This window comes from Papaver somniferum, chromosome 9 (assembly GCF_003573695.1).
Source record: "Papaver somniferum cultivar HN1 chromosome 9, ASM357369v1, whole genome shotgun sequence".
In the NCBI taxonomy this organism is placed as follows: Eukaryota; Viridiplantae; Streptophyta; class Magnoliopsida; order Ranunculales; family Papaveraceae; genus Papaver; species Papaver somniferum.
The window spans coordinates 1,747,438-1,819,526 of NC_039366.1; the positions used below are offsets into that span (position 1 = coordinate 1,747,438).

Genomic DNA, 72,089 nt, shown 5'->3' on the forward strand with positions numbered 1-72,089 from the left:
TACTTAGTCATGTTTTCTTCTTTAATTATTCTATGTTGATTTTCTTGTTAAATCAAGAAAAGTTCATCAATAAACTGTGTTGAGTTGTAAGGGTTAATTTGTCCAGTCCAGGTACCAAAGCCTAGCGCTGGACAAATGTTAAACCAAAGCCTAGTGCTGGTCTAAACCTGAGTACCAAATTCTAATTATCTCTTTATATAATTTCCTTCCAATGAAATTAACCTTTTAAGACTATTGTCTCTGTTACAATATTTATCGATCTACTGACCTTACATATGACCTAAAGTACTAGACTCAACTCCTATGTGAATATATCTATGAAGAAGTAAATAGTTTCATATGGTGCTGTGTGAACCGGTCACCAAGAGGTGAACATGAAAAAGAAAAAAAAACTAAAAAGACGGATTAATTTTGTTAATTGGCATGGACAAGCTGAGAGAAATAGAGGTAGAGATACTTGTGGCAAGTGAGCATTGTTGGGTGCACCAATTAAAAACAAAGAAAAAAAATTAAATAAGCAAAAGTTATTGATTCTTAGGTCCTTTACAATGGAAGTGATCGATTTGACGAATCAGACGAGCTCCCCAAATCTCTGCAATAACAACAAAGCAAAACTTTGAAAATAGAGTGAGACACGTGTTTAACACGCTGTCCTTAAGACATTAGCGCCATGCTACACTCAAGAGTGATGTTATAGCCCTCACAGGACGGATATCTCCAGGATAAAACACCCTACTATACCTACTACTAGCATATGTAGTAGATGCTCAACCTGAGTTTGGCAACTCCGAAAAACCCTTAAGAAAAATCGCGAACGCTTAAAAAAATATTGTAGAAATATTTTCCCTTTTGGTTCTTGTTTGTACCATGAGTAAAATTGCACATATTGGGCCAGAATGTTACATAGGCCACTGTTCAGATGTCATCTAAGCCTCATAACCAGTCAACCGACGCAGCCCACCAGCCTGCCCAGTATTACATAAATACAATGACCAGTCAATGGTCAAAGTCAACGGTTGGTCAATGGTTAAAGTCAATGAACGATCAATGTCTAAAGTTAACGACGATCAAAATCAATGGTAAAAGTCGACTATCGGTCAAGGATCAAAGTCAACCATCAGTCAAAGGTCGAGGCCATGTTTCCGATTATGCTGCCATGCAGTTCCCATCCATGTTGCTGATGGTGCTGCCATGCAGTTTCCATCCATGTTGTCAGCGGTGCTGCCAACCAGTTTCCAGCCAAGTTGCCAGCGGTGCTTCCAACTAGCATCCAGCCAAATTGCCAGTCGCGCTTCTAATCAGTTTCCAATTAAGTACTATGCCGCACTACCAGCCAGTCTCTACCCATGATGTCAGCTGTGCTGCCAGCCAGCATCCATCCGTACTGCCAGCCCGCTATGTCATTCAAGCAAGTATGCCAACAGGGCAAATCAATACAAGGAGGCATACAGGGCAGATTAATGTCATGAGGCATGTAGGGCAAGTCAATAGGCATACAGGGAAGTTTCATGCAGACTTAATACAGGAGGGCAGTTTCATGCAGTTTCATGCAGGGCAGTTTTATGGCCAGGAGGCATGCAGGACATGGCCAGCAAGCATGCAGAGAAAAGTTAATGCAATTTATGTTTACCTCGTAACGAGGTTAAGACCTTAATTCGAAATTGTATAAATATCAGAAATTGTAATCCAGTAAAGGAGGGGAAAATATATAAGAGAAAACCCAAAAGGGGATCAGAAAGGATGGTAACCAATGTATCAATAAAATATTTCTCCCTACGGGGATTCGTCCGTGGATGTAGGCAAACCATGCTGAACCACGTTAAATTCGTGTCTAACATTTTTAAGCTTGATTTGTGTTTAAACCTAGTTCTGATCATCATTACCAAAATCATCGTGTTTAGTGTCTGGAAATATTTCTGGGTACAAACATTAGCGCCGACTAAGGGGACTACGAGAAAAAGAATCGTGTTTTCCCGTTGAGAAAAGTAGTACAGAAAGCTTCAAGATCGTGTTCGTGAGAAAGCAGTTTGAACGCCGTCAAGAACCACTACTGCAGTCCAGTAGATCGAAACTGCTGCAGTCCGGTTTTATCACAGCTACTGCAGTCCAGTTGATCGCAGCTGCTGCAGACCAGATAATCGCAGTTACTGCAGTCCAGTTTTGATCGCAATTACTGCTGTACAGTTGATCACAACTGCTGCAGTCCAACATCGCAGTTTGAGATTTGCTGAAACTATCACCTTCATAAGCCACCAGAGTTGGACCACCAGAAAGATCGTCAAAATTGTTGGATGGATGTTCGGTTCGCAGCATGTTCAAATCCAAAGTTCGAAAAATTTGCTTCCCAAATAACGTAGTGTCTACATGTTCGAGTTTGTGGTACGTCAAATTCACTACTGTCATGATCGCAAGGTTGTCAAGTTTCCTACATCTCTAGGCGCTTGAAAACCCTAGAGAAGACCTCCAGAAAAACATCTCAAAAAGATCCAGAAAAGGCAATAAAAGTGTAGCAAAACGATGGTGAAAAGTCGATGAGAGACAGCAACAGTACCCAGAACCGTTGCTAAAAGTCCAAGGAAAAATAAGAAAACATGAAACCGTTGCAAAGAAAGTTTTGTGAAAAACAGTAACAGTCTACAGAAAAATGTTGCTAAAAACCGTTGCAAGATAGTTTTAAGGGAAAGATAACAGTTCAGGAAATCTGTTACAAAAGATATGAAAGGAAAGACCATAGTTCCTAAAACCGTGGTAAAAATTTTAAACAAAAAAAAAAAAAACACGAGGCAGGACGGGGCTAGTAGAGGGGGCCGGCGGTTCGAGCAGACGGACCCATCACCCACGTTAGAAGCTTATTTCACCCCTTCACATTTTGCTCAACCACGTTACATGCTTGTTCACCCACATCGGATGGTCTTTTCACCCACTTCAAGTTTCTCATCACCCACGACAAAGGTCTTGTTTACCTACGTCATGTTTACTACATCCATGTCAGTCTTGTTCACCCACTTTACATGGCTGCGTCAGCCTTCCACGTCATCATTCGGACCCATGTCAGCTGCTACATCATCCGCCACGTAAGCATTTTTCCTAGTCACATGACGACATGTCATCATAGTTGTCCGGTCTGCATGACACGTTACTCTCCACGGCAGCAAAATACTGTCTTGTCAGCACGACATGTCAGCAAAGGTTGCCACGTCATCAGTTTGCCCACTCGGTGGTTGCCACATCAGCAATTTGGTACAGTCAGCTCTGCCACGTCAGCTACATCACGCGCGCTTAGAGAAAATCTTGTTTCGTCAATAACTTCTTCGTTTTAAGTCCGAATTGATTGATTTTTGGGTCGTTTGAATCATCTTTCAATTCCCTACAACGTAGTGGTGAAATATCATGATTTTGAAAGTTTATATTTTTGAGGTTCCAAGCGGCACATCGACCACTATCAAGCGAAAACTATATATCATGTTCAATGTCGCAAACGCTATTGCGTCGATTTTCTATCTCAAACATGCTCGGGTTCAATGTTTTTAAAAATTATGCGTTGCAGTAATATTTTTGAAGCAATAATGTCAAAAATGGTTGTGTTCCCTCACTGAGTGAATCCATTTAAAAATGGATCACGTCATCAACATATTAGTGCTGCATCATCAACCGGGAGCCAAGTCAGCTAGCATCTTGCCATATCAGTTGTTACATTAGAAGCTTCCCACCATATCAGTAGAAGTTGCACCACATCAACCGCAAGCCCCGTCAGCAATCCATCCAACCAGACTCACTTCATATGCAATTTTATTTGTTCGATAACTTCTTCGTAGTGCGTATGAATCGAGTAATTTCGGCTGATTACGATCTTATGTCAATTTCCAGCATCATTGAGGAAGAATTTCGACATTTGGAGATATTTTATTTTTGAATTTGGAGCAGCAACATCGACAAGCTTCGTATTCGTTAAACCGGTTGCGTTCAATATCAATGTTCATTAAAGCTTTTATATCTATTTTCAAGAAAATGATATGTCGACTCCTCAACAACAACTGCAGTCCAGTTGATCGAACTGCTGCATTCCTTTTCCACATAACTGCTACAGTCCAGTTGATCGAACTGTTGTAGTCCAGTTCCGCAGCAGATACTGCAGTCCAGTTAATCGAACTGCCGCAGTCCTTTTTCGTATAATTACTATCGAACTGATGTAGTTCGGTTTTCCTCAAAACTGTTTCAGTACAGTTTTCCTCACAACTGCTTCAGTCCAGTTTTACTTATAACTGTTACAGTTCAGCTGATCGCAACTGCTGAAATACAGTTCCATGGCAACTGTCTTCAATCCAGTTTTGATTCAACTGGTGCACTCCAGTCCCGCAGACAAATCTAGTTGCTGAGTCAAGCCGAGACACTAAGGAAACTACACTAGTCATCGCCGCTGGAAAACATCAACATAGCGACTGGACATCCAAATCACCTCATAAACGAAGTCGCAATAACTCTTTTAATATGGTATGTATACAATTTACATATTTTCACATCTTTTCATATAATCATTCATACTTTTATTCAATGGGACACCTACAATGTGGCGAGCATTTTCTCACAAGGAGATGCACACATTTTAATTATGTGAGCGTCTGGAATAGAGGGTTTATCCCCCCGCGCGAATTTCAGATAGCAGACCGCTTCAAAATTTCATGCGCGAGCAAGATGCAGCATGGCAGTACACCCTTGTGCGAGCATTGAGCAGCATGATAATCATTATCTTCTAGGGGCGAGCTGCATATCACTTTAACATGACTGGCCATCACTTGGGGGCGAGATATGTAACACCACATGGTTTAAAGTAACTCTTCTGAGGCGAGCTGTGTAACACTCCACACGCTTGGGTGAGAGTTACATAGCACCTAAATGCGATGCAAAATTCAGCTGCTGAAAATCGGAACGAAGGGAAACTTGAACTTCTTAATCCTACAGCGAGTTACAGGATTAAGAGGGGGCGAGTATAAACACTAATATTTCGACGCAATTGAGTATACACCCTAATATTTCGACGCAATTATTGCAATCAGTAACATTAACACAGCTACAGTGAAGTTGATCGAACTGTTGTAATCCAGTTCCTAAGCAACTGCGGCATTCACTTGGAAGCAACTGATGCAGTCCAGTTTTGCTCATCAATTCTGTACTCAGTTGGAAGCAACTGATGCAGTCTAGTTTTATTTGTAACTGTTACACTCAGGTTTATCGAACTGCATTTAATCCAGTTCCTCAGCAACTGTTGCAGTCCAGCTGATCGAAGCTGTTGAAGTCCATCTCTGTCCGTAGCGCCTGCTGTCTAGCTGATCGCAGCTACTACAGTGCATCTTTGCTCGTCTCTCCTGCAGTCCAGCTGCTCGCCGCTGCTATAATGCAACTCTGCTCGCCGCTGCTGCAGTTCAGCTGATCGAAGCTACTGCGGTCCAGCTCTGTTCGCAGCCCCTGCATTCCGGCTGATCGTAGCTACTGCAGAGCAACTCTACTCGCCGCTGTTGCGGTCCAGCTGGTCGATGTTGCTGCAGTCCATCACTGTCTGTAGCGCCTGCAGTCCAGCTGATCGCAACTTCTCCAGTCCATCTTTGTCCGTAGCGCTTACAGTCCAGCTGATCACGACTACTGCAGTGCAACTTTTCTCGTCGCTCCTGCAGTCCAGTTGATCGCATTTGCTACAGTGCATCTCTGCACGTGGCTCCTGCAATCCAGCTGATCACAGCTGCTGTAGTGCATCTTTTCTCGTCGCCGCTGCAGTCCAACTTTGACTGAAGCTGTCGCAATTCAGTTTTTCTCATTACTACTGCAGCACAATTTTATATGATTGTCGCAGTCCATTTACTGCGTTCATTGTGTTCCAGTCCCGCTGTGATTGTAGTCATTGTTGTTATCCTGAGGACACATAAAGATCGATGTCAGATCAGGTAGCATACCCAGACTGTTGGGTCTCCAACGACACCAAAAGTGTTTTACCATCCCAATGATTGAACGGTCTCGCCAATGGATGTCTCCTTTTCGTTCATAATTACTGCATCTCAGCCTGTAGTTGACAGCGGTTTAGTACAAACATCTACAACTACCCAGTTCGGTCGAAAATTACTGACAGTCTGCAAACTCAAGTTTCGCTTACAACAATAGACGGCACAGATTCCAGCTGAGTTCCAGCTGAGTGACTTCAAATATAGCTCATCTTTTCCAACAATTGTTACCAGTATATTTCTACGCAGCTGCCTCAGTACAATTTCACATCAACAGATACAACTCACTTTCAACACTACTTCGCTCCAGTATCACGCTTCCGTTACAGACTAGTTCAACCTTCTGTCCAGTTTTTGCATACAACGATGGTTCATACTCAACTGTTTCCCACCAATCTTCCAGTTATAATAGACTCACTTGGGGGCGACTTGGTTATGATTTCCACAATCAACGAGGGCAACTTGCTTCAATAACAATGATTTACTCTTGGGGGCATCTTGATTTCTGCAAAAACGACTGCACCAGGTTTCCATTTATTTGAAACAACAATAATCCACACTTGAAGGAGAAATTTATCATTGTCTGTCAATAAAAAATGGAAAACTAACTTATTAACCCCGCAACAAGTTGGAGGTTAAGAGGGGGCGATGTTTGTACCATGAGTAAAATTGCCACATATTGGGCCAGAATATTACCTGGGCCATTGTTCAGATGTCATCTAAGCCTCCTAACCAGTCAACCAACACAGCCCACCAGCCTGCCCAGTATTACATAAATACAATGACCGGTCAATGGTCAAAGTTAACGGTCGGTCAATGATCAAAGTCAATGACCGATCAATGTCTAAAGTTAACGACGGTCAAAGTCGATGGTAAAAATTGACTACCGGTCAAGGGTCAAAGTCAACCATCAATCAAATATCGAGGCCATGTTGCCGATTATGCTGCCATACAGTTTCTATTCATGTTGCCGATGGTGCTACCATGCAGTTTCCGCCCATGTTGCCAGCGGTGCTGCCAACCAGTTTCCAGCCAAGTTGTCAGCGGTGCTGCCAACTAGCATCCAGCCAAATTGCCAGTCGCGCTTCTAATCAGTTTCCAGTTAAGAACTATGCCGCACTGCCAGCCAGTCTCTACCCATGCTGTCAGCTATGCTGCCATCCAACATCCATCTGTACTGCCAGCCCGCTATGCCAGTCAAGCAAGTCTGCCAACAGGGCAAATCAATACAAGGAGGCATGCAGGGCAGATTAATGTCAGAAGACATGCAGGGAAAGTCAATAGGCATGCAGGGCAGTTTCATGCAGACTTAATACAAGAGGGAAGTTTCATGCAGTTTCATGCAGAATTAATGCAGGGAAGTTTATGGCCAGGAGGCATGCAGGGCATGGACAACAAGCATGCAGGGAAAAGTTAATGCAATTTATATTTTATATTTACCTCGCAGTGAGGGTAAGACCCTAATTTAAAATTGTATAAATAACGGAAATTGTAATCCAATAAAGGAGGGGGGAAACATATAAGAGAACCCAAAAGGGGATCATAAAGGATGGTAACCAATGTATCAATAAAATATCTCTCCTTACGGGGATTCGTCCGTGGATGTAGGAAAACCATGCTGAACCAAGTTAAATTCTTGTCTAACATTTTTAAGCTTGATTTGTGTTTAAACCTAGTTCTTATCATCATTACCAAAATCATCGTGTTTAATGCCTGGAAATATTTCTGGGTACAAACAGTTCTCTCTAAAATATAGAGAAACTCATTTCCCATAGATTTTACAAAAATAGAGAAATATGTTTATATAATGGAATAATACAACTTAAGAAGAATAACTCCCCGATATGGGACTAAGAAGTTTCATTCACAAAAGAAAACAATAAGTTATTATTTTTCTTAAAAACTTTAAAAATCAATTTTTTATTAATTGTTTTCCAACAATCCCCCACATGAATGAAAACCTCAATAAAACATGAAAAACACAGATAAATCTTGGTAAATTCTGACTAGTTGAAAAGACATCTAGGGGATTAATAATACCTCCCTAAGGAGAGACAAGTTTCAAGATAAACATGTTCAAAGAACTCAACATCCCTAGACTCCATAATATTATTCACACCGATGTCATAAAAAGCAGAACTCACAACCGAAAACTATATGAAACAGGGTACTCAGTATACCTTATCTAAACACCCGACACTTTTACATATGCATAAGAAGGTTGTCTATCTTTCCATAATCATATGCAGTTTTATCTGATCCTTTAAAGGTTAATCTATTCATGGTATGACAAAATTAGAAGACGACCTCTCCCCACAAGTTGGAGGTTATCTTTTAATCAACATGGCATATATCATCTCCTTAATGGTTCTGTTCTTACGTTCAATTATACTGAAAATGCGGGGGTCTAACAACCTCACCCAATATTTCGATTAGCAATCTGTATGGACTAACTCCAATATACTTTCAATAGAATCAACTAGACAGTTGGACTCAATCTTAAGAAAGATATATCAAAGAGTTAATATCTCAATTTCTCGATTCAATCCTTACTCAAGAAAACGGAAATTTGTGAGTCTAATTGAATACAAGAGAAATAACTTGGATGGTACCAAAGACAAATATCCAAGGATCAATCAATTTCAATCAACAACCAAAGGTTGGATTTACCAATTGATCGATTCAACGCACAACCTGTGATATTTCTATTATATAACAAAATATAATGCGGAAAAGAAATAACACAGACACCAGAAGTTTTGTTAACGAGGAAACCGCAAATGCAGAAAAAACCTGGGACCTAGTCCAGATTGAACACACACTGTATTAAGCCGCTACAGACACTATCCTACTATAAACTAACTTCGGTCTGGACTGTAGTTGAACCCCAATCAATCTCACACTGATCCAAGGTACAGTTGCGCTCCTTACGTCTCTGATCCCAGCAGGATACTACACACTTGATTCTCTTAGCTGATCTCACCCACAACTAAGAGCTGCTATGACCCAAAGTCGAAGACTTTAATAAACAAATCTATATCACACAGAAAAGTCTACGGTAATAGATAAATCTGTCTCCCACAGAAAATACCTACGAGTTTTGTTTAGGTTTTTGATAAATCAAGGTGAACATGAACCAATCGATAAGACGGACTCATATTCCCGAAGAACAACCTAGAATTATCGATGACCTCACAATAATATTAATCGACTAGCGAAACAAAATATTGCAGAATCACAAACGATGAGACGAAGATGTTTGTGACTTCTTTTCTATCTTGCCTATCGGATATCAATCTCAAGTCAATCTTACGATTGTACTCGTACGATAGATACAACAAGATCAGATCACACAACTACAAGAAAAGTAGTCCGGTCTGGCTTCACAATCCCAATGAAGTCTTCGAGTCGTTAACCTACAGGGTCTCGAGAAGAAACCTAATGTTAAAGGAAAAGCGACTCTCGCTAACACAACTAGTATCACACAGGAGGTGTGGGGATTAGGTTTCCCATTCAATGTTAGCTTAGTAACAAAGAATTCAATATCCACCGTTAGATGAAAATCTGATTAGATTCAAGCTAATATATTTCAACCGTTAGATCGAATCTTAGCTTGTCACACGTGTACACTTAGTTGGTTCACAACAGTTAACCAAATGGTTAGCCATATGAGCACTTTCATATCAACCATATTCATCTTCACCACAATTAGTTCTAATGACTTCAAAAGAACTAGTTAAAGAGTTGTTCAATTGCTTAGATATTTTGAAAGACACAATTGAAACAACCAGATTTGAGTTGGTTTTAGTTTCTAAACTCAGCAGAAATTTTCGGGTAGAAAACTTCCGCCAGTATTGTACGGGTACGCATACTTAAGGTGACTAGTTAAGAGCTTGTTAATTCACAAACTCGGCGGATATTCACGGACGTGAACTTCCGCCAGTATGCGTACGGGTGCGCATACTTAACCTGTCTCCTTCACCAATTTCATACACACACATATGCATACACTTGGTTCCCGGTTCATGGATTTATACACTAATGTACGAACACATTATATATGCTTATATCCAAAGATGGTTACATAATATCAACTCTACACTTCAATTATTGAAACATTCTTAGAGGATGTTATGTAGTTGTTACTCACAAACTATTTTTCATCAAAGCGATTTTCAAGATATTGAAATGTCAACATGACTTTCGTCACGAGTATCGATGAAGTTCCATTGGTTCCTTGAGTAGTTCTTCGTCTTCATATGATGATCGCGGTGGAGTCTGGAGCTCAACTACACTTAACTATCCTATTCCGAGACTTTAGCTATAAGTAGACAAGAAATCAAGATATATAGTTTTGACAACTAAATTTGACAATGCTCACCATTAGAACTCGCAAGCGTTTAGAAATGGTGAACTCGCTTAGAACTAGTCTAAAATTCTGGGGTAGCCCACCAGAACTAGTGATTTGATCAAGCTAGTCTAAAATTTAGAACTAGTCTAAAATGGTGAACTCGCTTAGAACTAGTCTAAAATTTTAGGTTTCAAATGTCATTTAGTCTAAAATTTGATCAAATCACTCAAGGTGCCAAGCTAGTCTAAACGCTTGCGAGTTCTAATGCTCACAAGACAATGTTGTCCGATGGTGATGCTAGTCTCAATATTCAATTTGTTAGGTTTCAAATGCGTCTCCACGGGGCCCATCCAATCACAAGTGATCATTGGATGGCCATGCCGATATGCGGGCACACTAATGGAAAATGGAAGTTAAACCACTGTCAGAACATGAGGTTATTTCGTAAAAAACAACTGTGTTCCTCAGCTCTAATTTAGAAGTGGTTTTTTCCAAAACGACTATGTCTCACATAAGTTAATTTTTTCAAAAACCCACTAGTTTAAACAGTAATATCAACAACACTGATAGACACGTTTGTTTATATCTATTTTATTTATAAAAAAAATAGATTTGATTCAGCTAAATCTAAAGTTGATTCTGCAGAATCTAAAGCTACAACCAACAACACAGTATATAAATTCATAATTATAAATGAGATCAAAATTATGATGATATGAATTTTTTCCCATCGTTTTGTAATCTTTATTACAACTGAAATCACCCCTATTTCAAATCTGAAAATTCAACATTAACAGTACTCAACTTCAATTTCTTTCACCTACTTAACTAGAAAAACTTAAAAACACCCCCATACAATTTAGTAAACTTTTACTTGCACCACTTCATCATTTGCGTCTTCGTTTGCTGATTAACAGCGAAATTCAAATTTTTTGGTCATGCAAACAGGAAAGGTGGTGACAAGATGTGAATCATACACCATACCTGCACGTTATAAGTACGTCCATATGATCATCATCCTCCTAGGAGTAGAGATTACTATCAACCTGCACAAACAATTTCAATCTTCCAAATGATTCTTATGTAATGAAAAACTCAAGTAGATGAGTTCACTCAAAACAAAAGTGCGTTGATTTACCTTGATGAGTCCAGTTCTTTTGTCATGTTCATGTTTCACTTTGCCCCCTCTTAGAATTTCTACCACCTGAAATTATTAGGAAGGTTATCAGTACAAGTTCATTTGCGCCTAAACTTTGTTTATTGTAAATAAGCAGGTCCATAGAATCTTATGAAAAGCCAAAGGATTCAAATTAAGTGATTTGAGCAATATGGGTAAAGACTAATGTATTATCAATTTATCCCTACCTACAATATAAGCACTGTCTTGTTACGAATCAGCAAAGCTGATTACATTTTGTAAACACGCGTGTATTCATTCACATACAAGAGCACCAGAGGGAATAAAGTCCCAAGTTCTTACTCCCCATCCTTTACTTGCCGTATGGAAAATCTATCAAGATAGATATAAAGCCATACATTACATATGGGTTCTTATTGATACAAATTTTATCAGCAAAATAAACAGATATGCAACCTCTAATCGGTACTTTATCCCACGCTCTGATGATTTGTTTGCACAACCATCACCGCAACCACATAGCAGACCACATTCATATACAATTGACTTGGGTACAACAAATCTGCAAAATTGAAGGTAAGACTCTTTTAGGGAATAAATAAACATAAGATGAAACTAAGCAGCACCACAAAAAAATGCATATGATATGATGATGGTTCATATGGCACATTCAATCAACAAATCACATACGGTGCATACCTTCCCCCGTCTCTGCTAACATATGGAAAATCAAATCCATTTAATTTTGCACAACCACAAATTCTTGGATTAGTGCAAGTCCCTTCGCATCACAGGGTGCTTCACATTAGTATTTGAATCATTTATGCATTTCCAACAACTCATCGACTACGTCTAAACTTTGATTATCTTTTTATACAAAAAGAGAAGTTTATCTAAAAATGTATATGATGAAGATCAATTAAATACGGTGGAAATTTTTTGAACTTGCCTTGGTTGCAAGAGGAGGATCAATTAAATTGGTGGCCGGAATGAGAATGGCTATCCGGTAGGTCAGGGGCATCAGGTCCAAGAACACCTCACGATGCTTACACCTCTCGCCTATCGAAGTTCTATTCTTCTTGTCCTCCACTTGGCACACAAACCTACAACAATTAGATGCGTAGGTCATATAAATGCTTTTGAAAATGGAAAAAGAACTTGGCCCACCGACTGCTTACGTGTGTAATTCTGCGATCCTATTAGGAACATGCCCTTTACAATACTTGACCTATTAAAGTAAAATTTAAACAATTGAATCAGAAAAATGAATCCAAACAAAGCTCAACGAACGTTTTATACGATAATCAAACACCATACCTGTTTAGTTGTCAATGGAGGCTGGCCTTAGAGTCATTTAAGGTGAATCTTAAAAACAATAAATTTGGTAGCGCATTTCTCTGCCCAATACTTAATCACCAGCAAATCAAGTAAAATCAAAATGATACACAAATAAAGAATTACTAAGTTGCTTTATAGTGAGTGATCGACTTCTAAATATACCAACCTTGTACAACCCGTCGAAGGTGTAAAATCTTCCAGGTTTCCCATCTTCTGATATATGCCCACGCATGAGTCTCGCAAAGACATCTTGGTTATAGTTGTTCTGCATATGGGAAGACGATCAATGTGAAAAACTAGAAGGAAAAGATTAAAAATTTACAAAAAAAATTTCAAGATTATTTAAGTTATGCACCTTTAGCGCCAAGTTCCCACGCGGCATCATGCACTTGGTCATTGGTTTGTCGACATATACCTTTAACATCATTGCCACCTTGACCAATATAAAATACAACATCTATGTTATCCAGATTATCTTCATACTTCCCAGATAAAACAATCGATACTGCAAGCGGAAAAATATAATTTTTGTACTTCCCCTCAACCTGGCAGAGATATGATAATTCATTAACAATGGAAAATTTCATCTTTACACCACTACCAAATGGAAAATTCTAACATGCTATTGATGAGTGCCAAATATTGTATATATTTATCCCTTTTTGTTGGCATTTTAACTCATCTTTTGCGCATTAATTCTACATTTTATCCCATATTCTGTATTTTCAGTGTTTTCAAGAATAAATATTTTTCTTACTTAATTTTATATTTTTAGGTAATAAATAAAGTCTGGATGAATTGCGGAGCGGAATAGAGCAGAAAAGTAGTAAAAAGCCGGGAGGAATTACGCGAGGAAGCCGCGAAGAATGTTGTGCACAAGACCAAGAGGGTAGAAATGGGCTCAAGAAGGAAGAATTGTTCTCAAAGAAGTTATGGGCCTGGCATACCCAAAGCCCAAAACCCTTTCTCAAACCCATTTCCACTACCCAAGCCCGTATCGGATTTCAGCCGTCAGATTGAAGCATCTCAGCATCCTACGGTCGCTCCATCATCGCACATCAAACTCCGAAGCTCCCGCTTTACATCGCAAGGCCGATCTCCATCTTGGGCCGTCCTTTTCGTTGCATTCCTCCATCCGACGGTCGCTACCCACAGCCTCCCATCTCATCGTTGGATCCACCTACCATCGTCACATCCTACGGATCAGCTCGCCAAACATCGAATCAGATAATCCCGCTTCACACCCTAGCACCGAAGCCTATACTACCACCCAAACACCCCCTTCTTCCCAAAACTCGATCTCATCTTCCTCCACCCGACCACTTCCAGAACCACCATCGCCTGCAACTCCCTGCCACTACCAGACCTCGAGCTCCACCACCACCACAAACACCCGACAACACCACCATCTCCATCAACAGACAACAAAGCCCATCCCCCTATTTCACCCATTTCATTAACTCTACCCACTGTTAGGGTTCTGACATGAGAGAAGTAGGGTGATGGTAACTGAGTTCATAGCAGAAGAAAGAATGGGTGATTCACAGCAAATAGCAGAAGACAGCATGGGTCGAGCAGATTTTGGGAGTTTGTAAGTCCAATTTTTTGTATTTTAAGAAAACCTAATTTTCTGTTTTTTGGGATTTACCATTAGGTTGAGTGTTCTGATATAAAAGGGGCACTGTGTAACATTGTAAGGGGGAGAGAGGAGACCCAAGTTTAATTTCAGTGAAAATTTCTCTATCAATTGGATTTGTTCTGTGTCTTGTCTCTGTTGCATTTTCTCCATGTATACCAACTCTCTTAGTATCATGTTAGGCTCTCCACTCATGAACTAAGCATCTTAACTAGGGTTAAGATGAAACCCTTAGCCTTAATGCTAGGATCTGTGTTGATTGCTGCTGTTTATGCTAAGATAACTGTGTAGGATGAATTTTTGTTGATGAACAACATGTTGCTTTCACCTAGAATGTCAAGCATCCTAGGTAGTTAGAATTCCCCTATGTATGTTCACTTACTCTAAATTGCTTGATGCTGTGTTTTGATTAGTTGTGCTTTAAACAGACAACTAATGCTTGCCTTGATTGAGTGATTGGAGGTAGTTTATCCATTTAAAGAAGCTGAGTAGTGCAATAGCTAATATGCTGGTATGGGCTGAGAGGTGAATTCTCAACCCTAGTTTCCATTCATCTGATTCACCATATCTTTACTACCTGTTCAGAAATTTTCTCCTCATCATTTGCTTGTTCACTTCAGTTCTCTGTGTAACCTTGCTTCAATCTCAATGATTGAATTAGTGTAATGTCCTGCCTCCAAGTCTGCTATTCAGTTAATGTGAATGATTGGTATCAATGATCAATGATTAGTGCTCCAGAAATAAATGCTAGTGTTAATGTTTAGTCAATGGTTAATGATTAATGTTAATGTTTAGTTAATGTAAATGATTAGTAGTTAGTGATTAATGCTTCAGGAATAAAGATTGTGTTGATTTTGATGCTAACCTGAAGTCAATGCATTGAGTGTTTAATGTTAGTGGAAAATTAATGTTAGTTCTGTCCAATAAATGCTAGTTCTGTTTATGATTGAGAAGTTAATGCTAGCTCAGTTAATAATTGTTAATGGTTGTGAATTTAATGCTTGTTCTGTTAATGGTTGTTAGTGGAAAGTAAATGCTAATTCTGTGTAATGATTGGGAAGTTAATAACTGCTAATGATTAGTTCTGTTGAATGTTAATGATTAGTACTGTTAACTGTTAGTAACCTGCCTTGGCTAGTGTAATCAGCAAGAATTTGGTCACAATAAGAAAGATAACACTTGCTCCCCCTTGTCCCTGTGGAACTGACCTGTGCTTGCCCTGTGTTGCTTGCCGACACTGTGCACTTGCAGTAGAATTTTTAGGACTACATTTCTAGTCACAACAGCTATTCATATATAACTGGTACAGGACATCATGCAAAATCGGGTGTATGAGATTGTACAGGGATTGTCACATTGATTTGCTACCATAGAAGAATTTTGCGTATTTCCATCCCCTGGTAAAAAATTATCAAGAAAACGTAATTCTTAGAAGGCTGAGACCATCAAATCCTGAAGTAAGAATAATAGTAGCATCTAAATAATAACACACTTAGAATAATACAGGGATTACATGAGAACACGAGGGAATTTCAGGAAGAAAAAAAAACAGTGAATATGCCTACCACAAAATCATAAAATCAATCAAATTTTGCAAATACTATCGATGAATCAGGTATTAAGTAAAAAAAAACAAAGTATGACCTAGTCCTGCTCATATTACAAAATCTAAAAAATTAGGGGTTTTTATTGTGACACTGAGAATTACCCAATACAAAGAAATCCGCGGATAATTCCCAGTGAAAGAACTGCTTTAAACCAAAATATCTTCATCACTGATTTCTTTTGTATTCTTCTTCAATATACTACTGATGATGAAATAAAAGGAGGTTTGATTTCTTCTTTGGTTATAAAACTAAATAGAATGGTTGATTTGAATAGATCGAATAAATTGAAGAAATAGATGCAAAGCTAGAGATCGAAGCATAGTTCTGGGATAATCAATTCAGCTTGTGGGACAACCTAGGGTTTTATGGTAGAACGAATTACAGTGAAACGGCGGATTCAGGGTTAGGGTTTTAGTGGAAAAAACGAAGAAGATGAAAGAGAAAGCGCATCTAGGATGGATTGAAAAGAGTGTGAGAGAGATAAGGTTTTAGGATAAATCTAAAGCTGTGAAACCATTTTTCCCACAGTAGTTCTTCAAAATCAGTATATTTACAGAAATACCCCCAAAAAGAACTACTATTTTTGAGACAAGTTTTCCTTTTCCATTTTTTTTCCCAAAAAAACTACTACGGCTCACAGCTTCTGTAGTTACGTCAGCCATACAACAGTGGTTTTCGTAAAACCGGGAAAGTGGTTAAAAATCCATTTTCCACTAGTGACACTTAATCGCCGACGCATTGAATTGCGTGGTTCACTATTTCTCAAAAGGTGCTAGTTTCACATACACTCCCAAAACAACCATATGTGTCGAGAAACTTAGACGTATGAGAGTGGTGATCGCGCTCGTTAACCACAACCATTTTATAGGCCTTCAGTTAGAAGACAATTGTTCATTGCCTCTGATATGCGGATTCTCTTATTGGAATGGATTTAACCCCGACACAATGTTGGGTTGGTGCATTATGTATGAACATAACATGGAGATGTGGAAAGATTTGGAGGAATCGGACAAAATTATACACGAAGGTTCAATTTCCCTTGGGGATGATTAAATGTACCCTTAGATAGAATATGTATGCTTTGAACATCATCATAAGAATTAAAGATTGTGCTTTTTGGAATTTGGGTGTATTATAATGTGTTTGCATAATTTCCTTTTATACAAAAAGTCACTCTTGGTTTACAGTGATAGGTTTGGTTACCTATCAAATTTATGGTGGTAACCGAACAGATAGTTCGGTGGCATACATATATTTGAGATACTACCGATTTAGCAGGTCGGTTGATCCCGCAGAATAACGAACAAACCGAAATTCTTATGGACATAGCATTTTCACTAATTCAGGTACTTAAAAGTTCAATAATTAATTAAAATACAACACCAAAATAATAAACAAAAGTTGTGGGTGATACTAAAGCTAAAATTACATAACATTTAATATCCGAAACGCGTTACGAAAAAGTGCACAAGGATGCGGATATGATCTTCATATTTGAAATTCTTTGTCTTTCATCTTCGCCATTCATTTTTTGTTGTTAAAAGAATTTCCTCACCTGTTTCACCCCTAAGTCGATACCGCCTTACAATCCGAAAAAAAGTTATAAATTCCACAACTCTCTCTTTAATCTTATCAAATCGAAGTAACAAAGCTATATGATCACGGTTATGAGGATTTCCTGTGTCGGAGCAAAATTGCTCATGAATTTTTCCCCAATAACTTTGACTCATAATACCATTCATTCTTCGTTATTCACCCCTCTTTGGATAGTATAGTTTGTAGTTTCTGCAAAGAGAGAGATCTTCATCTAGAGTAAATTTAGCACTATTAGCTGCCATTTTTAGAAGATTTTGAGACAAAATGTTAACTATGAGACACATATTTATAACCAAAGAGGTGTATAACGGCAAGAAAAATAGTTGTTACTTGAAATTTGTGCCATTCAAATTTCAAAATACAGAGTTCGGTTACATAGGAAATTCATGGACAAAACCGAACTAAAAGTTCGGTTGTTTCGCAGATTTGGTCAACTAACCGAACTAAGCAACAACAATATTTCAAAAGTTACAGTGTAATGTTCAGTTACCTGGTATTATTTTGCAGGTAACCGAACTTAGAAAAATTTTCACTGATTTTTGAGCTCCATAGTTCGGTTACCTGGTATTATTTCGCAGGTAACCGAACATTACACTGTAAATTTTGAAATTTTGTTGTTAATGAGTTCGGTTAGTTGATTAAATCTGCGAAACAACCGAACTTGTTGTTTATCAAGTTCGGTGGTTTACCAAATTTAATCAACTAACCGAACTTCTTAATAATTTCTTTAAAAATTAGAGTTTAATGGAACACATATGAGTCAAATAACCAAAAATTTGAATTTAACGAAACACATATGAGTCAAATATCCAAACTAATCCCTTAAAACACAAATTAAAAACAAAATTATGAAATTCATTTAGTAATCCACATAACTAAATGTTGGAAGCAAACATAAGAAAACAAACTACCAAATCCGCAAAACAAAAGTCTTCCAAACATAAGGAAACAAACTACCAAATCCGCAATAAAAAAGTCTTCCAAACATAAGAAAACAAAGTACTAATTGTTGCAATCACTCATTTACCACGACCACTACGAGAAACTTTTCTATTCTTGCGTTTGGGAGCTTTAGGTCATCCTTCGTCACTAGGAGTGTCATCTCCACTGCTTTGTTGTTGAACTATCCGACTTGAACCTTCCCCTTCTCGGCGACTCATCTTCTACGACATGGTCTAGCTTGGATCAACCTGGCTTGTATCGACAAGGTTGGGATTAAAAACATTAGTTATTTGGTTGTAGAGGTCTATTTGTTCTCGAGTGTCCATCGACTCTCCACTCCGGATTTTTGCCATCATTTTCTTCAACAATTTAGCACTTTCCTTCACCTTTTCTCATCAAAAACATAAGTAACTATCATTTATCAATACTTTATAACATTTTGAAAAAAAAAATAAGAGTAAATATCTTACCACCGAATTCCGCAAGATGAAGGCCTCATCACCACACATAGTGGTATGCTTCATAATCTTCTTAGCCTCTTTCTCCAGTACCGTCGCTTTTTTTTATCAGCACGGGCTTGTTGGAAACTGTTTATTACATGAGGATGAGAAAAATATTCATACCATTCCATATATCCATCGTCAGCGGCATTTGGCTCATCAAACGAATCTTGTAACTCTTCGACTGGAACAAGATAATCCCCAAAGTTCTTCCAGTGGTCCACTGATGGAGCAGGATCGTATTTGGGGATGAAATTCTTCTCGTTGTTCTTAGTTCCGACCTTCTTTACCTTGAAGTTGAAGTTTTCCACTTGTGGGACACTATGGACACAAGAAAGTTGTCTAAGTACTCTTCGAGGATTATACATTGTACAACCCCCAAGATGAAACAACGGTCCATTATAACCCGCAACAGGTGAGAAATTAATAACATCAACATCCTCCTCGTCTTCATCTGATGCAATGTTGTAAGGATGGAAAACCACATCTTCCACTATTAACTTATCCAATGTCTCCCTCAACTCCAACACCTTTTTTTTCTTATTCTTTTCCTGTGAGTTCAAAAATTCATATTTACCAACTGTAGGCTTCCCATAAGGCCAAGAAGTGCGAGCATGAGACAATTACAGTTTAGGGAAGTGGTCGTACACCCAAACCTATGATAAGAGGCAAAAAATAATATATTCGCAATATGATTAGTAACAATACACATTCATTCACTTATACATTCAAACACACAAACGATAATTTAACGGGATACCTGAACAAGGGTGTATAAGCCTCCAAAATATAGACTCCTAAGCCTCGAAGCTTTTCTGAGTTCCGCTTGAACGAATGAAAGAACCGCAATGCCCCAAAAGTAGTTGTTCACCTCATACAAGGGGTCCAATAGCTGGAGGTAATGAGCATTTACCACGTGGCCTGAAGTGTCAGGGAAGAAGATAGTTCCAAGTTGATATAACAAATAAGCAGTCACATGGTGCTTAGTCTTCTCCTCTGTCATCACCAACTTTCCTTGAGCAACCAAATCTTTCGTCCCTGAAAAATCATCAAACAAGGTTTTGAGCTTGATCTTTTTCAACTTCTTATTGTACGTGCGGTCTCCTCAAACTCACTATACTCATCACCTTCCTTAGGCTCTTTGTTAGCTCTCCTAAACTCACATTGTGCCTTTTAATCGCTCCATCCTAGACACCTTTCGACTAGTTTTTCAAGAACTTCATAACTCATCGAGGGATCGTAGCCATCTCGAACACTTGTTCCTGTAATTGGTAGGGCTGCGATTCTAAAACAATCATCCGGAGTTATTTCCATCTCACGAAAAGGTAGATGAAAGGTATGTTTCTGGATAAGCCCTCTCGGCAAATGCAGTAACAGTGACATCACCAAATTTTTGGTGCGCATGTTGTATCCCGTTCCATAGTACTCTCTTGGAGTACCATATGTTGGATTCTTTGGCGGCAAACACAAATTCTTATGAGGAATGTATGAATATCTAGCACAAGGCTTTTTAGGCGTCTTTCTAGGTCTCTTTACCACTATGTATGCTTGTTCCTCTTCTTCTTCCTCTTCATCCGAGTCCTCCTCTGATCCATCATCATCCTTATCTGCATCCTTGTCTCCATCTTCCTCATCTTTTTCACCCTCATCATCGCCACCCTTATTTCCTCCTCCTTGAACTGGTTCATCTTCTCCACCTTGATTATGTTCTTGACTGCCCATCTCTTCCACAATCTCTTCATTAACTTGTTGGCTTACGTTGTCAACATTATCTCTATTGACACCATCTTGGATGACAACACCCGGTGATGACCCACCTCCATACTTAGCATTTTTGGTTCCACGCTTACCGGCACCACAATGTACTTTTCCTCGAGGCGTGGGAGTTCTCAGATCTTCCAGTAAAGGTTGTTTTCCTCTAATCAAGAAAACATAATATATTAGCTTAACCGATAAATAATTGACTAAATCAGATGCAACATAAGGGTTCTCAGCGTAAGGTTCGGTTTGAATAGGTTTTTTGCGAACACACCGAACTCCACATGTGTGCAAATACTGAAGAGTTCGGTTTGTCAAGATTTTTTGCGAATAAACCGAACTCAACATTGGTCACTAATAGTAAAGAGTTCTGTTTGTCAAGGTTTTTTGCGAATAAACCGAACTCAACATTGGTAACTAATAGTGAAGAGTTCGGTTTGTCAAGGTTTTTTGTGAATAAACCGAACTCCACATGTATGCAACACAACATAGTTGGACAAGTTCGGTTAAATTGAAACTCAACATACAGGGCAAAATAACATAGTTCGGTTATATTGAAATTTATTTTTTATTTTTGGTAAAGTTTGGTTACTAAATAGTTTTAGAATATTATGCGAACCAACCGAACAAGATAGCTCAGTTCGGTTACACAAAAACTCAAAATAGCGGGCAAAATTGCACAGTTCGGTTACAAGTGGAAAAACAAATTGTTGCAAAACTGGTGAAGTTCGGTTAGAAAAAAGTTTAAGGCTTTTTTGCGAACTAACTGAACTAGCAGTTCGGTGACCCGGTTTTGAATCCTATAAAACTGAACTGTTCTTCGTGTTCTTCCTTTCAGGAAGTTCGGTTAACAAACTAGGGTTTTCTAGAAATTCTTCCTAACCGAACAACACACTGTAACTTCCATTCGAACCCTATTTTGATGATTTCTATTCAATTAAACGAATCAAAATCAAATTAAAAGTATGGATTCGTTGGAAAATACCTGCGAATCGGTCCTATGGCAGAATCAGGCTTCTTACTGCGTCTATTATACTGGATTATGGATTCACTTGGCTCTTCCACTTCTTTATGAATCTCAAAATCACTTGGCTGATTTGCTAGATGTCCTAATGGGGGACCTGTTCCTGGGAGTCTATTGTTTTTCTTTCAAAGAACCATTCTTATAGTCGATATTGATTAATCGACGATGAAAATTTTATGAATCGACGATTAATCGATGAAGATGATGTTGAAATGGGGGAAGAGGAAAGAAGAAGAGGAGAACAATTCCTCAAAACTGTTTTTTTTTTTGTTTGTTTTTGTGCGGCTAGGTTAGATTAGGATTATTAAGTTAGATGTAGTTATTAGGTTATGATTAATTTAATTAGGATAAGAGCCAAAACAGTAATCTCATCTGATTTTAGGACATCCCTTAACATTATAGGGTAAGTGTCTAATAGGACCATGATCCCCAAAAAAACCATGGTCCCAAAAAAAAATCGTTCTTTCTCTGGAAGGAGCAGCCCTACAGGTTTCATTTTTATAGTGCACTCATTATACACCTTCTGGAAGTTGGCGCACCCAATAATACATACATCGATCATCTACCTGTTTGAAGGGATTATATTTCTCATTTACATACAAGGGAATGCGAATTGATGGAACTAGCAAATGCTATCGATGTTAGAATTAGTTAGAGATTCTTTATCTTTGATTTTCTTTTTCTTTTCTTTTTTGACAAAACTCACGAAGAACAAATTGTTGAGAAAGACAAGAAAAAAGAATGAAGGGAGGGGGACTAGGCCAATACCTCAAAAGACAAGAAAAAAGATAACAAAATAAAACGAAAACGCGAAAAAAACATGATACAAACTATCAGAAGCGATAAACTGGCAGACCTGACCTATCAATTCCTATCGGTATGTCTTTGCATATATTCGAGACTAACTGTACTCCTATTTAAATAGGTTTTTAAGATGCACAAATACCATCAAAGTAGCACAACTATAATCCCAGCGAGTTTCAGCATCTTATGCACCGTGATTGACATATTCTTTTATCTTTAATGGTTGTATGTTGATATTTGTTAATTTGACAACATAAATTTGATTAATTAACCCAATAGCAACAACTTCTGGATGAAAAAGACATGTAAAAATTTGATAATGTTCAAATGGACGAGAATGTAAAAATAGTCAGGATGTAAACAGTTTCATCCTACCCATTTTCAAATATTTTTTCTTATTTTTAATTTACATTAAGATGCATCCAGTTTCATCCTCGCTCTTTTTTAAGTTTAAGACAGGATGAATCCAGTTTCATTCTTGCTATTTTTTTGTGTCCATTTCACCCATACTAATTTTTACTCGTCCATTAGAATCATATTTTAAAAATATTTGGAAAAATGACCCATTTTCCGAATAATAAACCGAAATAGTGGAGAAGATTCAGAAGAACCTTCGGCATGAAAAAGAAGAAAAGGGAATTTTTCTTTGAGATTAAGATTTGCAAAAAAAACTTAACGAACCGACAAATATACTAGACAAAAACCGTGTCCCTCACATTCACTCAATGATGGACTCCTTGCTAATCTCCCTGACACGCGGGACCCGCCCTTCTGTGAGAGGGCGGTTTTTATCTCGTTTGTTTTTGCGGTTCGCATAGAACTGCTGTGTTTGCTGTAAGATTTGAGACTCGTTAAAGAAACAAGTTGTGTTTTTCAAGTCTCTACGCACATGACATGAAATGACAAACCTTTCAGTCCTACCAATTTAAAGAGGATAGATTAGATTCATAAGTGAGGACTCTTTCTCATTCAGGCCATTCACCACCATTGAAAGAAAGCAAAAATGAGCATTTTTTAGGAGGTGGGAGGGATGATTTAGGCACCCCAACGCTTCCCATTCCACTTCCCCTATTCTTCCCTCAGTAAAATGAATGCAGTACTTCTTTTTTTTATCTTAATGGTAAAAGGTAATCTGGTCAGTAGGGAAAGAGAGGTAGGGAGAAACTCGTACAAAATCATAATAATCGTTGACACGTGAACGGTAATAAGCATCGCTCCCCTTCCCAACTTTCGCTATAAATAGGCCTTGTTATTAGCATCATATCAACAACATTCAATTCCCATCAGGAAAATCACAAAAACAAACCTCAAATTTCTGTTTACAAATTCAGATTATTTTTTTGATAATTAATCCATCTTCTTTGAGAAATCATGTCTTGCTGTGGTGGTAAATGTGGTTGTGGATCAGGCTGCAAGTGCGGATCTGGATGCACTGGGTAAATTATTTCCTCCTTTGCGTTTATCAGTGTATTTTTAGGATTAATTCCTCTGTTTGGATCAAATTTTGGCTGAAATTTGTTTAAATCTACCAAAATTTCCTTGAAAATATCAGCAGATTCAGAATTTTAAAACATGGGTTTTGTTCAAAATTCTTTTTTTTGTTGTAATTTCATGAGTTACTTTCAATTATGGTGATGATTCTGATCATTGTTGTGTTGTTACAGATGCGGCATGTACCCAGACTTTGGTGAGAGCTCCAACACTGCAAGCCTCATCTTTGGTATTGCTTCTCAGAAATCGTAAGCATCATTACTCTATGATCCAAATGGATCTCATTGAATATACCTTGTTGCCATAATGAGAAGGGATTTTGATGATATTTAAATTATGTATGATGCATGCAGGTTCTTTGAAGGATCTGAGATGGGAGTAGAAGGTGGTAATGGAGGAGGATGTGGTAATTCATCATGCAGTTGTGGAGATAGCTGCTCATGCGGGTCTGGCTGCAAATGCGGCAAATAGAGAGATCTTATATGGTTTCTCTAATCTTAATGGTGTGTTTGTAGTAGTCATGGTGAAGGAGTTCTTATGATGATGATGTGATGTGATGTGATCTTGTTACCCTTATTATCTAGTCTCTTTTAATCTAATGATGTAGAAATAAAGTTGGATGGATCTGTGTGGTTTGTTCTTGCCACCATACCTACTTATAACTAATTAGTGACGTTTTTATGTGTTGCTGTCTTGATTTTCTTGTAAAATCAAGAAAACAGAATCTGTGTTGTTAATGAAATGAATAACTCCTCCCGTGTTAAATTTTAATCTGTATTTAATCTTCCAAGAAAACAAAACTTTCTTTCATACCGTATGATTCTTGTGGATTGTGGACAGAGTTTGGTCTTGGGAAATGGAAACAAAAGCCCAAATGAGGTGGAGATCAATATCCACCAAACAAACAGAGAAGTGCAATTTGTACAAGCAAACAAATGTGCGTAACAGACAATTTGTTTTGATGAATTTTGGGAGTTGGGACTGTTCTTTTGGATAATTATTTGGCCTCGTGGATTTGGAAGATGAACTTATAAATACTGTTCTTCTAGGAAATTGAAAACAGAAGAGAGTTTTTGGTAAATGACCCTGAATATGCTCCGTGACTGATCCAAAACCTATCGTGTGACTCAAAATTTATCTTGCAAGGTCTGGTAGTTTAAAATATGGGATTGTGAATTTTTCCTATAAACCAAATGTCTGCCCCTATTTTTCATGGCTGCTAATAGGAGATCGGATTTGTCATGAATATCGTTTCATATGAGAAAAAAACTCGTATTCAATCATGGACGTCGGATCACTCAAACGGTACCCCAGCTAATTTCGGTCCCCCATTAGCAGCCATGCTATTTTTGTGATGCTCGTCACAAAAACTGAGTTGTGACTTGGAAGACTAAAAAGAAAAAAGTCTTAAAGACTCAAAATAACCTGGTTTAATTGGGCCCCAAAAAACAATTAGGGGCCCTGACCAATTTATACCCACACCAAAAATTTAAGGGGTTCTAAAAGGTGATGAAAATACTGTTTTACCCTTACTACCTAAAAACCAATTCATTTTCTAAAACCAAAATCAGAAAACTCTCTTCTCTCCCTTCTTCTCCCACCCTATATCTCCCCCTCTCCTCCATTAACGACAAAAAAATAAAAATAATCTTCGTCGATTGATAGAGAAAAAATTCTTCTACAAACATGGCTCGAACCAATGTTTGATAACCCTAAATTGGTAGAGACGGCCAAATTGAAGATTAATTCAAAACCAAGGTTGCAGTATCAAGCCGGGAAGAATTAGAAGAAGAAATTGAGTTCTGGAACCGATTTCTTTTTAGTTACAGTCAAAGGGTCGTTATTCTGTATGATGTTATACCCTAACGACCCTAATGCTGCATATATATTATATGAAAAATCATTAATTTGTATGATGTTCTAGTGAACGATCCTAATTCTGCTACTACAATTTTTACTCCTAGATTTGGGTCGTTATCTCTGTAACCCAATCTAGTGACGATCCTAATTCTGCTAAGAACAGCTTCTCTGTCTTAAAAATTTGTAGTGCCGTTAATAGATATAAGCGAGTCGTCATTGAACTGTTTTGGTTTAGATTAGAGTCGTTACCATATATAGTAACAGATGACGACCCCATAACATTTGCAGGAGTCGTTACACCATATTACTATGACACCTAACGACCCTTCATAACATTTGCAATAGCTAGCTAGGATCGTCATTTCATATAATTACAAATATGACGACCCTAAATGTTACATTTTACAAAGAGTTTTGGTTTTAGAGTCGTTCCTTTGTTAACCAAAAAACATAACGACTCTAGTTGACGTAGCTAAGAAGGGTCGTCAATCTGTATCACACTACACTAACGATTTTTCATAACCTGAAAAGTTGCAGGTTTGAGTCGTTGTTGGTAGTTCCAATATATTGACGACCTCATAGAGTCGTTTGGGTATACACCCCCGACTCTGACGACCCTTACACTGAGTTGTTCCATGGTGGGGATGATTTGACCGCTTGGAGCAACAACACACAAATCGAAGGGTATAAGATGTTTACCTGATTATTTTGAGCTTGCGGTTCCTCATTTTGAGGGGTGGTTCCTTCATTTCGAGCAATGGGATCTTCATTTGCACCAATATTGATGGCTTCCTCTATTAACATCTTCATAAAACATCCAATCCATAAGATTAGTTGAGACAATCTCACCTTCAACACAATCATGTTTGTTATTTGAAGCTTCACCAACATCATTTCCTCAACTACAATCACTCATTTCTAAAAATCCTAACTTTTCCCATAAAACTCCTCTTCTTCTTCTCAACACACACACAAAAAAACACCACCTTTTTTCCTCACAAATTTTAACTCTTAAATCAGATTTTAACTTAAACTAATTAATTAACTTAACTTAACTGATCATTTTGGGTAAATTAGCCATTTCAAAAAATAGGGGATAAAGGATAACCCATATTTACTATTTCATAACCCTTTTTTGTCCCACGATCATTTATCCTTGTTCCCCTGATCAAAGGTTGAGATACTACAGCTGTGGTTTCAATCCGACAACCGAGTCGAGTCCCGTCTCCCTTCCACCTCTACGATCGATGCAAGTACTAAAAACTCTGTTTCGGGAGAGAAGGACTTTCCAACAAATCTTAACAATCTCCTCACCATTTCTTACTCAAAGAACTCCAAAATCTTTGTTTTTCTGTACTGAGAAATCAAGTGATGATAATAACATCACCATTCAAGAAGAAACAAACCCAGAACCAGAACAAGAAGAACTACATAGGAGTAGTTTATCATGGAGGGTAGAAAGACTTTGTAAGGGAAAACCAGTTTTCTCTGCGTTTCAGAGTTGGATGGGTGAAGGTTTACCAATCCAGAGAGCTGATGTCTTTCATGCTATCAATCGATTGAGGAAGCTGAAGATGAATAAACGTGCTCTTGAGGTGATCTTTCATACCCATTTTGAAATTTTGTTTGAAATCTTTGTGCGTATGACCTGTTTGTTTTAATGCCCAGTAGAAATTGCATTTCTAATTTTTGAAACTCAGCTGAGAAACTAGTTGACCTCACATTGTTACGAAGATCTGTGCATTCAGTTTAGTAATTGGATAATCTTTTTTTTTTTTTGGTTTTGATAGGTAATGGAGTGGGTTATTAGGGAAAAGCCTTATAGACCGAAAGAGCTAGATTACTCCTACTTGCTGGAGTTTACTACGAAGCTTCATGGTGTAACACAAGGAGAGATTTTATTTACTCGTGTGCCTTCGGAGTTTCAGAATGATTTGCTTTACAACAATCTTGTTATGGCTTGTTTAGACAAAGGCAAAATAAGTCTTTCTTTAGCTTACATGAAGAAAATGAGAGAGTTTGGTCATCCAATCTCTCCATTGGTCTTCAATCGTCTCATCATTCTTCACTCCTCGCCTGGACGTAGAAAAACTATCCCAAAAATTCTTGTCCAGATGAAAGCTGATAAAGTGTTACCCCATGTTTCGACTTACAACATTCTTTTGAAAATGGAGGCTGACCAACACAGTATTGACGGTTTGGTAAAAGTTTTCGGAGAGATGAAGCGTGCAAATGTTGAGCCTAACGAGATAACTTATTGCATTTTGGCTACAGCCCATGCTGTGGCTAGGTTATATGCTGTCTGTGAAGCCTATGTTGAAGCTATCGAGAAGTCAAAAGCAGGGAATAACTGGTCTACGTATGATGTTCTACTAATTTTGTATGGCTATCTGGGAAAGGAGAAGGAGCTTGAACGAATTTTGGGCGCTGTTAAAGAACTCCCTCATGTCAGGTATAAAAGCTATGTTCTGGCTATTGAAGCATTTGGTAGAATAGGGAAGGTAGATCGAGCTGAAGATCTCTGGATAGAACTGAAATCAAGTAAAATGCTGAAGTCGCCAGAGCAGTACAATTCTATTATATCTGTATATTGCAGACATGGGTTAATCGATAAAGCAACAGAGTTGTTTAACGAAATGGAGAAAAATGAGATTAAACCAAATGCTATAACATTTCGACATCAAGCATTGGGTTTCTTAAAAGCTGGAATGTTTAAGAAAGCACTGAAAACACTGAACGCAGGAATGAATCAGATAACAAGTACAACAGTTAGAAGATCGACTCCATGGTTGGAGACAACTCTATTGATGGTTGAGAGTTTTGCAGATAGGGGTGATTTGGAGAACGCGAAGAAGTTGTTTGAGGAGTTGAAGGAAGCAAGGTATAGCAAGTATACATTTGTCTACAATGCTTTAATAAGGGCATATGTGAAGGCCAAGGTTTATGATCCAGATCTTCTGAAGGAAATGATTTTAGGCGGGGCTAGGCCAGATTCTGAGACTTACAGTCTCATTAAACTTTCTGAACAGTTTCAGGTTTAATCTGAAGTTCCCAGGCCAGATTTCTGAAACTTACAGTCTGTTAAACTCTCTGAACAGTTAGTCTGTTAAACTTTCTGAACAGTTTCAGGTTTAATCTGAAGTTCCCCTCGTTCCAGAGATGGTTGATATGGTGGCCACATTGCCCATGACTTGTTGTCATGCCTTGTGAACTTTCAGTGGTTTTGTTTTGGATCTGTGTTGCTGGATGGATACAAGGCTGAAGCAGATTGTCAGCATTAATGTTCATCCAGCTAGGGGGACAAGAAAAATTTACAGCTGCTATCTCAACGAACAAGTCGGTCATACTGCCAGCAGTTGTTTGTAGACTGTGCAAGCACGCAAACGCAACAGTTGCTTTGAGATAAGCAAACAAGTGTGATACAGGATCTCAAGTGCTTGGTACCAGCACGCACTAAATTTTGCACTTTAAGGAAAAAATAGTATGAAGACCGAGTCTACGATTTTCTCCTTACTTTCAGTTATATTGTATATGGTTGAAAATGCTTCTGTTCACTCTATAAATCACATGGTTGGGGAAAAAAACAATTCTAGCTCAACATAACATAAAGCTTTTTATACGCATTCACTCATCCATATGGCTACTTCTGAAACTAAAACCAACAATGATACTAAGAGTAGCCACGATGATCTTGCAATTACTCTTGATTATCCCAAGTTCAGTGGTTTAGGACATTATGATCTGTATCAATATCAAGGTTTTTGGTGCTTTGCTAAAGTAATAGAAAGTATAAAGGATTTTCAACAGAATTTCAAAGCATCAGAAACTGATCTGGTTATTGCCTCAACACCCAAATCAGGCACCATTTGGTTGAAAGCACTCGCCTTTGCCATTGTCAACCGCTTCCGTTACCCTTGTTCTTCTGTTTCAAAGAATTATCACCATCATCCATTGCTCACAGTTTCGCCTCATGACCTTGTTCCTTTTGTTGAGTTCAAACATGATACTCTAGATAATGATCATCTTCGTTTCACTAAGAATAATCCTACCCATGATTCTCCATGCAGACTTATAGCGACCCATATCTTCTACCCTTCTTTGCCAGAATCTATTAAGACCGGTACTACCAAGTGCAAGGTTATTTATTTGTGTAGAAACCCTCGAGACATCTTCGTCTCTTTGTGGCTGTTCATAAACGAACTGAGGGCACAATTGCCAGAGAGCAATGATTATCATCCATCTTTGTCAATTGAAGAAGCATTCGAGTTTTTTTGCAATGGGGTCTCTGTATTCGGACCATTTTGGGATCATGTACTTGGGTATTGGAAAGAGAGTTTAGAGAATCCTCATAAAGTGTTGTTTATGAAGTATGAAGATTTGAAGAAAGAACGGAAAACACAATTGAAGAGACTGGCAGAGTTCATCGGTTGCAGCTTCACTTTAGAAGAAGAGAGACAAGGAGTGATTGAAGATGTATCAAGTTTATGTAGTTTCGAACATCTGAAGAATTTGGATGTGAATAAGAATGGAAGCAGAAAACGTACCGTAAACAAAGCTTACTTCAGAAAAGGTGAGATTGGTGACTGGGAGAATCACTTGACACCCCAGATGGTCAAACGACTTGATTCTCTTATGGAAGAGAAATTGCAAGGATCAGGCTTAGTGTTCCAACACTGAAGACCTGCCTGATGTCTTAAGGCAAAAATAATATGAAGTTCGACTCTATGCAGTCCCAGGGGAACTTGTAGATTGTAATTGTTCAGATGACATAAAATTAGGACCTTATTCATTAGCAAAAACAGTGTAATACCTATTGACAACAAATTCAAATAATATATTCCAACATTTGTGCTGCAGTGTGGTGCCATGCCTGACTGCTTGTGCTCATTCAGAACACACCTTCCTGCTTTTTCTGCCTTTCTAGCCAATGTGATAAACCAATGAAAAGAATTTGATCAGAAACACCCAAATTCTTCTTCTCATTCCCTTGCCACATAACAAATATATGGAGTTCCACAAGCATGCACAAAATGAACTAAAAAAAATCGATTTAAGACTAGTACCCTATTGTTGCAGGCGAAAAACTAGACAAGTCAATAGTGCTGGCGACTTCTTTCTCTTTCTCACTCCTCTGTACCAGAAAAAAAGAAAAAACCTCTTCTATCTGCACGCGAATATTCCACTCAGCTCTGTTTTTCAATGTCAGTCATTCAGCTACCATCTTCACAGTAACCTGCTCAATGATTTGATGAGCAGCTTCAAATTTCGTCTAGTAGGCTCATCTCCAGTGAAGCCTGAGATGTCAGAGCTTATGTTCTGCGAATTGGTTGGAGAATGTGAACAAAATGTACATAGAGAAAAGCATGAATGAGTTATATTCTGGTACAGTAATAAGTCGGTCTCGCACCTCAATATTCTTCAGAGTAAATAAGAAGCTATAAATGGACTTGCGAATTCGCTCAGTGTTCTCAGGGGTCATAATGGATGAATGCATCTTCCTGGAGCACAAGAAGAAACATAAACTAAACAATCAGACTCGAGTAAGATATGTGGAAAGATAGAAAAGTATATATTAGCTGACTAATGAGTTAAATTATGGCGATAACTTAAGTTTGCAGTAAAAAGTTATCATGCTAACATTACGTGCCATAAAAATTATTTTTGAAAGAATAAACGCCAGAAATTCTTTTGATAAGAAAACAGGTAATTATTTGTATTGCAGTGGATAAAAACAATACAACACTAGTACGCTAAAGCATATTCCATAAACTTCAGGCAGGGCAAAAATCTATGTAACAACAAGTAATGTTACCTCATGTCTTCAGTTGCTGCGCTTAGGTTTTTTGTTAAACCTTCGACTTCTTTTAGAAGACCACTATCACGAACCTCAGATAGCAAAGGTTCTAAATCCTCCGCCATGGCTTCAATCTGAAATATCACTACACCAAAGACCAAGGCCATCCGTGAGTATGCATTCAAAGCAACTAAACTGACATAAATTTCACAAATCGAAAGATGCAAGCAACCAAATGGAAGATGTGAAAGTCATGCAAACAAAAATTGCAGTCATGATTTACCATAGTATTGATTACTGAGTGAGGTCTATGGACTGTCCCACAAACATGTGAAGATTTGATCATGAAACGTACCTTTGCAAGCAGCGGCTTTGCCTCTTCAATAACGGATGCCACCCTTTCAGCCAAGTCAAAGGTTTTGTGAACACCAATCACTTCCATGTCCCGCCCAAGACGGGTAAATATACCGACTAATTCATCCAAACTTACACCCTTGCTTCCCTTAATCGTTTCCTTGTCACACACAATTAGACCTTCTTTAGCACAATCTGTATCAAGTGGCCCCATTGAAGGCGTGGGAAGCGGATCCTTGGGGGTAATATCAATCATAGTCTCCATAAGAAGACCAGACTGATTCACTTCAATGAGTGAATTTCGGGGTATGAATATTTTATCATCTTCAACCTGTTAAAAAGAATCTTACTGTCAGTAAATGATGAAAACTCACTCGCTGCTTCATAACATACTTCATGCAAATATGTGAACATTCACTTAAACAACAATTACAAGGGGATAATAAACACACCTCAATCACTGCATCAATGCTTTTTAATGATGGGTTGAGCCGAATGACACTCCCAACAGTCACACCTCTGATCCTAACAGCTGTACCGGTACTAATACCACAAGCCTCAGTAAACTGAAGCACTGCTTGATACTTCCTAAATCTCGAGCGCATCTGAAAACCTCTCAACCAAGCCAAACTCAACGCAAGAAGTACCGCTCCCGAAACAACAAACAACCCAACCCCACCTTCCCACACACTCTTCTTTCCAAATCCAAAATCACTTAACGGACGCAACGTCTGCTTCCAAATTGTCCCTGGAATACCCAAAACAACTGCCAATGGGTTCTTTTTCACTGATGACGAGGGTCGTGAATCCTGCCCGGTGTTGTTGGAAGAACTTGCCTGCACCCTGGTTGTTTTCTTCCACGATCTATTAGGTAAATGTGGTAAGAAACTCCTCGACGAGGACGATGATAAGGAGTCACTTGGATGTGTAATAACAGGAGACAAGGATAACAGACTAGGGCGAGCCGAAACTTGAACCCATGAACTACTTCCAACCATATTTTCACACAATTCACCAAATTTATTTTCTAATTAGGCGAATACCTAACCAAATTCCCCTTCTCTATATAATTGCTCTACAAAGTGAAAACGGGTTGAACCCAAATGTTCGAAGTTACCATGAATTACATCTAAAATTACTGATGAGAAACATTATCTTCCGCAAAATGGAGCAATTAGATGCAATTTTGAACCCCTAAATAAAAACCCTAGAAATAAAATTAAATCGAACAAAATTGGTGGGTAACAGAGAAATGCTTTACCAGATTGATTGATTTGGCCACAGATACAAATGAAACCCTTCTTCCTCTTCAGTTTCTTCTGGATGTCGAAGTAGTAATAGTGAAGCAGCAGCAGACAAAGTGAATCAGGGATTTTGGTGTTTCTCTGATTTAATCGATAGGTGTGAGAGAAAGAAAGGAATAGTTGAGACTATAGTAAAAGAGTGTCTCCCCCTTATTAATTACTTTCCCGGATGCTTGGTGGGGATTATCCTACGTGAATCATGTGCTGCCAATATAATATCCCTTTCGTGTAGGGCTGTTCATAGTAACGGTTCGGTTTTAGCGAAACCGAAACGAACCAAACTGATTATGACAAATCGAACCGAATCATTTATTAATGAAAAGGTTTTATAATATTGAATGATTTCGGTTTTGATTTAGCTCTAAACTGAACCGAACCACCATTCGAAAACCGATTATCCTCTATGCCTAGTTTCCACCGTAGATTAACATGTATTAGATCTTATCCAGTAATTTAGAATATAAGTAAGCTAAGCCTAATTGTATTTTCAGTCTTCTTCTTTGTCTTTCTCCCTCTCTCGTCGCCTCCCCTCCCTACCCATCCACATCTGAGATTGAGTTTGTTTTAGAAGATTATACCAAAATAGCGAAATATTCGCTTCTCCATATTAGTATGTGATGTGTTGTAATCGTGTGTGTTTTGAGTTTGGACGGAAGCTCAAATATTTGAAGGAAGAGATTTAATATATCTTTACACTTAAGTACCCCATTTCTGGAATTCAATCAAATTTATGATGATTCATTGTTTCTATTGTTTTTCTGCATAAACCCTTTTCTCTGATGATCCTATATTCATATGTTATATTTTTGGATATATAGAAATCTGGATTTTACCAAAAAGGGATTTAAATTGTGATTTTTGATTGTCTGCTCAATTTCTATATGATTAGTTTAGGTGAAGTCATTCAATTTATGAATTAGTGGATTCTGATTATTTTTTTTGTCAACTCAATTTCTATATGATCAGTTTAGGTGAAGTCATTCAATTTCTGAGTGAGTGGATTGAATCAAAGTTAGCTGAGCATTTCATAAAGTTGATATTTTGGCACAATTGAAAAAAAGAAGATGCCTTAGTTGTTTAGATCTGTTTGATAGCCCATCATAGAGAAGAATCTACCAACACAAGGAGCATATGTGATATAATTATTCGTTAGCTTTGCAATTGAAATTTATTTTCGATTTGTTCATCGTCAGTTACCTGTGTAAAAAGTTTAACGATAAAGTTTTTTTTTTTCACTGTCATTTACATCTTGTAATTGATTTTACCATAACCGAGTGGAATTAACCGAACCGGCAAGAAACCGAGCCGACTCTTGATAGCTCGGTGATGGCACGACTTTAGAAACCGAAAGTAGTGGTTTTGGTTCGGTTCTGATTTAATCACCATAGTAGATAACACTTACTAGATTCAACACCCGTTATATATCATCAAAAATTAAGTTTGTTCAAAATTTGTAGTTAAAGAAGATATAAAGAGCTACAAGCTTATAATTAGGGAAATACTTGATTGATTTGACATACGTGGTGCTGTAATATTCTAATCCAATTATTATTAAATTCAGCTAGATTATATTTTGATTTATTGAATATTTGAATTTGGAACAATTGGTTGATAGGTGTTTTAGTATTTAGGATTCCCATGATTTTCCGGCATTAGGAACTTTAGCTGGATGTGTTACCCACGGCTACTATGCTTGTCCTACCTGTGGAGAACAAACAGTTGTTGAATATCTGCCGTTTAGTAAGAAGATATGCTATATGGGACACCGACGATAGCTACCAGCGAAAACACAAGTATAGAGATGATAAAAAGAATTTTGATAGAGGGGTACAGTACAACTCTGTAAGGACCCTAGAACTCGTCAACGTTGTTAGACCAGTCAAGTAACGATTTAGCCATTAATAACTCGATTAGTTTAACACGATCGTTAATTAATAGAAATTAATCTAACAACGATGTAAATACGAAACTAGTATCGTTAGATTCATCTCGAAAAGTTAGGAAGAATAGACTACTAGGACGTTTCAATCAGGTACCGGACGAGGATGATATCATCAGATTAGTTTGAAGGGAAAATTAGTCATTTTTTTGAGTAACAATTAGGTTAAAGCAAGAGATAGAGAAGGAGAAGAACATGGTATTGATGAAGAGGCATCCATATGTTACATACATATAATGTTATATTATATACAACAAAGGGAAGACCTATTCATCTAATGGACCGCACATTCATGGGCCACAGGCCCTATAACACTCCCCCTTGTGCAGTTCAATAACAAGCTTTATACATAGTGCTTCACGTATAGTTCTTCAAATGTCGTTCTCTCCTTGATGACTTGCGCCGAAATCAATTGTCTTACTAAAACTTTGACAAGGAAAAACCCAGTGGGATAAAACTTTGGTACAACTATTCACATGTAGTACTTCACATGTTGTCTCTTACTTTACATGTAGTTCATCACATGCAATACGATGTTCACAGATCGATGAGTCTAAATTAATTGCCTCGTTAAAACTTCGCCAGGGAAACCCAGAGGGACAAAACCTGAACTAAATAAAAAGAGTACAATATTAAGTAAACTTAGAACATAGTTGGACTCGAATATGTTTCCTCATTAAAACCTTGACAAGGAAACCCAGTGGGACAAAATCTTGACGAAGGGGAAAGAGTACAACGTGACAGATGCAAGTAGAGGTGATTTGTTGCAGATGATCACTTTGCTTCGTTAAAGTTGATTAGTTGCTTCACAACTTCTTAGGCAAAAAAACCTTGTGGAAAAGAAAATATCCTTAGTTGGGAAGTTAATTCCCAGTGTTTGTTGTTTTCTAATTAAAAACCTTGCCGAGCAACAAAACCCTGTGGGAAAAAATAACCTCGGTGAAGGAAAATATTTCAACACACCATTAGATGCTCCCCCTGATGTCAGACAATTTTCATTAGTCTAATGCAGTCAAAAGGAGTTTATCACACTTTACTTTGGTGACATGAATGTTTATAAGACCATGTTGTTGATTCTGGAAGTTACGTTGCTTAACGGACTATCGCGTTTCATTTCTTTGATTCAGATATTTTCAGTAATATCAACGTGATCTTTATGTCTTCAACGTTCAACATACTTGATGTTTTTAGTATTGTCTCGCTAAAAACCTTGTCGAGTAACAAAACCCTTTAGGAAAAACTATTCTCGATCGAAGGGAAAAAGAGTACAACACAACTTCAATTTCGAAGTAAATTATGTCGACATCATATCCTTGGATCCTCCCCCTGATGTCGGCATCTCCCCCTGATTACTTTCAGAGTTGTTCCATATTGTTCCTTTAGTCATGTACTTTTCAAAACTGAATATCGGTAATAACCTAGAAAATAATCTACCATATCTCCCTCTGATTACATTCGCTGGAGAAGAGATTATTGTTCCTTCATAATCAACAACTTTTGTATTGCACTTTCGTTAGCATTCCTTTTAATGTCTTTGTAGGGATAAAACAAATTTATGTCAATGGTTACTTTTAAGTACATGATTACATTCACTATACCGTTCCAATGACGTTGCGTTGGCGCGGAGCTATATCTAGCTAACAAGTTCCCTGAGGATGTAAAATTTAACCGAGTACATTATTATACTAAGTACAAAAATGCGTATATTGTACTTAGATATGGGAATTTCATCTCCCAACACATCTTCGTCATATTTCTTTTTGACAAAATGGTTACGTACTTACATTTGAACCTCGACTAATCATGGGAGTGCTATCAGGATGCATGTCTTTGTTAAATTTCCTGCAACTTTAGACATATTCAAACTGGTGGATTAATATACCACAAGCTCAGTATTCGATCGAGCTTTCCCTAGATTTTTCATCTCAAATTCGGATTTTAAATAGCTTTTAAGGTCTCTTATCACATCAAGAGTACACATCATATATGTCTGTACCATCAACATAAATAGCTACAATTCCAAATCAGGAACTTTCTTATGAATGCGCAAGGAAAAATAACTTACTTGTATATCCCCTCCAAATCAAATAGCCACTTAGACAGGTATACCACATCCGTCTGATTGCTTGAATCTATAAGTGAGCGTTCTATCTAACTGTAAACGCACTCCATGGTTTAGAGTCATTTGATTTGTGCAACAAAAGTCTATCGAGTATTTTTGTAAATATCTTCTATCTCTTGATTATTTCAGAGATACATAACAACCACATACATATGCTGCATTTCAAGTCCTTTGAAATTACCAAGCTAACTAGGTAGCATAACTCTATAACGTTCATCACAAGAGAACAATTACAGGGCTTTTTGAGAAACCTCGTGCCACAAGGCGAGTCTTTGTACTTTAAGACTACTTTTTTCTCATTATGCTTTATGATAAATTAATTATATATATGTCCAATAGGCTTTACACTTGGTTGGTTAGCACTACCACACCAAATACCCGTATATTTGCCAAAGAACTAAGTTCTACCTTGATTGTGTAGGCCAAATATGCTATTTATTTGAAATTAATCAAAATAAAGCATGGTTCGATCTCATTGTGCTCTACTTCTGGAGAAACTATTTATGGATTATATCATCACTGTGCACGCATGATCCTTCCATTAACTCATGTGCATTCTCATAATCCGTCAGGATTTCATTGTTCTCTAGAATCATTTAAAACTTCGGAGCGTCCTCCAATTTGATTCATGGACATATTCAGAGACAATCTTATGAGATGATTTCTGATGATATAAATAAGTTGTTACTTACTCACCTACTTCCTTTCTAGGTGAGGATTGATCGAACCAAGTGGTCTCTCCATCTTCCTTTATGGAGCCACGGCCTCAACTACACTTCCACCAAGTGTAGTTGCAACACCTTAGTCTATGGTGTACCCCATACTGAGGATTTCTAACCTTGCAGGAATATTTGCAGCTGGTATGTGTGATCTTGTCACTTTATCGACATCAGTGTACATTCTGAAAATCGAACATTCTTTATCACTTCACATTTACATTTGTGGAGTACAAGAATCAATATGAGACACAGTGGGAACACACCAAGACAATTCCTGTCGTTCCCTTAGAAAATACTTTTTCTTATCTCCCCCTAACGACGGGAAGACTGTCTCATTAAAGTGATAACTCGCAAATCTAGCGGTAAGAGATCTCCTGCCAAAAGTTTTAAAATGCAGATAATTGTTGAGAGTAAATATCCAACAAAATTACTTAATCATTTTCGTGACCCATCATAGTACAATGTGGACTTGTAATGGCACATATATAGTGCAACCAAAAATGCATAAGAACACAAATGCCAGGCTTCAATTCAGTTACCAACGGGTATACAGAAAAGGTTGACTAATATTGGGTTCTAAAACGAATTAAGTAAATATGCGCGTAATATTGCATATCTCCAAAGCAATAAAAGGTAGGTTGGTACGCATAACCTATTCCTTAGAAACCATCTGTAACCTTTGACGGTAGCTTCTCCGAGACCAGTGGGTATAAGATGCTCTATATTGATCCTATTAAACATGCAATATTCATCAAGTCCTTTTGATGTAAATTCTCTAGCATTAACAAGGGTGGTTAGCCTTTGCACTTTGCATTGTGTAATATGTGCTAGGAGTTTTCAAACTCAAATTTCTTGGGAACTATAACTAGTCTAAAATGTCAAAACATTCACCAGATCCATCAGTCAATTTAGTGGTCCGCATTCTGCATGAATATTTTTCTAAATTTCACCTTTTTTTCTTTGTAATATGGAAATTTTACCATTTGCATCTTAGGATGGTCTCGGTCCAGTTTTACTGAAGACTTGGTAAAAATGAGTGATATGCTTTCTTACCTAAAAGCATAATGGGGGGGGGGTGTGTGTGGAGGTGGTTGTGCATCTAGTAATTTAGAAAACACTTATTGATAGATATGTCGTCACTCTTTGAATTCTGTCAATCTTTTTCCCATTTTCGTTTACTCAAATAAAGTGAAATTTGTATGAGTTCTTTCAAAACAATCATCATGTCACAACCAATGTTTCTTATGGTTATGCCCAAAGCCTGTATGAGTCAGTTTCCAACATTTCATCGTCGGAGCCAATATGGATTCAATAATCCAAATATTATAGTGAATAACATTGCACTAGATTGACTCATTAGTTTCTCTAAAATATATTTCCTTCCAAATATATTAGACACTATAAAACACTTGTTGAGAGATATGTCGTCACTTTGCATTCTGTCAATCTTTTTCCCATTTTCGTTTACTCAAATAAAGTGATATTTGTATGAGTTCTTTCAAAACAATCATCATGTCACAATCAATGTTTCTTTATGGTTATGCCCAAAGCCTGTATGATTCAGTTTCCAACATTTCATTGTCGGAGTCAATATGGATTCAATAATCCAAATATTATAGTGAATTACATTTCACTAGATTGACTCATTAGTTTCTCTAAAATATATTTCCTTCCAACTATATTAGACACTATAAAAGATGCAATCAGTTACATTCTCATCATTTTGATGTTCCATATGATATCCATTTGCACGTGTTACTTGGAAAGTTAACAAGGTGTGATTATCTCTTGGTACGTCTATAGATTTTGCGACGTCTTTGTTCTATCTTGAAAAAATAAGTGAGCAGTGCTGCGCTCGATAAGATAGGGAATTGGCCAGGCAAAGTTCTTGTTGCCATTAAAGTTGATGTGAAAATTGGTTGCTACTATGTTACACATATTACATTGTGTATACCAACACCTATAACCAGGTGCATTTCCAACTCTTTCATTTATGATGGAAGCTAGAATTACATCTTAGCTTCATCCCATATTCAGCTGATACCTGTACTTTGGTGTCATTACTAATAGGAAAAAATACATTTTTGTCTCATGATATATATGTCCCTTTTCACATGCTTTATATGAGTCATTACGTCTAACCCTTATTACTTCGAGGTTCTTTCCATTTTCAATTTTTCTACATTTAGCTTAATTTGAGAAATTTCTTTATCTCAATAGGTCAAGAGAATCTCACTACACATGTCAAAAAATTACTTTAGGTTGAGTAGTTTTATCATATTTCAACATATATATACTGGTTCGTCAGTATCATGGATGAGGTAGAGAAATTGAAATTTTTCTGACTCATATCATCTTTTGTGAGTTCTTCCACAAAATTTGGAATACATGTGATTTGATTTGCAACGTATCTTTTGAAAATACCGACTTTTAATAGTCGAGCCAGTGGATTGCATCCCAAGGAACATTTCAAATTTGGAAAGAAAATGTCAAGTACACAATAATGGTGCTCAAGTACTTCTAAACCCCAAATAAATACATTGGAATTGAGTTGGTACAATCAATTAAACAAAATACAACATTCAACTATAACCAATATCATATTCAAGAGAACAAATAGCATTAAGACCAAATTCTTAATGATTAAGATCAATAAAAATAATTTAAATTGACCGATTATATGTTGTTGAGTTATTTTAAGACAAAAATAAACAAAACTATGCATATTCTAAAAACAGATAGAAGGCCTAGCAAGTCATGTTCCACATTTTAGTTACATACCTCGGGATTTGATTCCCGTTATATTATACAGAACCGGAACGGTCTTGGCTGTGCATATCCCAGAACCGAACTGCAGCTGGACAAGACAGGACAGCACAGGAATGGACTGAGTTGATGCTGGTGGAACGGACCGAGCTGGGCCTGGTTGGAACGGACCGAGTTGGGCCTGGTTGGAACGGAGCGAGTTGGATCGCTGCCTTTCTGACCTAATGTCGTCTTCCCCGCACAGCAGACGAGAATGGGAAAATATGGGGCAATCAGCCACCGCAAGGAGAAAAAAAGAAACATAAAGCACAACACAGATTAGAATCATCGATCTTCACACCCAAACATTTTATTTATACTTATCATGTGAATATATTATTATTATATAATAAAATTCAAACCAATTGATGATTACACAAACAAACACATGATAGAATTCAGATCAGTTGATAATCGCATACACAAACTTATTCATATTATTATATTATAGAACTCAAAATCAACTGACAATCGCCTAAACATATTCTGACCCCATGAACAAGTGTACGCATATATATTAATATAATATTTAAAACAAGGATGCATAGATATAGATTGTGCAGATCGAGATAACTTCCGCCATGGATTCAACCAATTGATTATGAGATGCGTAGATATAAAGTATATCTTGAACATACATTAAATTAATTTGCACCACGAATTTAATATTGGATATGCCAAAATCAAAATCAGGAAAAGGAATATATATATTTACAGGGCAAAACATATTCAACTTATCTGATTTGATTCCAGGATTTCCATATTAGCTTGACGTTAATCCGTGTAGAAAATAAAAATAAAAATCAATCAATCTGAAATAGCTTTACGGTATAACATCGTGCATGATAACGTTTTGGAGTAACAATTACGTTAAAGCAAGAAATAGAGAAGGAGAAGAACATGATATTGATGAAGAGGCATCCATATGTTACATACATATAATGTTATCCAACAAAGGAAAGACCTATTCATCTAATGGACCGCACATTCATGAGCTACAGGCCCTATAACATCATTATGTATTTAGCCACCTTGGCAGCCCTTATCCAGAACTGGGTGCCTCAGTAAAGTTTGGTCGGCCTTATCTCATGGCAAATCGAGCAGATAAGCATTCTCTTTTCTTTTCTCTTTCATTCTTCTTTTTCATTCTTTCTTTCCTCTGCTTCTCCTCTCCTCCTGTTCTTCTCTTCTGCATGTGATTGAGAAATCAAATGGAAGTTCTGAGATCAAACATTGTAGGGATTATGTTTAGTATTGACAGTTGGTGCTGGTGTTGATGTTTATCGAGTTCGGGAAAGAAGAAGTTGATGATGTTACTCAGTAAATTAGGGTTCTTAGATTGGAGTTGGAAACTGAATGAAATTCATAGTAAATCGAGTGATGATAGATGAAGAACAAAGGCGTTCTCATTTAATTGATGTTTTGGTGTTGATAGGAGTATGAATTGGAAAACTTGGGTTTCTGCTATTATTGAGTTAATCACAGATCGGGAGGAAGGGTTGTTTTAGATGATGCAGTCGCTTATTAGGGATGGGTGTTGAGTGGATTGAATGAATTAGGTTAGAATTGCTGATGAAGCCAAGTTTCAAGTGAAGAAATTGATGGTGGTGATCGATTTCAAGTGATAATTCTAGGGTTCAGTGGAGATGAATTGGGGAGATAACAATTCAGAGGATGCTGATGCTTGGGTTAGCCTCTAAGTTGATTTAATTTTAGTTTCTGAATTGAGTGGTTTCAATTATAGAGTTTTATTGGTGCTAATGGAACCAAGGCTTGAGTTTTGGATAAAGTGCAGCTGCATGTAGTTGTAGTTAGGGTTATGTTGATATTCAATGATAGGTTCATGTGGAATTTGGATGTTGAAGGAAGATTGTGTGATTCTTACAGTCTCTGTTAAATGGATTTAGAATTGTTAGTGGTGTTGGTGTTGTCTGTGGTGTTGATATTGCAGGGGAAATCAGTGAATGGTGGAGGTGCAGAGTTATTGAGGTTGTAGTGGTAGTGGTAGTGCTGGAGATTGGGTTGTGATACTGGGAATGGAGGTTGCTGTTGAGTTACAAGGAATAGATGTTGGTAACTCTTGTCATTTGAATTCAGTTGAGATTGAAACCAGTTATCATAAAGAATAAGAGTACAACTGATGCTGACAGTAGTGGTGTAATGGATTGCAGAGTTGTAGAGATAGGAATAAACAAAACTGTCATTGGTTTGTGTATTGAGCTGTAGAACTGGAGTTACAAGTAGTGTTGATACTGTGATCGAATCAGTTGTATGTGTTTGATGTTGAGTGTATTACATCTATGAAGATTGTGGTTATGAAGTTGTTGTAGCTGAGTTCGATATTAGTGCTTGCTGAGGTTAGAAGAATGAGTTGAAGAATGTTGTTTGAATTGTGAAAGAAGTGGAAGTGTTGATTATTACCATGGTAGCTAAGGAGAGTAGTGGTGTGTGTGGTTGAGGCTTGGAAACTGCATTTTCAGGTGGACTTTGTTATCTTGTAAATCGATTTTGGGTTATCATTTAAATGTTGTGAATTGATGCTTTGAGTAGAATGAAGTTGTATTTGAGTTAGAATTGTAAAGTTGGAGTTGTAGAGTTAGAGAGTTAGGGTTACAAATATGTGAGAAGGACCTTGGCCTGTCTGACTAAGATTATTCAGTCTGATTCAGTATTGTTTAGCTGACTCAGTCGAGTTGACCCTGATAACCCGAGTTGAACCTTTCTGACTCAGCGAGTTCCCTGTCTTGACCCGAATTGACTCGGTGGACCGAGTTGGACAATGACCCTGGACTTTGACTGGCGTGGACTGTTAGTTGACCCTTTTGACCGTTAGTGACTGTTAATATACTCTTTTGGACCATGCCTTAGTTTAAGGAAATGGTTTGTTGGGCTTGGGCTTACAGTTGGTTTCTATTTTGATATGTTGGACCTTTATGGTCCAAATAAACCTTTGGTTCTTTCTATAAGGTTGTAGATATTCATGGGACTTAGCTAATGAATTATAGAACCAATATAATTGAATTAGTAAATCCCAGTTATGCTAAAGATAGATAATAAAAAGGTGTAGAACCATAAATGGGCTTAGAACAACTAGATAGAATTGTATGATTCTCGTACGAGCTATTTTGGCTAGATTCGTAGATTTCTTGTGTGATTAACAGTTAGTCTGTATTAACAACGATCGATTCAAAGGATGAACCAGTGGATTGTGGATCTCAAGGTAGGCGTGTCTTGTCATCAAAAGAGGTGGGAATACATTTGACTCTTTTGTAACCATTGTTGGTTCTTTTACAAAAGTCTTTGTTTAATATACTCATGCATTGTCAGTTTTTGCATTCCATGCTTTATTTAATTTGCATTATGATTACTCTGTTGATTCTGTTAATCTTTCCATGGTTTGGAAAGGACCTGTAATGTTTTGTGGTCAATATTAATTGTTATGGGAAATGAGAATTTCCACGTATGGTATATAAGATACGCTCCTTCATATTTATACCTAGAACTTTTATGATATATTGGTCGGCAGTTTGCGAGTTCGGAATTGTCGACATCCATACAAACTATTAGGTGTGGATTTGCGAGTTCAGAATTACACAACCATATTATACATTGTTTGATGAAGGGGTTTGTCCATATACATGTTTGTTTATTTGAGTGACTTGGTCACTTTTTAATGCTTGGGGAAACATTATTGTTTTCCAAATATTGCCTATGATTACTTAGAAGTCGAATGTTAATTATTCCCACTTTCAGTTTCAGAGACAGACCAGAGTTACGCAGCGAAAGCTCTGAGAAGTTGACTTCTTTGGTGGTTATAATCTAATATGTTATTATGTTGCATATTCTATTTGTAAACCAAATGACTATTGTATATGTATCATTTGAGAGAAGATCTTGTACATATATTTCTGAGCGGGGTTAGTTTTGGGTTAAATTTTATACCAGATTCCTTAATTAAATGTTTAAGTAATTGATTTAGGTTCTTAGTGCCTCTTTATTTAGTTAACCTCTTGGATTAGTCAGCTGCTAGTTTTGGGGGCGCTACAAATTCCTTGGTTATTAACCGGGTTGCAAATTCAAGATATTGTTGGTAATCTCAGCACCAAAAGGGGGAAGGGAAGACAACCATCAGCAAGTATGAAACGAAAGAGGATAGCTGAAGGGGGGTAATGCAGATGATGTCGACGTAGAAAATGGGGTTCATGACCGCTCTATGTATTCTCGAAGGTCTATTTTTTATGATTTTCCGTATTGGGGTTATAATCCGATACGACATATTACAGATGTGATGCATACAGAGAAGAACATAATTGAGCATCTTGTTAACACTATAATGGGAAAAAACAAGTCAAAAGATAGTCCTAGTGCACGTAAAGATTTGGAAGCCATCGGGATTAATAAAAAAATTTGTGTGAAAGAAGATGCCATGACCGGTAAAAAGACAATGGAAGATGGAACTTTTGCCATAACCAAAAAGGAGAAAGTTGAGTTTTGTACTGTTTTGAAGAACTTAAGGGTGCCTTCAGTTTTTTCATCCAATCTCCGCAACTGTGTCACCACAATCCGCGTGAGCTAAAGAATCTCAAGTCTCATGATCATCATGTAATGATGCAACATTTGTTTCTATTGCTAGTTCATACAGTGCCTTCACTCCCTAATCTACGAGTTGCTCTTCAGCGAATAAGTATAATTTTCAATGTTACGTTGACGGATGCATTGCAAGAGGGTATACGTTGCGAGAAGCTAGCTTGTACAGTATGGATGACATTTCAACTGATGTTGGGGGTACTCATAAACATACTCGACAAGCCTTTTTAGATAATGACGCTGAGTTTGCTGACAAAATGCCTTTAAGTAAAGCGAAGAATATTATTTTAACTCAAGTACAGTTTGAACAAGCTCGCAACTGGATCTTCTATAAGTTTGTTGGAATAGATGACTGGCAAAGGTATAACTTTTTCGATGACTGGCAACCTCTTTTCTGAATTTCACGATTCAGTGATATTGTGTTAATCACTTGTTTTACATGTTCTGCATGATATTTGGGATTTGATTATTAGTTTTACCGATCTAAGTTCTGAAATTGTTGTTTGATTGTAGGAAGTATGATTTATATCTTAACATCGCCAAGTCTCATGGTCAGACAGATCCTTCATCCAGGGCTACTACTATAAAGAGTTTTCTTTTACGATTACGCGACGAGGTAATAACAAATCCAACTCACAAATTGTGTGAATTCCCATTGTTATAGAAGTATGAAATTCTTTACAATTTATTATTTACAAACTACATGAACTAACTATGCTCTAATCATGAGGAGACGTGTATGGCTTGATTAGTTTCCCTTCATTTTCTTCACCTACCGTTAGATTTTTCTATCCCCTTGGAATATAATTGATATATGTTGACACAACAATTTCTGGCTGCTTATGGTTATACAGAAAGAAATTGTTAGTGACTACTTGTAACATGTGTGACAAACTGCTTAAGTTATGCAGAGGAGCCATAAACAGCCAACTAGATAGTGAGGTTGTATGTTTTATCCACAACTCCTCGTGCTGAGAACTCGGCAATATGTAATTGATGCATGCCTAATTAGCGTTTATATGTTGACCATTTCTTTCTTAGCATGGCAAGGTTTAGGCATCAAAATGATATAAACCATCCTCGCTCTTTGTGGTGCTGGTTTGATTCTACGCAGCAGGGACGGAGCTATGTAGAGCTCAGGGGTGGCCCCAGCCCCCTGTTTTTGCTTAATTCATTAGTGATCTTTCAAAATTCTTACTAATTAAAAGCAAAATCTCTTAATAAGCTCCCCTAAATAAATTTTTCAAAATTGATGACCCACAGACGAAATAGTTCCTATCGTTTATGGTGGTTAATTCCACAATATGACTTCTCGGGTGTTGCTGCTGTGTTCGCGTCATGGTAGGTTTACAAGAATTTTCCTATGATCAAGTTTTCAATGGGCTAAGGAGTGTGCGAGTCTGCCTTTGCACTCAACCATGTTTGGCTCAGGATATTTCCCAAGTGTCAGGAACCTGCTGCCACCACAAAGAATTTTGCACCAGAATCCCATTTGGGTGAGGGAGAATACGGGACTACATTCAAAGGTTGCTTAAAGAGCAGTGAACAGGTTAGCTAGTATACATGTGTGCCAGTTAATAACTTTGTGATAATTTGACAAGCTGTTTCAATTATCATCACATTCGCTTTTATAGTTTACTTGCGGTGAGTAATTGACAGAGATTATATATCTTCACAGGTAATTGCAGTTAAACAAGTTAACAAGGAAATGCTAATTGGCGTTTACCGGTCAACATTTTTGACAATTCATATGCGTTGTCAGCATTTTCTTAGGAAATAATCACTGACAATCGCGGAATAACGGATCTTGAGATATTATGATGAATAATATGTAAACCAAGCACAAGCAACCATAATAATACTAGAAAGATAAATCAACTCACAAGACACAAGATTTATAGTGGTTCGACCAATACATACAACTTGTATATATTGTCTACGTCCACTTTGAGCCGCACCAACTCAAATCCACTATGAAGAAAAACGATTACAGCGTCGTGTGAATCCCATCAAACCCTTGGTTACACCGCAACAATTACCCGAGACGATAACCTTGTCTCTTGTTCCTCACCAATATGCTCTCACAACGAAACCCTAGCTTTAGACCTAAAAGCTATACAAGAAATCTCTCACCGATCTCTTAATCGGTTTTTACACAATGTACAAATTCTACAAGGCCTAACTACCTATTTATATAGGTTACAAACTTGGCCACCAAGAATTCTAACCGGTTTAGGAAACCCCTTCCCTAAATAACCACGGCTAACTTTAGGAAATAATTAGTTAGTCTTCAATAACTAACAATCTCCCACTTTGAAGACTTATTGATTGTCTTCCATTCTTCAACTTTGGATTGACGGTGCTAAAACATCTTCCTTGTTAGTGCGGCTCCCCTCCCAGATCCTCATTCTGAGAGACCAACTAAAGCCTTGCAGAGCTTTAGCTTGTCTGATGTAACTCCCTTGGTAAACATATCCGCCGGATTCTTCGAACCAAGAATATTCTCGAGCTTCAACTCTCCTTCTTTTAAGATATCCCGAATGAAATGATAACGGATATCTATATGCTTCGTCCTAGCATGATAGGCTGAGTTCTTGGCCAAATGTATAACACTTTGACTGTCGCTAAACAGAACATTATCTCCTTGTTCCTTGCCCAACTCAGCTAATAATCCTTGTAACCAAATCATCTCCTTGCTCGCTTCCGTCACCGCTATGTACTCCTCTTCCGTAGTAGACAATGTCACCAACTTCTGTAACCTTGAGTTCCAACTCAGTGCATCTGACCCCATAGTATAAACATAACCGGTCGTACTTCGCCTTTTTATCTACATCACCTGCGAAGTCTGCATCAACATAACCCCTCAAAATAGAACCACCTTTTCCATAGCACAATGGTACGTTTGTGTTACCTATCAAATACCTGAGAATAGACTTCACAACTTCTCAATGTTGTTTTCCTGGGTTGCTTGCATATCTACTCACTACATGTGCAATATCCGGTCTCGTGCACACCATAACATACATTAAACTCCCAATAGCCGAAGAATATGGTACGTTAGACATGTACTCCTTTTCTTCATCTGTCTTCGCACTCTGCATACTTGAAAGACGAATTTGACTTCCAAGTGGAGAACTAACTGGTTTAGCATTCTCCATATTGAACCTTTTCAACACTCGTTCAATATATTCAGCCTGACTAAGCATAAGTACACCCTTAGCTCTGTCTCTTATGATCCTCATACCAAGAATCTGCTTTGCTTCACCAAGATCTTTCATAGCAAACTAACTTGCTAATTATTTTTTCAAATTCTCAACTTCTTGTAGAGATGTTCCGACAACCAACATATCATCCACATACAGTAGTAATATGATGTAGTCATAACCATTCCTTTTGAAGTAACAACAATGATCTGCATTACACCGTGAGTAACCACTTATATGCATGAAGTTATCAAACTTCTTGTACCACTGTCTCGGGGCTTGTTTTAAACCATACAAACTTTTCTTTAGCTTGCACACCATCTCTTCCTTACCTTTTACTATGAATCCTTTTGGATGCTTCATGTAAATTTCTTCATCTAGGTCACCATGAAGAAAAAATGCCTTTACATCCAACTGTTCAAGGTAGAGATCTTCAGAAACCACTAGAGTTAACACTACTCGAATAGTAGTCATCATCACAACTGGAGAAAATATCTCGTTATAATCAACACCAGGTTTTTGCAGGAAACCTTTCACAACCAACCTCGCCTTGTAGCGGTTATCTCCATTTGCTTCAGACTTCATCTGATAAACCCACTTGTTATGCAACGCCTTCTTACCTCTTGGTAATTTTACTAACACCCAAGTGCCATTCTCATCAAGTGAATTTATCTCATCCTCCATCGCAAGTTTCCACTTGCCTGAATCATCAGCCGCTAGTGCTTCCTTAATATGTTCAGGTTCGCCTCCATCCGTAAGTAATAGATAATTCAAAGCATACCTTGGGTTTGGTTTAGGAGTTCTTGACGATCTTCGTACTTCTTGTGAAACTGTAATAATAACTCCCACTATAGTAGAAGTCTCTTCAACTTGTACTTCTATGCCATCAACAACATCATGCTCTTCTTGTTCCACACTTCTTCCAGAAACATCATCAATATCGATATACAACTCCTTATCGACGTTGCTTGACCTGACATCTTCAACTTGTGTTGTATTCATGTCCTTGTACAGTTCATTCTCATTAAAAGTGACATCTCTAATTCTAATAACTTTGTGACCCTCATAGTCCCAAAGTTTATACCCAAAAGAGTCAATTCCATAACCAAGGAATATACACTTCTTTGCTTGAGAACCTATCTTAGACCTCTCACCGGGACTAAAATGAACATAACCAACACAACCAAAAACCTTCAAATAGGAAAGATTTAACTTTTTTTCAGTCCAAACCTCCTCTGGTATCTTCATATCTAATGGACTACCAGGTGTCCTGTTAATTAGATAAGCAGCCGTCTCTGTTGCATGTGCCCAGAAGGTCTCGGGAAAACCAGAATGCAACCTCATGCACCTTGCACGTGCATTCAACGTATAATTCATACGTTCTGCTACTCCATTCTCCTTTGGTGTCCTTGGAACTGTCCTCTCCAAACGAATTCCATTTGTAGCACATAACTGTAAGAATTATGTTTTGTCATACTCACCACCGTTGTCTGACCTTAGACACTTCAACTTCATACCAGTTTCTGTTTCAACCAAAGCTTTCCACTTCTTAAATGTTTCATACACCTCGAACTTATTCTTCATGAAATAAAGTCACACCTTCCTTGAGTGATCATCAATAAAGGTGACATAATACTGGAACCCGCTGTGATATGCAACATCAATTGGTCCCCATACATCCGTGTGAACCAAATCAAGTTTTGCAATTCTGAAGTCTCTTCCTCCTCTGCTGAAACTAACCCGTTTTTGCTTTCCAAGAACACATTATTCACAAAAACTCATATCAACAGACTTCACCTTAGGTAGATATCCTCCCGAACATAGAGTCTTCATGTTCTTCTCACTCATGTTCCATAATCTTCAATGCCATAAGTTAGTGTCTTCACCACTACTAGCCACTGCTAAAGTAGTTCCATCTGAAGTCCGGTATAGAGTACCGACTCTAGCTCCACGAGCTAATACCATAACTCCTTTCTTCACTTTCCAATTGTGTTTCGTTAACACAACTTCACAGTCATCATCACAAACTTGGCCCACAGACACCAAGTTCTTCTTCAAATTTGGAACGTGTCGTACATCCTTCAATTTCCATGTCGAACCATTGACTTTCAAGATCACATCACCCAAACCGATGATGTCGCATGCTTCACCGTCACCCAAGAATACTTGGCCATAGTATCCTTCTTTATAAGAGATCATAATACTCTTATCACCCGTTGCATGGAAAGAAGCTCCCGAGTCTATAATCCAAGACTCATCTTGCTTGTCCTCAGAGAGTAGTAGAAAACCTTCTGTAATCATTTTCTTGTTATCAACAAGGATCTTCACCGGTTCCGCAGCTGAAACTACGTTGACCTCTTATTGATTACCTTTGTTTCCACCATTATTAACACCTTTGTTTTCCGGACAGTCGCGTTTTTACTGTCCTACTTTCTTACACGCCCAACACTCAACAAAACCTCTAGGACGGGATTGAGATCTCCCCCTAGACTTTCCTCTAGACTTCCACCCAGTCTTGTTGTTGTTCCAATTTGAACTCCTTCCTCTATCTTCTTCCTGCATACTTAAGGCCGTGCTTGAAGTACTAGAACCATAATCTTGTTCTATTTTTCTCTCCTCTTCAACAATTAACCTTTGCTGCACATCATCAAGGTTCAACTTCTCGCTCCCTGCGGAATTGCTAATGGTTGTCCTTGCAGTCTCCCAACTCTTTGGTAATGACGACAACAACCGTAAAGCTTGAACTTCATCATCAAAAGTAATACTAACTTTTGAAAGCTGAGAAATAATCGATTTAAACTTCCCAAGATGTGCTGAAATCGCTTCGCCTTCTTGCATCTTCAGATTAAATAGTTGTTCACACAACATAATCTTCCCCGAGGCTGATGACTTTTGATACAACTTTTCAAGTTTATCCATAAGATCCTTCGTACTAGTTTCCTCTTGTACGTTATTGTAGACTTCCTCCGTTAGACATCTACGGATCACGGCTACACACTTGCGATCAAGAGTTGTCCATTCATCGTCTTTGCATGCTCCCTTTTTCGCAACTCCACCCAATGGATCAGCAATGTCTTTCTCATATATGTAGTCTTCCATCCGAGACTTCCAAAACGCAAAGTTCTTCCCATTAAAAACTTTAACCCTAGCTACCGTACTTTCATTATTACCACCTATAACTCCCACTCAAATCGTACTATGATAAACCCTAAAGCTCTAACCCGAGCTCTGATACCAGTTGTCAGGATTTTCTTAGGGAATAATCACTGACAACCGCGGAATCTTGAGATATTATGATGAATAATAAGTAAACCAAGCACAAGCAACCACAATAATACGAGAAAGATAAATCAACTCACAAGACACAAGATTTATAGTGGTTCGACCAATACATACAACTTGTATATATTGTCTACGTCCACTTTGAGCCGCACCAACTCAAATCCACTATAAAGAAAAACGATTACAGCGTCGTGTGAATACCGACAAACCCTTGGTTACACCGCAACAATTACCCGAGACGATAACCTTGTCTCTTGTTCCTCACCAATATGCTCTCACAACGAAACCCTAGCTTTAGACCTAAAAGCTATACAAGAAATATCTCACCGATCTCTTAATCGTTTTTTACACAATGTACAAATTCTACAAGGCGTAACTACCTATTTATATAGGTTACAAACTTGGCCACCAAAAATTCTAACCGGTTTAGGAAACCCCTTCCCTAAATAACCACGGCTAACTTTAGAAAATAATTAATTAGTCTTCAATAACTAACATGTGTAGCCTCTTAAACCATCGTAAGGGCAACTCTTATGGTATTGAGATAAAAACATCCATATCTTAATGAGTATCCATATATATATGGACCATCCGCGATTAGTGGAGCCAAATCTCACTGCGAGAAAAAATTTAAAAATTTGGTCCATCCAGTTCCTCATAGGCCGGATCTTTAAAAAGAAAAAAACAACAACTCATTCGTTGAATGTGCATGGTATCTTCTCTTAAATTAGCAACACTTACAAAAGTTGCTAATCATCAAAACCGTTGTTACACTATAGGAAAAAATATATTTACATCATTTTAAACCATTAAAAATCCCAGCCGGTTATCCGGTGTCCGGATGGATATAGAGTATCTGCTGTAAGTGACCGGATTGTAGAAAACGATAATTGAAAAAAATATATCCAAACACTTAATGTCCGGATGACATCCGGTCATCTAATGACCGGATGGACTACTCCACAGCCTACTCACTATATCTGTGGAGTACCATCAGGACTTCAGAAAGATATGGATCTAAATTCTTCCCATAGTGATATTTTTTATTCATAAAAAATGGATGATCACAAATATATGTATTTATTTTTACTCCATAGGAGTTGCCCTAACATAGTCGACATGACCGGTTACTGCATTGGCGGAAACCAGATATATTTTGTTCACGCCTTAAAGGTCTACTTACACGGTAAGATATATGGCCTCCTGTGTCTCTTTCTTTCATTGACCTTTCTCAGTTGGGACTAAGATGATTCAAATTGTCATCATGTTTTCCTAGATAAGAAGCCTCTGGACTGGAATACAAGGATGAAAATTGCAGCTGGTGCAGCTAAAGTAATAAATTACTTGCATGGTGAATCAGTAATCCATGGATATATCAAACCCTCCAACATTCTCATATGCGAAGGATATCAACCCAAATTGTCAGATTTTCCCGGGTTCAAGGAACCGATACCAGAACCTGCGGAGTCTAACCGTGCAAGGTGGCAACTCATGATCAGCCGTCAGTGTTATCGCCATGCACCAGAATTTTATTTCAATTTTTAACTCACTCAATCATTCGACATATATCAATTTTCAGGGCGCAACCAGTGCCCTATAAAATCAAGTTATCCATGTATCCATCAAAAATCTATTACAAAATCTGATAAGCAAGAGAAGGGTTTTGTTAAATTACCTGGTTCACAAGCCTTAGCCATTCTAAAGAATTCCATTTTCATGACAGTTTTTGCACCAAAGTTAGAGGGTTCTTCTGTTTATTAGTCTTAGTAGCAGCAAGAACAACACCTGAATCTTTTCCATCTTGCACTGAAAATGTATATGCATTCGCACCTACAATAAGTACCCAGATCATCACAAACAAAAGTTATTAAATAAATTCCTAAAATCTCACCCAACAAAATCAAAACAAATCCAAAACAAAACATCCTAGGTAAACATATGAGTACAAAATCTAATTAAAAAAACCCAAATTAAAAACTTAAGGTTCCATTTTCATGAAAACCCCAAAAATAAAAAAAATTTGTTTCGGACTTTTCCAATTGTTTGTGGTTACAAGGCGAGAAGCTGAAAATAGTATGGATTGCGAAACAAATTATTCAAGACCAATTTTAAGGTTCGGAATGGGTATCGAAGAAAATGCAGCTCTACTATAAACTAAGACAATTTCTAAAAAGTTCCAAGAGCAGTTAACTGAATGCTTTCGTTATTCTCATGAGAAGGTTGAAATGAGCGGAACAAAGTCCCTTTACCACTTATCTAGAGTTGGATACAATCATAAATTTCGGACAGTGGTATTTAACTCTTTTGATAAGAGCGCTCAATGCAGCTGTTTGCTATATGAATTCGCAGGGTATTTGTGTAGACATATATTGAAGGTTTTTGTAGTTGAGAATATTCAGAATCTTCCAACTCAGTATGTACTAAAGCGGTGGACAAGAGATGCCAAATCTGGAGCAGCAGTGTTCGACCAAGGTGAAGACATTGTACCTGATAGTAGGGATTCAGTTACAATTAGACATAGCAAACTTTGTCAAAATGCGATAAATATTGCAGCTAAAGTCTCTAGATCTATCCCAATATATTCCGCAGTTCAAGTGTTACAGAAAGCTTTAGAAGTTATCGAAAATTGATTTCATGGCGATAACACTGACGGCTAGAACTATATTCATGTAGGCTAGTTGATATATGGTAGAACTGACAACCAGTGCTAGAACTATATTCATGTAGGCTAGTTGTAAGCTTTAGAAGTTATCGAAAATTTTAGAAGTTATCCCAATATATTGGCTTAGTCTTGCTAGAACTGATTTCAGGGCGCACTGCAGATATTACACCTAGTCTCATCGAATGGTAGAACTATTTAGTTGTTTATTTTCAAGCATTATTAAGAGGAAAACAAATAATCAACAGATGCATGCTTGAGAAAATACCAGCCGCTGATAGAATTTCTTGTTTGGTGAGTGTGCATGCAGGCCAAATGTAAATTGGTGGGCGGTGAGGAATTCACTACGGTGGCTGATCCACTACTAAAAGGCCATTATCCAGAGCAAGGCTTGTACCAAGCTCTTTCTCTTGCAGCAGAGTGCTTACAAACTAAAGATGTCACTCGGCCTCGTATACAACCCAAGTGCTGTCCCAATCAATCGAGCAGGCACATTCAAAAGCAACAGGTGGTTGATTGGCCGCCGCATACAAGAAAATGAAAACCATTTAGTACAATTATGAATCTGAAAATTTCTGTTCTCATTTTGCATCTAGGGAAAATGAAATCTGAGATATTTATTCTTTGCTGTAGCGTGTCTAATTCTGGGCAATAATCTCTTGTGCCTTTGATGCACATTATATATTGCTGAAAAGTACCCCAGATTCATAAAAATTAATCTCTTTCATTTCAGTACCTGTTCAGATAATCCTTAGTAGCATGGAACTCTGGGGTCGGGGATCATGGCCTTGAGCAGCATTTGCAATCTTGACTACATAAACCACGTTAATTTAGTCTGGTTTAGAGATGTAAGAAGATAATATGCCTCAGTGAAAATAATATACGGCCGGTATGGGAAATTTGATCCCCTTGACCAAGCCCTCTTTAGAGCTTTTATGGTTAATTCATGTTTAAGTTTACAAATTCTGTTAAAATCTTAAGTTAGACGTAGCCTTGGCCAACCGTTGAGTTGAGCTCTAAACTTTCGCATGCACAAGAGGTTGGCTCAGCGATAGCGTCAACAATTAGATTTACCCAGCTCTCGTCATTTGCGATTGTTATATTAGCAGAAATTTTGATCATTGAACAAATTAGATTAACACTTCACAAGACTTGTTAAAGAAATCTATAATAGGGGCGTCACATGTCACATTCCAATAATGCGGCTTCAATAATAGGATAGAAAAGGATCACCAACTAGTAATTTTAAAATCCTCATATGTTATATATTTTTGTAATGGCTAAATAATCCTTATTTAATTAGATTAACTAATTTCGTATTAGTTTATTAAATTATATCAATGATTTTGGTTTATAGATTGAGATAGAAAATTAAAGTTAGTGTTTTGTGTTTTTAAAAGGAAGAAAAAATAGATTCTTTTGAAAAACCCTAAATATTAATTCACCCAAGGACTTTTTTTGTTTTTTAATTCGGGTGGAATTTCAGGTTGATTGAAGTAACAAAAAACACTTATTTCTTTTAACTTACGATTGGGTGAGGATGAACTCCTAACCGTAACAAAATCCGGAAGAATTGAAAAAAAAACCATTAGCTCTGTCGGAACTACACATGGAAAAGTGAGACCTTTCAAAGAAATAAAATCAATTAACCTTCAATATGGAAACCACATATTCTCATTTTCTATAAGCATCACAAGGGATAGACCTCAAGGTCCAACCACAAAGCTCAAAAATGTGTAGGGAATCTATCTATATCTAGCTGTAGTGCATGGCCTCGAACATGAGTCGATCTATATATTCAAATAGATCCAACACAGTGTCCAGTCACTACCAGGTATATGGTACTCTTCCATCAACCAATTGGTTTCAGTAATACGTTTACAATCTTCTCGACGACCGGTATGGAAGACGAGGCCACTCTTCTCCCCAACTTCGGTATTTCCTGCCATGACGGGCTCTGTTTTTGTAATCATTCGCCAGTACCCACGTCCTTTCACATTTCGATTGGGTCTCTTTCCATTGGGGTATTTCATGGTCCTCTTGGTATAGAAATACGCCGGTTTTTGTTGGTATTTTTCTGTAAATAAACATACAGTTAAACGTACAACCGATGAATGTGGTAGCCACAGTAATTAACCAAAATTAATTGAAAAAATAAAAATAAACACAATATACGATCAATGTGCTTACCTAGAAGCTTTTCAGGATGATATTTATAAACATCGACATCGGGTATACAAGGCATCAGTTCAAACTTAATTTCAGGATTGTCTATCTTCGGCTTCAAATACATAGACAACAACTTTGGATCCGGAGGAGCAAATTGTACGACAGGAACATCATGATTGCAATTTCCTAAGCAATGATGACGAGGAACATCTTGACTCTCATAGACGTCCTCTATCTTTCTCTTTCCTTTCAAATCTACTTTCTCCATTATTATTATTTCTTGCTTAAACAATATAGGAAAATTAACAAAACCAAATACTTTTTTTTTACCTGACTAGCTAGGTTAAAATTCATGTAACCAAATAGGAGACTCTACGAGGGTATTTATAAGCTAGTAAGTCGTCAAGAGGCAAGTGCCCTTTGTTCCCTTTTCCTAGTTGAAAACAGGTTTCCGCATATTGGATCTGTACTTTTGGACGGGGAATCGGCAGGCGATCTTTGACACATGTGCCTTTTTGACCTAACCCAAATTGGTTGTTCATTACTCAGGCCCAATAAGGTTAAATCGTACGTACACTTCGCAAAGTTCTTGGTTCTTCGGCATAATTGAAGCTGCCAATCGAAGTTCGTCTTTGGCTTTTTTTTTTTATATGAAAAGGAGTCAGAGTGTCTAGAAAGACAGCCCACTCGTGGTTACATCCAGGATATTGCCTGTGCTCGCTCTAGCAACAGGGTTGTTCCTCAAAATAAAGTTATTATTACAGTAATCCTCATCAGAAGTGTTTATGGGATTTCACAAAGCATACATGATAGTATGTAAGTTCGTTCCTCTCCAAGTAGAATCAGTAAAGAGAGAAGACTGTCTGGCCAGTCTTGCTAGGTTGATGGCCGCATAGTTTTGTTGTGTAGTAACTTTGGAGAGCTTTCCTAGTACAAAATCGACTGGATCATTGTTGTTGTTGTTTCCTTGTTGTTGATTACTCCTTCCTTTGAACCTTTGTTGAACTTCCCCTTGGTAATTTGTTTTTATGACTTGGAGAGTGTCTTCAGACTCAGCAGCAAAGTTGATGTTAGATTGCTGCATGGTTTTTCCCCAGGTCAGTGCTAGTTTAGCCCCTCGACTTGATCTGTCTGCGCTGCTGGTTCCAGTGGTAAAGTCCTTGAAGTTTCTGGTTCCCAAGCATTGACCTGTTAAGGACACATCAACAAGGGAGTAGTTAGTATAAGGCTGGGCATCACTAGTAGCCTGGTACAGATCAGCTGGATCAATGTGCATGCTAATAGTGATTCCAAATTTATCAGTTGTGTGTCTTTGTTGGCTGTAGTTCTCAGGAGGATAATTAGAGCTGTTAGACTGATAGTTAAGATTATTGATAATATTCCCTGGCGTATGATGAATTCTTGAGTGACTTCATAAGTGCTGAGTTATTTCTTTAGTAGTAACAGAGGCAATAGGAGAGATTTTCCTAAAGACCCAGTCACATCTGGCTTTCCAGATGAACCAGCATATAGTGGCATAAGTTTCATTCCAGCTGGCATTAACATTATCAGCTGGCATAAGTGTGGGGGAGTATTTTGCGTATAGATTTTTCATTTTTTTTTGCATAAAACCTAAACTTGTAGAGATTTTAGAGTCACTAGCATACTTCTAGGTATGTTTACATAGAGATTCTGACCGACATAACTGAATTTGGAAGTGTTAGGGAACTACGTTCGGATTTCTTACGAATTGGAGTGTTAAATAATGGATTTAATCATGCCGGTGATGCAAACGAGGTGCAGGGAGAAATGCATTATTAGAGTTGTTGATCAATCATTAGTGGAGACTACCCATTTTCATATCAACCGAGGCACCAGACCAGATTTCTTTTTTATAAATGACTAAATAGCTTTCTTTTGAGTGTGTGTCACCCCACGTTAATTCCGGGTAGAATGGTGAGCTACCCAACCTCCCACCAATAGAAGCACTACTTTTGATCTCTTGAGTGCTAATTTTATCAATCATGAGGGTGTCGTCTATAGATGAAAACCACCTTCTTGTAGTTTGATTTACAGTTAGCACCATTCTCTCTCGCCAACGACAGCTTCATAGAAACACACCATCATCATCAACAAGTGGAGTGACATCAGAATCTACAAGGTAAGTTGAAGACGTTTGAGGTTTACAAGCAAAATTTTCATATCCAAGTAAAAACAACATATAATGAGCGGATTTTTATATACATGTTGAAGACTTATTACAAGAGCAAAGAAAATCAAAAGATGAAAATTTATGATACAAAGACATTACAAGTTGTGAAGATCAAAGTGGTAACATACTTCTCACATGGCCATGTTAATTGTATTTCATATTTATTGTTTTAGTTGCAATCTCTTTTCAAAAAAATAAATAAATAAAACAAAAAAAATAAAAAATAAATAAATAATAATAATAATACAAAGAGATTTGCATTTAGGTTGTTATTTTATAAATAAGGCCATGTGGAAGAAAAACATATAAATAAGTTTCAAACAACAAGGAAATTGAGGAAAAGAGTTACAAATTGTCAAAGTTCTGCGAAGTTCAAGAGTTTATCATCAATAGTTGAAGCCGAAGCCGAAGACCGAGAAGATGAAGAAGACGAGCCGAAGAATACGTTTCTATTGGATGCTGTGAGAGTGGTGCTTTCGTCACTGCCGATAGGATGTGAAGGTGGTAAGTACTCCCATCCTTGCTATAGTGGTTGATTTCCTTTCTTAGAGATCATCAGAAAATATTTTTATTTCCCACGATCTGGTGGGTTCTCCAGAAATAATTCGGAAGGTTTTCTTCCCACCATTCAACGTGTGTAGGATTCTCTCTTCATTCCTACCTGCACACAGGTGAGACCCATAAAAAAGTTGTCTTATTGAGTGCAATTATCATAAAATCCTTTTAAGTGAGGCAGAAGTCGAGGCGAAATGCTTATTGATCGCTCTCAAACACGCGTTCTCTCATTATGGTGTGGTTATTTCTCACTCAATATTGAAGAATGAATATGTTCTTTGGTATTTCTAACTTCTTATTACTAGCATGCAGAAACTCTATGTCCTCATAGCTCTTTGGATGCTTGGGAAGCTGGAACGCTTTGAAGTTGGAGTAGGTTTTGTGAGTATACTTCTCGTAAGCCCTCACGAGACTATAACTCGTCCACTAGGGACACCTAGGGGTTTAAAGGCTTGTTGCACATGCTAAGTGCAACCGTATCCTCGGCGAAATGGAGTTGTTATATTTTGTATTTAGATAGTTTGATCGAGGACTAGCAAAAGCCAAGTGTGGGGGAATTTGTTAAGTGCATATTTTGCATACATTTAGTGCCGAATTCATGCTAGTATTTGCTACATTTTCTTGTGAATTATTGTATATTACGTTTGTTTTTCTTTTATTTGTGTTTTATTAGGTGAATCATCCAAAAGAAGTGAATTGGCACTTAATTGTGCAATAAAAGAAGCTAGCTACAAGTGGAGAATGGTCAAAGACCAAGTGAAACTCATTCAAGTACAAGATTTATACTTTTCTTCTTGAATAGGACGAAAATATGAAGCCAACGTCGAAAGAATGAAGTAATTCTAAGATCGTATGAAGAAGTTATGAGCAAAACAAGAAGTTGGAAGCATAAAAGGGCAAAATAGTCATTTCTCGGCAACTATTATTGGCACCTCGTCGAGTGTTAAGGGGTATCCATTCTACTAAGGGACAGTCAACTTTCAAAGGAATTACTAATGGAAGTCCGGCATTTTACAAGGGGTAAAGCTGGAATTCAAATATTGTTAAAGGCAGACGTTGTTTCACTCAGGGCTGCCATATCCATCTTCGTTATTCAAAACTAGAAATCCCGCATGCAGTTTCTTCTGCATGGATATCTGTTACAGTGTTGCTCGAGATGCTATGATTGGCATTAATGAGGAGATGACGCGATTCTGAGTTGCTGCCGTTGTTGACTGTGAGAACCAGTAATGGAGATGGCCGTCTGTGATGGTTAAGAAGAACTCGATGGAGTTGATGGAGATCGAGATGTACTGGGGTTTTTAAGATTGCTACCATTACGGTAGTGATCATGATGATCAGGCAATGGAGTTAATGTCGTGACTATGCCATGGATAGGTGGTTTGCGGCTGACTACTGGTGATGCTGGCAGTGACGAGGAAGAAGTGTTGAGTTCGAGTTTAGGTTGAGCTGGTGTTGGGCTCGATATCAGGTGAAGCAAGATGGATTCTTCCATTGGTTCTGGTGGTTAGCAAATGACTGGGATTGTAACTTTGGAATCATAGTTTGATTGGAAGAGTGGTTATAGATAAAACATGGAGTTCGAGGAGGTGTAGCTGCTCGAAACTTGAGAGAGAAATCAGCTCGGAAACTGATATTGCTTCCCTTGATTGAATAGGTTGGATGGAGATGATTAAGCGGTGGTTCTGGAGATCGGATAAACAAGGAATCATTTCTACGCGCTGGTGAAGATTGGGTAATCTTTAGAAGTCAAAGCTTGGGCGAGAATTCAGAGTTTTGATAAGTTTTCTCGCTGGAAAATAGTCATCAGGTGAGACTTTTGCCGTTGATTTTGAAGATGAACGGTGGATGATAAACACGAGTATAGGGTTTGAGTCGGCTAAGGAGAGCTGGGTGTTTATCAGATTCGAAATTTCAGCTACAAAAATCTATAAATAGAGGGTCGAATAGCCAGCAGAACTTATCTCCTTACCCTCACTTTCACGCCCACAAACTGCTCGATAAAATTCTCCAGAGAAGAACAGAAGCATAAAGACTTCACATATGCACTAGTAGCAGAAAGGTTATAGCAACAAGGAGACAGTGGCTGATCTTTTGCAACAGAGGCAGTAGTAGCTAAAGTTTTCTTGCAACAAGGAGACAGTGGCTGATCTTTTGCAACATAGGCAGTAGTAGCTAAAGTTTTCTTGCAACTAGGCGACAGTGGCTGATCTCCTGCAACAGAAGCAGCAGTAGCTAGAGTTCCTCTACAACTACAGTTTGCTTTCTATAAACTCCATTATGTCTAGCTAATTTACTTATTTGATTGAGGATGAATTCTAAGTACTATATATGATTTGATTTAGTATATGAATATGTTCTGATTTCTTCATATGATTATTGTTTGTGTTTATTATTAAAAATGAATATGATTGATTGATAGATGTTTAGGTGGCCAACTGAATATATTTGTTAACTCAATTTAATGCTAATAAGGGTTGGGATATCCGTAATTGTTGAATAATTTCTTACACAAGTAGAGAACGTGAGACCTTGTGGAGGGATTCCGTAAAGAAATCGCGTGTAAACACAACACTAGAAAGTAGACCGAGAGTACTGAGTCTAACTACTAGGATTAAACCTAAATTCACAGACCATAAAGCATTCGACTGACTTACATCTTGTAAGCGTACCTCATAGTGGTTCAGACGGATAGACTCTGGCGACTAAGCGTACCTGTGGTCTAGTGGCTTAAAGAATTTTGGAGATAGCTAAGCGTATTTGTTATCTTACGGTTAGTAATAATCTATGATGAATGGATGAATGGATGGATATACTACTTTGATGAATATTTAGTTACGAAGAAGGATTCCTCGATCATCTCACTCCATTTGCTTGCAATCTTAATTACTTCTCATTGCTTTATTATTTATTTAGCTTTTGAATCTAAAACAAAAACCCCCATTTGTGACATTTTTGACAAGTAAACTCCCTGCTCTTCATGGGAACGATCCTTGCTTCCATTATATTACCAGCTAATTGTGTGGAAATAAGATTATTAATTTGTTGAGCCTACGACACCTATCACCACCTTGTTTAGGGGAGAACACACCTTGTTCCATTTCAGTGCAATGACTTTTCTCACATCAGGATCACCAGAGCACAAGAAGTTTCTGATTATTCTTTCACATTCTTTTATAACTCTTTTTGGAACTGACATATAGTAAACTGGAACGCTTCTTGAAACAAACTTAACTAGAAGCCTTTCCTGAAATGATAGCAATCGTCCTTCCTACCCTCCTAATTTCTCATGCATCATTTCCACACAACTCCAAATATGGAAAGATTTAATGCATCCTGGATTAGTATAATCCCAAATACTTTACTGGAAAAGCAGCTAGGGGAATGTTACATTATTGAATGAAGAACTTACTCTTCTCCAAGCTTATTATTTCTCCAAAAGCAGCTTGACATGCATTCAACACTAACATAAGTTTTTTTTTTCTCCATTGCAAATAGGAAGATATCATCTCCAAGGAAAATATGAAATGGTTGAATACCATTTCTATTGACCATTGTACGTCTTTAAAATCCCATCCTGAATCATTTTTGAGATATTTCTACCCAAAACTGACTAACACCTCTTCCCACTGAGAAATAACTAGTAGGACCACCATTTTCCAACACTAAATTTTAACTGATTGACGCAATACACTAACCAATGAAGTTGTTTATCAGAGAAACCAAATTACTCATAACCCAAAGAAGGAATTTCTAATTTGGAGAATCATATGCTTGTGAAACATCTAACTTAAATCTAAAGTCCCCACCTCTTCTCTGAATATTTATCTTTTTGGTTAATTCAGAATGAAAAATATTTATCTTTTATCTTCTTTGAAGAGTTATTTAAGGCAATAAATGAAAAATATTGGGTACCTGGAGTGGACATGTTTTTCAATAAGTGTTTGAAGTGCCTGCTAGGTTGTATGAATAATGTGGAATATTGGTAGATGAGTTAGAGTTTCATGAACTTGAAAGTTGATATTTCACATTTCATTGTACTGTAATGCTTTTGTTTTTTTGCGTTTTCCATAGTTGTTATGGTACTTTGTAGTTTTAGGTGTCGGCTTTTAGAGGTGTTAGTGTTGTTGGTTGGGAAGCTATGGATATTTGGTTATATTGGTGTTTATCATAATGGTTTGAATAATTTGTTATGCAGGTATGAAATTGGTTGCATAACCTGTTATGCATCTACAAACGTTGTTGCATAACTTGTTATGCAGTCCATACAATGGGTGCATAATACGTTATGCAATAAATTTTTTGTTAGTATTGGAACCAACAAAGAAAAAATACTGCATGACTTGTCATGCACCTACAATAAATCTGCATAACATGTTACGTAATCGTGAAAATGGACGCATAAAACATTATGCGACCACTTTCTTGTAAGCAGTGAAATAAAAAAATTTGATGCATAACTTGATATGCATCCGAAAATATGGTTGTACCACGCATTATGCATCAACTTTTTTTTTTGTAAGCGTTGAATTAACCAAAACAATGGATAACTTGTTATGTAGTCGAGAAAATTATTGTGTAACTCATTACGCGTCTTTTTATTTTTTTTGTGTGTGTGTGTATGATGTTTTTTAGGCGTATATATCGTTTTAGTGGTTACATAACTAAATTAGTAAATGCATGAACCAAAATATGGTTGCTTAACGTTTTATACATCTCTTTGTTGTGTTTGCATAATGTGTATGCATCTTTTTTTGGTGGCTGCATAATGATTATGTATCAAGTTTTCGAAAATTTTGCCCAAAGTGATGGCAACTTCCGATTTTTTGTGATTTTTTTTATGTTGTTATTTGTACTCGTTGTGTAGCTCTTTAAAAGCTTACAACGATATAAAATTTGTAAAATTCCAAAGCGCGATTTTTAGATATGATGTATCCTAATTTGCTTGCCAATTATACTCCTGAAAAATTAGGTTGTGTACCCCGTTATGCCTACGTTTTTCAAAATCTCATATAATTATGGATGTCACTGTAACCCAATAATATTAAGGGCCTAACAATAAATATATAATTTTTTTGACCCAAAAATATTTAGGGCCTGACAGACAGTAATTATATAATATTTATTGGGCCTTAGCCTAATTTCTCCCAACCCAAATTGGTTCATTTCTCAGGCCCATTAATGTTAAATCGTACGACACTTCGCAAACTTCTTGGTTCTTCGGCATAATTGCAGCCGCCAGTTTAAGCTCGTCTTTGCCAAACCAAATTTTGTTGTTTTTTTTTTTTCTTGGTTATAGTTTTCCTGTGATGGAAAGTGTGTAATCTGGCAATGTACTTCACCCGGCTGAGGTAGCAAAAATATGAAATTGCCAAAAACATCGTACAACCATTTTTTTTCCAAAGGCAGAATAGATATCCTGGTTACCAAGATTTTTTAATTTTTTTTTAAGAATTCGCTACATCTGGACCGGCAATCGGCATGATCTTTAAATTGGTTGTTCATTTCTCAAGGCACAATAAGGTTAAATCCAACACTTGTATTTGGCAAAAAATATTTGGTTCTTCTGCAGCCTAAGAAATATAACCATTTGGTACCCTTGTGACCATTTCTCTATCAGCAGACAGTAGCTTAAATCCATATAAAATAATCCAATCCGAAGGCACTATACAGTTTCCTGACAGAAATTTTTTCCTGCACTCTGGACTTGTACACAGCTGTTATGAAAAGAAGTCTGAGACGTACCAGACAGAGACCGCTCGTCCCTAGAGCTGAACTTCAGAAAGCAAGCTGTTTACTGAACTGAAAGTGTAAAGAGTAAAGAAGAAGTAATATACCTGCAAAACATCTCTTTCAAATGATTCCCCTGAATTTCCTACAAGACAAAAGCAAAAACATATCCGGCCCTGGCATTTATGATGCCGAAGCCAAACTCCCAGATCCTGCTGGGTAAATACAAACATGTGTAATAGAAAAACTGCAAAACTTCAATCCCTCATCCACACAAACTTATGAAGAAACATAATGCATGTATGTACATACAGACAGCAAAGTCATCTTATAGCCCAGAAAAATACTATCAGTAGATATCCCCGAAGAGTTCCTATTTTTTCCTGTCTCAAAAAAGCTTCCACAGTTGAAGATGACATTATAATCAAGAAGGAATAATTAGATCAATCTATTGCAGTAATCTGACACCAAAGTATAGGTAGTCTGAAACACAAGCAAAATATACTCATAGCAAGTACACATCTATAATTCAACTTCAACAAAATATAAACAAGTAAACCCAGATTAAATCCTAATATAGACTAACAAAGAAGAAACTAGTACTGGTTCAGAGAGGATTCTTGTTAAGCCAGTTGAGCTCTTTAGATGTGGAATGAGAACAATTAGGCTCAATCCATGTGCAGTTTGTCCAACACTTCGTGTCAAAATAATCCTTGGCACAATGCATACTTCCAACTGAATGATAACTACCTGTCTCAAGCGAGTAGTATAAAATTCGGTCGCCGTGCAATCTCGGGAAATAGACTTTGTTCTCCATGCAACTTTTCGGGGCAACAGCTGAGAGACATGATGTAAAACTGATAAACAGCATATGCTTGCCCAAACTCTCAACTTTCTGCCAGACCATATTTAAGCTATCTAACCTATATATTGTAACAGACATCCCAAGCATTTGCACCATCAAAAGCTCGGTTTCACATTTTACCAAGAAACTAACATATGCAGCATTAGAGTGTCCAGGAGGCCTTTCCACAACTTCAAAATCACCACCATGCATATCTCCCAAGGTTCCATTAAAATCGGCGCAAAAAAAATGTCCCTTGTCAATAACTGGTGCGATAAAAGTTGGCATGTACTTCTCCAAATTACTATTTTGAAATGATCTAAATATCCAAGTGTTAGCTCCCCTTTGAATAATGCAAATGGAAATGTCTTCTTCATTTTGTTGATTAATGCCAATAACTACACAGTCTGAGCAAGTTGGTAAAGAGGAGAATGTAACACCAGCAAACTCATAACCAGGTGACAACCCCGGAAGGTGAATGGTCTCCTTTGTAAAGGGATTGTAGAAGAATAAGGTAAACCTACCTTTTGACATCAATAGCCAACCACCCTTTTGACAGCGAATGGATGCACCTTCTAGCAATTCAGGGAGCTTCATGAGGTACTTCTCGTTATTATGCATGGGATCTACAAAATTGTACTGAGTGGAATTCTCTGTTGAATACAACAGCCATGGAGTTAAATCTGTGCTTCTAATTGCCCCGGAAATCTTCTTCATTATCGGAACCTTATTTGCTTTACAGACTGCACGGTAATGTAAGACATCCACGGGATGAAGATGACTTGCAATCGACTCCACAATGTCCACATGAATAACGCCCCAACGTGGTTCTTGTAGAATTTCCTTCTTTTGTCTTTTCCTTGGATTCTCGTTGTCATCTTTGATGATTAATTCTTCAGTTTTCTTCGCCTTTACTGTGTAATCGTCTTGTCTTACTTTGCTTGACATATTTTCTACAATTCTTCCTTCAACAGCGACACTACACATTCAGATAGATTGTCAGTTATTCTTACAATAAAGTATTGCATTCCTGATCAAGTGAGTTGCATAATAAGGCAGGGGAAATCAATAAGTACTGTGAAAGGATACTACCTGAATGTTGGTAAAGGCATCATTATCCACTGCGAGGAATAGCATGGTGTTGGCAAGTTGGAACAAGGCAAGATAGTGGTAGTGCATTTGTCCTCTACATCAAACATGTATAAACTTTGATCTTCGGGTAACGTGTAATAAAGACAACCCTTGCTAAGACCCAAGGCAGCCGCGGAGCAGAAACATTTAGTACTTTGGCCGAGAAATAGCACTGTATCACCTAAACGATTCACTTCCTCCCAGGACATCTTAGAGAAATCCAACCTTGACACATCGATTGAGACAACCACATTAACGTAACCTCTTCTGTCCAAACACATCATTTCAATTCTGTAGATTTCTTCATCCGACTCCAGGAAGTATACGTTATGTACACATGAGTATCCTCCTATATATGAAAAAGCAGAATGAACAATGCTGACCTCTAGTCGTCTAATTTCAAGGCGAATACTAGTATAATCACAACCTACAGGTGGTACTAGCTTCTGAACCACAAGTTGACAATAATCATCACAACCCATTACATATATTTTATCTTTAAAGCAAATGAATGAATTCAAACCACTCTCACCTACTAATCCTTTAGGAATCCCTAGTTTTCTCCATTCTGAATCGCCAACACAACAAAACGCTATCATTGGCATTGAATCAGTATAAATTTCATTAACGCATCCAGAAACCAAGAAATAAACCATTGAAGCATTATCTTGAACAAGATTATTTTTCGGCGGTGGCGATGACAAAACACAATCGTGAATACGATAATCTTGTTCACCGTATGTATCGAAAATCAATTCATCAAAATTAGGTAATGGAATTTTCTCTAACGATAAAGGGTTCCATAAAAAACAATTCCCAAAATTACCACTATCATCATCATCGTCATCATCATAATAAACAACTACCCATCCTTGATGAGATGGTTTCTGATACATTCTGTTCCTACCACTCAGTTCAGGTACGGATTTTCTAATTGATTTCTTGTTCGGTTCACAAATGTTATAGAAAGCCTGATTTGGAGTATTACCTTCTTCTTGAAATGGTATCACTAGCCATGGTGCTGCAAGATTTGGTGATGGTGCTGGGTGTCTCCTTTCAATTGTTTCATCAACTGCTAATCTTTCCTCCATTTCTCCAGAAGAAGTAGTGGAAGTGGAACCCTAACAGTGAAAATTTGGGAATTTCTATTTGTGATTATAAACTTTTCTAAAAATGAGAAATTCGGCCGTGAGATTACTAGCTTATTCAGACATCCCACGCTGTGGCGCGTGGCAGCATTTTCTTAAGTCGCATAAGCCCAAAAATGGAAAAATCAGCGGATCCATCTATAAATTTTGACAAAATAAAAAAAAATAAATAAAAAAAAATCACTAGTTACAAGATTATTTATGAACTTCATGTAAATAGGATGAAGCCTTTACTTAGTAAACTAATCTCTTCTTATAAGCTGCATATGTTCCTAAGAGACACATTTCTGATAATGTTGTCATAAGAGATAGTTCATACTATGAAAAGGAAAAGGAAAAAAAAGTAGAAATGGAGTCATGGGCTTTAAACTTGATATGTCTAAGGCCTTTGACATAGTCGAGTGGTCTTTTATGATTGATATTCTTAAATGTTATGGTTTTCCGATGACGGGTGTGCTTTTATTTATCAATGTATTAGCACCACCAATATTTCTATCATGCTTAATGGATCCCCTTGTCCTTCTTTCAAACCAACTAGAGGTCTGCGACAGGGGGACACATTATCCTCTTACCTATTTATTTTATGTATGGAATTGTTAACTAGATATCTTGTACACGCTGAAAACAACAAACTGATTCAAGGGGTTCACATCAGCAAAGAGATACCAAGTGTTTCACACTTACTCTTTGACGATGACTTCCTCATATTTGTCAAGGCTACCCATGAACAAGCTAGTAATTTGATGGCTTTGATCAAAGATTTTGGTAATATTTCTGGTCAAGTAATCAATTTTGGCAAATCAGGTTGTTTTTTCAGTAAGAACGTACATCTTGATCTTGTTGTATCGCTTATTAATGCTTTGGTAGTTAAGAAAATCGATCTAAAGGAGAAATATCTAGGCATTCCTTTATTCATTGATAGAAATAAAACCGAATCTTTAGTCACTTACTTGATCATTTTGGTAAAAGAACTGCACAATGGAGAGGAAAGCAGTTTTCACAAGCTGTTAGATCCATTATGGTGCAGAATGTCTTGAAATCCTCTCCAGTTTACCATATGAGTACCTTTCTCATTCCAGACACCATAACTCTAAAAATGGAACAATCCCAAAGGGATTTCTGGTGGGAAAAGAATAACCCAGGTGGTATTTACATCAAAAAACGGAAAGATGTTTGTTCTCATAAACTCCAAGGGGGTGTTGGCTTTAAAGACTTAAAAATCTTTAAGAGGCCGATGTTAGCCAAATTAGCTTGAGCCCTTATTCACTCCCCAACTGAGTTGTGGGTTAAAATCTTGAAATGTAAATTTTTCAAGAATTGTCATCCCTTGCATGCTAGAAAACCTCTAGATTCTTCTTGATTATGGAAAGGTATCGTTGTTGGTCAAGACATTATTAGGAAAAATAGTATTTGGGAAGTCAAGGACGGGTCTAGTATTCATGCTTTTACTGACAATTGAATTCCTGAAGCCTCCTCTCCTCTTTGTCATTGTTACCTTAATCCTGATATGCTTGTGGATGATGATTTCATAGACCCTGATACTAGGACTTGGAATATAGAGCTTATTAATAGTTTTTTACTTTGGACAATGCCTAGAAGATAGCCAATATTAGAATTCCCCTCATAGGAGATGACAAATTAGTATGGTTGCATACTAAGAATGGTAAATTTTTCGTGAAAACATGTTATAAAGCTCTCTCTGGCGAGATAAATTATCTACAAAATCCCCATCCCAGTCAACCTACCTATAAAGCCTTATGGAGCTTTCCCCCTCTTCCTAAGATACATCTTTTCTTAGGGAAGTGTATAGAAAATGTCTTACCTACTAGAGTCATACTTTCACAATACATAAATCAAGTAGATTCTGGTTGCTTATGTGATACTAATTATAATGAATCGGCTGAACATCTTTTTATTCACTGTGATTATGCAAAAACTGTTTGGGCAAATACTCCCTCTGGTGACTATGTAACTTCAGAGGATCTTACTGAAACAATTATTAGGACTTGGTTTGATGAATGGTTGAAGAGTAGTCACAGTTAGGGCTGTCAATGGAAGAATATCCGTCGGATATCTGGATATCCGATATCCGACAGGTTAAGAACTATCGGATATTCGATATCCGAGAATATCCTATAGGATATCAAAATCAGATATCGATATCCGATAGGTTAAGCTATCGGATAACGGATATTTATCCGATAATATCCGTTAGTAACAAAAAAATCTGTAAAGGTGAAATTATTCTCATACTGTCATACATAAAACTTGGAAACAGTACTCATAAGATGGCATCTGAATTGTCTTCATCTGAATGTAAGTCTCTTACTCACACACATACATGAAAAGAAGCACAAGCAAATGCTAAAGAAAGTAAAAACTTAACAGATATTCAAACAGGGTCTCTCTTGTCTTCATTCGTCTTCGGTTTCCAAAATTTCCATATCTGCATTATAACAATTAATAAGTCAACATTAAGATAGAATAAGATACACAACAATTGTCTAAGTAGTAATAATAGGAACTATGCACTGAGTTTAAGAAGAAAAAAATGTTTACCTTCATCACAAATGAAATCTGGCAACCAATCGCTTAAGCATAACAATGCTTCAACAACCTCTGGATCTAATGAAGCTCTGTGTGTTGTAAGCACTCTACCACCTGCACTGAACATTGATTCGGATGCCACACTGGTGACTGGGATAGCCAAGACATCTCTTGCCATCTTTGCAAGAGTTGGGTACTTAGGTGCATTTAGCTTCCACCAACTCAAGATTTCAAATAAATACTCATCTTGGTGAGCCTTTGCTAACATTGCTTCTAAATACTTGTCCAACTCAGATTTCTGCACCTCAAAGTCAATGTTCTCCATCATAAACTCAACATATTCAGGATCACATAATTCATCTGGATTGTCTGAATCCATCACACTTGAGCTAGAGACAGAGCTGCGGCCACCAAAATAGTGTTCATCTGCATTTGAGTTTTGTGAATCATACGCATTGAAAATAGATGTCAATTGTTCTTTGAATTTGTTATACTCAACTGCATAGCCAGTTCCATACAACTTCTTTTTAATCAACTCTACCCATCTTTCCTTGTATCTAGGATCTGACACAACACCGATGCCCATAACCAAATTACTTTCGAGCCAATACGCATCGAACTTCTCTCTCATCTTCAACCCCATTTGTGTGATATACTCATAATCACTGCCTTCCCATTTTTTGATGCACTTGTGAACTTCATAGACCCCATTATAGTACAGATTTGCAGTTGGATACTTCATCCCTGCAAACCTGGTAGAAACATCATTAAACACCTCTAAACACCTACAAATAACTACCCCTTGTTCCCACTCATCTTCACTTGGTATACAGTCGAATTCATGATCAAGGACAGCTAATCTTTCAAACCCTTTTCTCACCCCGATTGCATTCTTAAGCATAACAAAAACTGAGTTCCATCGAGTGTCCACGTCTAGACTAACTGCCTTTCCAGACAACCTAACCTGTGAC

General features: G+C 37.5%; 6 protein-coding genes and 1 long non-coding RNA gene across 7 annotated transcripts; 3 read left to right on the forward strand and 4 right to left on the reverse strand.

Moving 5' to 3' along the window:
- The first annotated feature begins 23,937 nt into the window (after positions 1-23,937).
- On the forward strand, positions 23,938-24,952 carry LOC113308406 (metallothionein-like protein type 2). Its single transcript, XM_026556868.1, has 3 exons — positions 23,938-24,120; positions 24,349-24,423; positions 24,529-24,952. The coding sequence occupies exons 1-3, from the start codon at positions 24,056-24,058 to the stop codon at positions 24,644-24,646; spliced, it is 258 nt and encodes an 85-aa protein (XP_026412653.1). The 5' UTR covers positions 23,938-24,055; the 3' UTR covers positions 24,647-24,952.
- A 2,241-nt stretch (positions 24,953-27,193) lies between these two features.
- Positions 27,194-29,652, forward strand: LOC113309371 (pentatricopeptide repeat-containing protein At1g07590, mitochondrial-like). The gene is made up of 2 exons (XM_026557788.1): positions 27,194-27,630; positions 27,826-29,652. The coding sequence occupies exons 1-2, from the start codon at positions 27,283-27,285 to the stop codon at positions 29,074-29,076; spliced, it is 1,599 nt and encodes a 532-aa protein (XP_026413573.1). The 5' UTR covers positions 27,194-27,282; the 3' UTR covers positions 29,077-29,652.
- Positions 29,653-29,671: 19 nt separating this feature from the next.
- On the forward strand, positions 29,672-31,165 carry LOC113309988 (cytosolic sulfotransferase 6-like). Its single transcript, XM_026558522.1, has one exon. It carries the CDS (start codon positions 29,672-29,674, stop codon positions 30,710-30,712), a length of 1,041 nt encoding a protein of 346 aa, XP_026414307.1. The 3' UTR covers positions 30,713-31,165.
- LOC113310622 (protein TRIGALACTOSYLDIACYLGLYCEROL 2, chloroplastic-like) lies at positions 30,800-33,625 on the reverse strand. The gene is made up of 5 exons (XM_026559344.1): positions 32,636-33,625; positions 32,185-32,514; positions 31,848-31,963; positions 31,443-31,533; positions 30,800-31,351 (listed from the first exon to the last, which is right to left on the reverse strand). The coding sequence occupies exons 1-5, from the start codon at positions 33,179-33,181 to the stop codon at positions 31,259-31,261; spliced, it is 1,176 nt and encodes a 391-aa protein (XP_026415129.1). The 5' UTR covers positions 33,182-33,625; the 3' UTR covers positions 30,800-31,258.
- A 22,968-nt stretch (positions 33,626-56,593) lies between these two features.
- Positions 56,594-57,240, reverse strand: LOC113309990 (NAC domain-containing protein 72-like). Its single transcript, XM_026558526.1, has 2 exons — positions 56,994-57,240; positions 56,594-56,880 (listed from the first exon to the last, which is right to left on the reverse strand). The coding sequence occupies exons 1-2, from the start codon at positions 57,238-57,240 to the stop codon at positions 56,594-56,596; spliced, it is 534 nt and encodes a 177-aa protein (XP_026414311.1).
- Positions 57,241-65,869: 8,629 nt separating this feature from the next.
- On the reverse strand, positions 65,870-68,580 carry LOC113308635. Its single transcript, XM_026557101.1, has 2 exons — positions 67,385-68,580; positions 65,870-67,271 (listed from the first exon to the last, which is right to left on the reverse strand). Exons 1-2 carry the CDS (start codon positions 68,512-68,514, stop codon positions 66,056-66,058), a joined length of 2,346 nt encoding a protein of 781 aa, XP_026412886.1. The 5' UTR covers positions 68,515-68,580; the 3' UTR covers positions 65,870-66,055.
- A 2,206-nt stretch (positions 68,581-70,786) lies between these two features.
- Positions 70,787-71,354, reverse strand: LOC113309482. The gene is made up of 2 exons (XR_003340621.1): positions 71,131-71,354; positions 70,787-71,017 (listed from the first exon to the last, which is right to left on the reverse strand). It is a non-coding gene; the product is annotated as an uncharacterized LOC113309482 (long non-coding RNA).
- Between the last annotated feature and the right edge of the window lie 735 nt (positions 71,355-72,089).

Bases quoted from the DNA above. Each gene is read 5' to 3' on its own strand.
- LOC113308406 (XM_026556868.1), top strand. From the start codon at position 24,056: ATGTCTTGCTGTGGTGGTAAATGTGGTTGTGGATCAGGCTGCAAGTGC. The intron at 24,121-24,348 runs GTAAATTATTTC...GTGTTGTTACAG, and splicing joins TGCGGATCTGGATGCACTGG to ATGCGGCATGTACCCAGACT. The intron at 24,424-24,528 runs GTAAGCATCATT...TGATGCATGCAG, and splicing joins GGTATTGCTTCTCAGAAATC to GTTCTTTGAAGGATCTGAGA.
- LOC113309371 (XM_026557788.1), top strand. From the start codon at position 27,283: ATGCAAGTACTAAAAACTCTGTTTCGGGAGAGAAGGACTTTCCAACAA. The intron at 27,631-27,825 runs GTGATCTTTCAT...TGGTTTTGATAG, and splicing joins TGAATAAACGTGCTCTTGAG to GTAATGGAGTGGGTTATTAG.
- LOC113309988 (XM_026558522.1), top strand. From the start codon at position 29,672: ATGGCTACTTCTGAAACTAAAACCAACAATGATACTAAGAGTAGCCAC.
- LOC113310622 (XM_026559344.1), bottom strand. From the start codon at position 33,181: ATGGTTGGAAGTAGTTCATGGGTTCAAGTTTCGGCTCGCCCTAGTCTG. The intron at 32,515-32,635 runs GTGTGTTTATTA...TCTTTTTAACAG, and splicing joins GCATTGATGCAGTGATTGAG to GTTGAAGATGATAAAATATT. The intron at 31,534-31,847 runs GTAACATTACTT...CTTGTGCTCCAG, and splicing joins GCAGCAACTGAAGACATGAG to GAAGATGCATTCATCCATTA.
- LOC113309990 (XM_026558526.1), bottom strand. From the start codon at position 57,240: ATGGAGAAAGTAGATTTGAAAGGAAAGAGAAAGATAGAGGACGTCTAT. The intron at 56,881-56,993 runs GTAAGCACATTG...GTTTATTTACAG, and splicing joins TCATCCTGAAAAGCTTCTAG to AAAAATACCAACAAAAACCG.
- LOC113308635 (XM_026557101.1), bottom strand. From the start codon at position 68,514: ATGGAGGAAAGATTAGCAGTTGATGAAACAATTGAAAGGAGACACCCA. The intron at 67,272-67,384 runs GTAGTATCCTTT...CTGAATGTGTAG, and splicing joins ATGCCTTTACCAACATTCAG to TGTCGCTGTTGAAGGAAGAA.